Raw genomic sequence first — 72089 nt, forward strand, 5'->3', positions numbered from 1 at the left:
AGACAAGACAAGACAATAATAACTGTGGCCCCTCAGAATGATATTTGTCCTCAAGGTAAGACATACCCTATAAAGGCTGTTGCTATTACTAATAATAGAATTAGTACTCCTACTAATCAAGTAGGTGTGAATAAATAGGATCCGTAATAAATACCTCGTCCAACGTGTAGGTAGATACAAATAAAGAAAAATGATGCTCCATTAGCATGAAGGGTTCGTAATAATCAACCATAATTTACATCACGACAAATGTGGTTTACTCTATTGAAAGCTAAATTAATATCAGCTGTATAATGTATAGCTAAGAATAATCCTGTTATAATTTGAATAATTAAACATAATCCTAGTAGGGAGCCGAAATTTCATCAAGCTGAAATATTTACAGGAGCTGGTAGATCTACTAAAGCATTATTTGCAATTTTAAATAAGGGGTGTTGGGTTCGTAAAGGTTTGTTCATTAGTTTATTGGCCGAAGAGGACCATAAAATAATTTAGTAATTTTTACTACAGCAATTAAAGTAACTAAAAGGTAGTTTATTAATAGAATGGTGATTATATTTGTGGGGAAGTTATATAGTTTATGTAGATTTAGAGCGTTTTCTGGAAGAATACTTTTTATTTGGTTAAACGGTTGTATTTCTAGATTTTGTATAAAGCATGTTGTTGATGATTTATCTATAAATACGGAGATTAGTATAAGAGTTGCTGTAGCTATTACACAAATAGTAGTTAATTTTATAGATAAAGAAAATATTTCGTTTGAAGCTAGAGAGGTTACATAAATAAATAAAACTAGTATTCCTCCCAGGAAGATTAGAAATAGAATATAAGAAAATCAAAATCTTTTTGCTATTAATCCTGTTAATAAACAAATTTGTAAAGTTTGGATTAATAATATTAACCCTATAGCTAAAGGATGGTTTATTTGAATAAAAATAAGTCTTGAAATTAATGTAGATGTGTATAAAAATAGTTGTATAATATCAGGAGGTAGTTTAATTAAAATATTAATTTTGGGGATTAATGATAAAGTAATTTCTTTTCTCTTGAAGTTTTAAAAGACTTAATCTTATTTTTGGTTTACAAGACCAATGTTTTTATTAAACTATTAAAACTAATGTTAATAAGTTTATATTGAGGGCTACCTTGTTTTTTGTTTTTAATAGGGATTTTTGTTTTTGTCTCTAATCGTAAGCATTTATTATCAATACTTTTGAGTTTAGAGTATATTGTACTAAATTTATTTTTTCTTTTATTTATTTTTTTAAATTTGATAGATTATAGAAGATTTTTTAGTATAATATTTTTGACCTTTAGAGTGTGCGAAGGTGCTTTAGGTCTTTCTATTTTAGTTTCTATAATTCGTACTCATGGAAATGATTATTTTCAATCATTTAATATTTTACAATGTTAAAATTAATTTTTATAATACTTTTTATTAGTCCTATTTGTTTTATTAACGGTTTGTTTTGAATGGTACAAAATTTATTATTTGTTGTTACTTTTATTTTCATTATATTAAATTATTGTACTAATTATTTTGTAAATATTTCTTATTTTTTAGGATTTGATGTAATTTCTTATGGATTAATTTTATTAAGTTTTTGAATTTGTACATTAATGTTGACAGCTAGTGAGTCTGTTAATAAATATAATAATTATAAAAGATTATTTTTGTTTAATGTATTAATTTTATTGATTTTTTTAGTTTTGACTTTTAGAAGTATAAATTTATTTATATTTTATTTATTTTTTGAAAGTAGTTTAATTCCTACTTTATTTTTAATTTTAGGATGAGGATATCAACCAGAACGTTTACAGGCTGGTGTTTATTTATTATTTTACACTTTATTAGTTTCTTTACCTATATTGGTTGGGATTTTTTATTTATATAATACTTTAAATACTATAAACTTTTATTTATTGGGTAATTATATATTTAATTATGATTTGTTGTATTTAAGTTTAATTTTAGCCTTTTTAGTTAAGATACCAATATTTTTGGTTCATTTATGGCTACCTAAAGCTCATGTAGAGGCTCCAGTTTCAGGATCAATAATTTTAGCCGGCATTATATTGAAGTTAGGAGGATACGGGTTATTACGAGTGTTTTCTTTTATACAAATGAGAGGCATTAAATATAATTATATTTGAGTTAGTATTAGATTAGTAGGGGGGGTATTGATTAGTTTGGTTTGTTAACGTCAAACTGATTTAAAGGCTCTTATTGCTTATTCTTCTGTAGCTCATATAGGTATTGTATTAGGGGGTCTTATAACTTTAACTTATTGAGGTCTTTGCGGATCTTATACTTTGATAATTGCTCATGGGTTATGTTCTTCAGGGTTGTTTTGTTTAGCCAATATTACTTATGAACGGTTAGGGAGTCGAAGTTTATTAATTAATAAGGGGTTATTAAATTTTATACCTTCTATAACATTATGGTGATTTTTACTAAGAGCTTGTAACATAGCGGCCCCTCCTTCGTTGAATTTATTAGGTGAAATTTCTTTATTGAATAGAACTGTTAGTTGATCTTGAGTTACTATAATTTCTTTATCTTTACTATCTTTTTTTAGAGCTGCATATACATTATATTTATATGCTTATAGTCAACATGGTAAGGTATTTTCTGGCGTATATTCATTTAGAGGGGGTAAGATTCGGGAATATTTGCTATTATTTCTTCATTGGTTTCCTTTAAATTTATTAATTTTAAAGAGAGATATTTGTTTATTTTGACTTTAATTAATCTAAATAGTTTATTTAAAATATTGATTTGTGGTGTCAATGATATGAGTTAGTCATTTTAGATCGTGAAATATTTATCAATTTGTAGAATTAGATTTTTGGTTTTAATTTCTATTAGAATCAATTTTTTTTTGTCTAGTTTGTTATTTTTAATAAATGATTATACTATCTTTTTGGAGTGAGAAGTTGTAAGTTTAAATTCAGCTAGAATTGTAATAACCTTTTTATTTGATTGAATAAGTTTATTATTTATATCTTTTGTTCTATTAATTGCTTCTTTAGTTATTTATTATAGAAAGGAGTATATGAGAGGTGATTTAAATATTAATCGTTTTATTATATTAGTTCTTATATTCGTTATATCTATAATGTTATTAATTATTAGTCCAAATTTGATTAGAATTTTATTAGGGTGAGATGGGTTAGGATTAGTATCTTATTGTTTAGTTATTTATTTTAAAAATGTTAAGTCATATAATGCTGGCATATTAACAGCTTTATCCAATCGGATTGGGGATGTCGCATTTTTATTAGCTATTGCTTGAATGTTAAATTACGGGAGTTGAAACTATATTTTTTATTTAGAAGTTATGAAAAATAGAGTAGAAATGGAAATTATTGGGGCTTTGATTATATTAGCTGCTATAACTAAGAGTGCTCAGATTCCATTTTCATCTTGATTACCTGCTGCTATAGCGGCTCCTACACCAGTTTCTGCTTTAGTTCATTCTTCTACTTTGGTGACTGCTGGGGTTTATTTATTAATTCGATTTAATATTTTGTTGAGAGGTAGATGATTAGGGGATTTATTATTATTATTATCTGGTTTGACTATATTTATAGCTGGATTGGGGGCTAATTTTGAATTTGACCTAAAAAAGATTATTGCCCTATCTACTTTAAGACAATTAGGATTAATAATAAGAATTTTATCTATAGGATTTTATAAATTAGCTTTTTTTCATCTGTTAACTCATGCTTTATTTAAGGCTCTTTTATTTATATGTGCTGGAGCTATTATTCATAATATGAATAATTCTCAAGATATTCGTTTGATAGGAGGACTTGGTATTTATATACCATTAACATCTGGTTGTTTTAATGTTGCTAATTTAGCGTTGTGTGGTATGCCTTTTTTAGCTGGGTTTTATTCTAAGGACATAATTCTTGAGATTGTTTCTTTAAGTTATATTAATATATTTTCTTTCTTCTACTTTGGTGACTGCTGGGGTTTATTTATTAATTCGATTTAATATTTTGTTGAGAGGTACATGATTAGGGGATTTATTATTATTATTATCTGGTTTGACTATATTTATAGCTGGATTGGGGGCTAATTTTGAATTTGACCTAAAAAAGATTATTGCCCTATCTACTTTAAGACAATTAGGATTAATAATAAGAATTTTATCTATAGGATTTTATAAATTAGCTTTTTTTCATCTGTTAACTCATGCTTTATTTAAGGCTCTTTTATTTATATGTGCTGGAGCTATTATTCATAATATGAATAATTCTCAAGATATTCGTTTGATAGGAGGACTTGGTATTTATATACCATTAACATCTGGTTGTTTTAATGTTGCTAATTTAGCGTTGTGTGGTATGCCTTTTTTAGCTGGGTTTTATTCTAAGGACATAATTCTTGAGATTGTTTCTTTAAGTTATATTAATATATTTTCTTTCTTTTTATATTTTTTTTCTACTGGTTTAACTGTTTGCTATTCTTTTCGATTGGTCTATTATTCAATAACAGGTGAATTAATTTGTGGTTCTTTAAATATGTTAAGAGATGAGGGATGAATTATGCTTCGTGGGATGAGAGGTTTACTAGTAATGAGAATTGTGGGAGGTAGTATGTTAAGTTGATTGATTTTTCCTACACCATATAACGGGTGATTTTTTTGAGGTTAGGATTTTCATGCATTAGTATTTGACAGATCACGTGGGATTTCAGACATGGTGTCAAAGAGAAAGATGCTCAGTATGCTTTGACATTTCATCATGAATAGACTTACTAACGAGCAACGCTTGCAAATCATTGAATTTTATTACCAATATCAGTGTTCGGTTCGAAATGTTTTTTATCGACAAATTTTGTTCAGCGATGAGGCTCATTTCTGGTTGAATGGCTACGTAAATAAGCAAAATTGCCGCATTTGGGGTGAAGAGCAACCAGAAGCCGTTGAAGAACTGCCCATGCATCCCGAAAAATGCACTGTTTGGTGTGGTTTGTACGCTGGTGGAATCATTGGACCGTATTTTTTCAAAGATGCTGTTGGACGCAACGTTACGGTGAATGGCGATCGCTATCGTTCGATGCTAACAAACTTTTTGTTGCCAAAAATGGAAGAACTGAACTTGGTTGACATGTGGTTTCAACAAGATGGCGCTACATGCCACACAGCTCGCGATTCTATGGCCATTTTGAGGGAAAACTTCGGAGAACAATTCATCTCAAGAAATGGACCCGTAAGTTGGCCACCAAGATCATGCGATTTAACGCCTTTAGACTATTTTTTGTGGGGCTACGTCAAGTCTAAAGTCTACAGAAATAAGCCAGCAACTATTCCAGCTTTGGAAGACAACATTTCCGAAGAAATTCGGGCTATTCCGGCCGAAATGCTCGAAAAAGTTGCCCAAAATTGGACTTTCCGAATGGACCACCTAAGACGCAGCCGCGGTCAACATTTAAATGAAATTATCTTCAAAAAGTAAATGTCATGAACCAATCTAACGTTTCAAATAAAGAACCGATGAGATTTTGCAAATTTTATGCGTTTTTTTTTTTAAAAAGTTATCAAGCTCTTAAAAAATCACCCTTTATAATTTGTTTGCCTAGTTATTTGAAGTTGTTAACTTTGTTTGTTTGTATTGTGGGAGGTGTATTAGGCTATTTAATTTCAAATGTTTCTTTATTTTATTTTAATAAATCTTTAAGTAATTATGTTAGCAGTTATTTTTTTGGTTCTATATGATTTATACCTTATATCTCTACTTATGGGATTATTAACTATCCCTTGATTTTAGGAGGAAGAGTATGTAAATCTTTTGATCAGGGTTGATCAGAATTTTTAGGGGGTCAAAATTTATATAACGAATTAGGGAAATATTCTCAACATATATTTGTTATACACAATAATAACTTGAAGATTTATCTTTTATTATTTGTTTTATGAATTACTTTCTTGTTTTCTTTCTTTTTAATATTTTATTCAAATAGCTTAAATGTAGAGCATAACACTGAAGATGTTAGGGTAATTATGTAATTTTTGGATATAGTGAATTAGTTTTAGTAATTTATAAAAATAGTAAAATTTTGTTTTTACAATGAAAATGTAATGTTTTTGCTAAACTATATAAACAGAAGTACAAATGGAGTTTAACCATTAAACGATAAAAGTTAGCAGCTTTTTCTTGAACGTCATACTTCCTTAATTGGAGAATAACCTCAATTCTATCATTAACAGTGATAAGCCTCTTTTTGGCTTCAATTAAAAAGATTTAGTAAATAATTAATTTTATACATTTAGAGAATAAGGGTATTAAATACCTAAGATTAGGTCGAAACTAATTGCAATAAATCGCTTCATATTCTGTTTAAGGTAGATTGAGAATATCAATACTTTTTGAATGCAAATCAAATGTTATAATTAACTACAACCCTAGGTTTAGTTTGATCAGTTTAATATTCCTTGATTCCATTCATGATATAATCCAATAATTAGAATAATAATGAAAATAATTGAGGTAATTGTTCATATGAAGATGTCTGAAGTAGAGATAATTAGAACTATAGGTAAAATAAGAGCAATTTCTACATCGAAAATTAGAAAAATAATAGTGATTAGGAAGAATCGAAGTGAGAAAGGTAGGCGTGAAGATGACTTTGGATCAAACCCACATTCAAATGGAGAACATTTTTCTCGGTCTGTAAGAGCTTTTTTTGAAAGTACTGAAGCTAAAATTATTACAATTCTGGTGATTGTTATTAGAATTAACCCTATAATAATGATTGAAAAGATTATCTATACTACTGATTAGTAGACCTTATGATTGGAAGTCAAATATACTTATATACTATACAGATAATTAATTAACCTCCTCATCAATAAATTGAGATATAGAGGAATAATCATACAATATCAACGAAATGTCAGTATCATGCGGCTGCTTCAAATCCGAAATGATGAGTTTTAGAAAAATGATTATTTAAATGTCGGATTAAACAGACTAAAAGGAAAGTTGTTCCAATTAATACGTGAATTCCATGGAAGCCTGTTGCTATAAAGAATGTAGAACCGTAAACTGAATCTGCAATAGTAAAAGGTGCTTCGATGTATTCATAGGCTTGTAGGATAGTGAAGTAAACCCCTAATAAAACTGTAAAAAATAATCCTTGTGTGGCTTGAGAATGATTACCCTCTATTAATCTATGGTGAGCTCAAGTTACTGTAACTCCAGATGATAAAAGAATTGCTGTATTTAACAAAGGAATTTGGAATGGATTGAATGGTTGAATACCAGCAGGGGGTCATGAAGCACCTAATTCGATGGCAGGTGATAGTCTGCTATGGAAAAATGCTCAAAAGAAGGATACAAAGAATAAGACTTCTGATAAAATAAATAAAATTATTCCTCATCGAAGGCCTAATGTAACTGGTAGGGTATGTAATCCTTGAAATGTTCCTTCTCGTGAGACGTCTCGTCATCATTGATAGACTGTTAGGATAGTAATTACATTTCCTAATAGAAATAGCGAAATGTCGTATTGGTGGAATCATTTAACTAAACCTGATACTGATGTTATAGCTCCGATAGCTCCTGTTAAAGGTCATGGGCTATAATCTACTAAATGGAATGGGTGATTTGAGTGTGTTGACATTAATTTACTTCACTAGAGTATAAAGTACTTAAAACAGCAAATACATATGACTGAATAATAGCTACAGCTGATTCAAGTACTAATAAAGCAATTTGTCCAATTAATAAAAGGGATACAATAATGTAAGATAACGAAGGGCCAGTATTTCCCAATAGGGTTAATAATAAGTGTCCTGCGATTATATTAGCCGCTAGTCGAACAGCTAAAGTTCTTGGCCGAATAATATTACTAATAGTTTCAATACATACCATGAATGGTATTAGTACTGCTGGAGTTCCTTGGGGCACTAAATGGGCAAATATGTGTTGAGTGTGGTTAATTCATCCATATAATATAAAACATAATCATAGAGGAAGAGCCAAGGTAAGGGTCAATGTTAAATGACTTGTACTTGTGAAGATATAAGGGAATAAACCTATAAAATTATTAAATAGAATTAGAGAAAATAATGAAACGAAAATGAAGGTTGAACCTGAATGACTTGAGGGACCTAATAAGGTTTTGAATTCCTTATGTAGTGTTAGTAAAATAGAATTTCAAAAAATATGTCATCGTGATGGTATTAATCAGTAAGCTGATGGGATTAACAATAATCCTAGGAATGTTCTTATTCAATTTAATGATAAATTGAAAATGCTTGATGAGGGATCGAATACAGAGAATAAATTTGTTATCATTTTCAGTTAAGGGATGTAGATGAATACTTCTTTGAGATTTGAGATTTAGGGGTTTGTGGAAGTACAGAATAATAATTTATTATACTAAACAAAATAAAAGTAATTGAGAAGATAATAAATAAACTTAATCAACCGATAGGAGCTATTTGTGGAATTAAAAAATACTAATTAATTCAGTAATTTCAGTTTGACACACTAATGTTATATTTTAACTAATTTTTTTTCATTAGAAGTAAGTGCTAATTTACTATAAAATGGTTTAAGAGACCAGTACTTGCTTTCAGTCATCTAATGATAAATTATGAGTTAGCTCTGTTAGTAACTCATTTAATAAAATGATTAACAGGGATTCTTTCGATTACAATAGGTATAAAACTGTGATTAGCTCCGCAAATTTCAGAACATTGACCATAGAATAAACCTGGGCGGTTTATTAAAAAATTAGTTTGGTTTAATCGGCCCGGGGTTCCATCAACTTTTACTCCTAACGATGGAATTGTTCAAGAGTGGATTACATCTGCGGCTGTCACTAAAATTCGAATTTGTGAATTTATAGGTAAAACTACTCGGTTATCTACGTCTAATAAACGAAATCCGTCTGTAGCTAATTTATTAGTAGGGATTATATATGAGTCAAATTCTACATTTATGAAATCTGAATATTCGTAACTTCAGTATCATTGGTGTCCGATAGCCTTTAAAGTTACTGAAGGTTCATTAATTTCATCCAATAAGTAAAGTAGGCGTAGAGAGGGGAAAGCAATAAATAGCAGAACAATTGCTGGAAGAATAGTTCAAATTATTTCAATGGTTTGACCGTGAAGGAGGTTTCGGTTTGTGTAAGTATTGAAGAACAATATAAATATTAAATAACCTACAAGAGTTGTAATTATTACTAAAATTATAAGAGCATGATCATGAAAAAATGTAAGTTGTTCTATAAGAGGAGAGGCACTATCTTGAAGGCCAAGGGCAGCTCATGTTGTCATTAGTTTCTAATAAAAGTAAAATACTTTATATATGGAGCTTAAATCCATTGCACTAATCTGCCATATTAGAAATTAGTTAAAAGAGGTAATTCTGAATAACTATGTTCAGCAGGTGGTGTATTTTGAAGTCATTCAATTGAAGAACTAAGTTGCATTGGGTAAATTACTTGACGTTGAGTAACTAATCTTTCTCAAATAATAAATAAGAAGAAAAGAATTCCTAGTAAAGAAATTGATGAACCAATTGTAGAAACTACATTTCATGTTGTGTAAGCATCTGGGTAGTCGGAGTAACGTCGAGGTATTCCTGCTAATCCTAAGAAGTGTTGAGGGAAGAAAGTTAAGTTTACACCAATAAATATAATAATAAATTGACTTTTTAATCACTTAGGGTTTAAAACTAATCCAGTAAATAATGGATATCAGTGTACAAATCCAGCTATAATAGCAAATACTGCTCCTATTGATAAAACATAATGGAAATGAGCTACTACGTAGTAAGTGTCATGAAGAATAATATCAACAGAAGAGTTGGCTAATACTACTCCAGTTAGTCCCCCAACTGTGAATAAAAATACAAAACCTAAAGCTCATAATATAGCTGGGGAATAATTTAATTGTGTTCCATGAAGAGTGGCTAGTCATCTGAAAATTTTAATTCCAGTAGGAACAGCAATAATTATTGTAGCTGAAGTGAAGTAAGCTCGAGTATCAACATCTATACCTACTGTAAATATATGATGGGCTCATACGATAAATCCAAGTAATCCAATTGCTATTATAGCGTAAATTATACCTAAGGAACCAAATGTTTCCCTTTTACCCGATTCTTGTCTAATAATATGAGAAATTATACCGAATCCTGGTAAAATTAAAATATAAACTTCAGGGTGTCCAAAGAATCAAAACAAATGTTGGTATAAAATAGGGTCTCCACCACCAGCTGGGTCGAAGAAAGAGGTGTTTAAGTTTCGGTCTGTTAAAAGTATAGTAATAGCTCCGGCTAATACAGGTAGAGATAGAAGTAAAAGAAGAGCTGTCAATACTACGGCTCAAACGAATAAAGGTATCCGGTCAAATGTGATTCCTGTTGATCGCATATTAATTACTGTAGTAATGAAATTTACGGCTCCTAAAATTGATGAAATACCAGCTAAATGCAGAGAAAAAATAGCTAAATCAACTGAGGCCCCACCATGAGGGATAATTGATGAAAGGGGAGGATAAACAGTTCAACCTGTACCAGCTCCGTTTTCTACTATACTGCTCACTAAAAGTAATGTAAGAGAGGGAGGTAATAATCAATATCTTATATTATTCATTCGAGGGAATGCTATATCTGGCGCTCCTAGTATTAGGGGTACTAGTCAATTTCCAAATCCTCCAATTATAATAGGTATTACTATGAAAAAAATCATAACAAATGCATGAGCTGTTACGATGACATTATAGATTTGATCATCTCCGATTAAAGCTCCTGGGTGACCCAGTTCTGCCCGGACTAAGATTCTAAGAGATGTTCCTACTATACCTGCTCAAGCTCCGAAAATAAAATATAATGTTCCGATATCTTTATGGTTCGTTGAAAATAGCCATTGTCGCGATTAAATGGCTGAAGTTTAGGCAATAGACTGTAAATCTATTTATAAGAATTTATTCTTTTTAATCAAGGCTTTATAGTCAATAATGACATTAGACTGCAATTCTAAAGGAGTAAAAACTTACTAAGGCTTAAAAGACTATACTTATATTTATAGCTTTGAAGGCTATTAGTTTATTTAACTTAAAGCCTTATTCTATAAATTTACAAGAATAGGTAGACTAGGGAAACTAGTACTAATCTAAATGTAGAGATGAAAGATAAAACAAGTATAGTTTTAAAAGAAAAATTGTTGATGAATATATTTACCGTTCAATTATTTTCGTAGTAGTTTAGTATAAAAGCTGCAAAACATAGTCGTAGATAAAAAAATAATGTAATTAAAGTTATTACAGTTATGATGGTTACTAAAATGTATTGTCTTTTTAGAACTAATATCTGAATAACCAACCATTTAGGTAGAAACCCAATGAATGGGGGTAGTCCACCTAAGGATAGAAGATTAAGAAATAATATAAATTTTAAAATTTTTGATCTAAAAAATGAATCGAATAGTTGATTGATGTGGAATATTTTAAAATTGTTGAATATGAAGGTTAGACTGAAGGATAAAAATGAATAAAATGAAAAATAAATTAATCATATCGATTCACTAGTTTGCATAGCCGCTAATATTCAACCTAGGTGGTTGATAGAGGAGAAGGCTATTAACTTTCGTAAGGAAGTTTGATTTAATCCTCCTAAAGATCCTACAATGGTTGATGTAAAGATTACTAAAAGAATAAAATTGTTTGGCGAAATGTAGGAGATTAATATAAGAGGGGCAATTTTTTGTCAGGTTATTAAAGTTAAAGCGTTTATTCACGATAAGCCTTCTATAACATTTGGAAATCAGAAATGAAAGGGGGCTGCCCCTCTTTTTAATAATAGTGATGATGTAATAATTAAGTCATTATATAAAGAATTTTCTTGTGTGACAGGAAAATTGTTTAAGTATCTCATTATAATAGCAAATAATAATACTGCTGAGGCTAAGGCTTGAGTTAGGAAATACTTAAGAGAGGCTTCTGTAGATATTAAATTATTACTATTTATTAGGGGGATAAAAGATAATAAATTAATTTCTAGACCTATTCAAGCTCCCAATCAAGAATTAGATGATACTGTGATTATTGTACCTGTAATTAAGATAAAGAAGAATATAATTTTAGCTGAATTATTAAAAATTAAAAAGAAAAGGATTAGGACCTTTATAAATGGGGTATGAACCCAGTAGCTTGATTAGCTTATCTTTTTATAATTGATATATTTTGGTGTATGATGCACAAAAGTTTTTGATACTTTTAGAAATAGTTTAATTCTATTAAATATAATGAATGTAATATTATTACATAATTTACCCTATCAAGGTAACCCTTTTCGTCAGGCAATTCATTCAATGAAAACAGCTTATTTCATTTATAATAGGCTGTTTTCATCTAATTTTTTTTTTTTTTTTTCTATAGTTAATTTTAATTAAGTTAGATAAAATAATTACATTTAAATTAATTTTATCTAAATAAGTTAAATTAGTAAACTTATTTAAATTGTATTTTTTACTAGTAGTTAACAGTAAATTCCAATATAGACATTTCCGAGAGTTAAAAGTACAACTCATAGATAAATAGATAGATGAATGACATGACAAGACAAGACAAGACAAGACAAAGCAACACAAGACACGACATGACATGACATGACAAGACAAGACAAAACAACACAACACACGACAGGACAGGACAAGACAAGACAAGACAAGACAAGACAAGACAAGACAAGACCAGACAAGACAAGACAAGGCAAGATAAGGCAAGACAAGACAAGACAAGACAAAACAAGACAAGACAAAACAACACAACACACGACATGACATTACATGAGAAAACAAGACAATACAAGTCAAGACAAAACAAGACAAGACATGACAAGACAAGACAAGACAAGACAAGACAAGACAAGACAAGACAAGACCAGACAAGACAAGACAAGGCAAGATAAGGCAAGACAAGACAAGACAAGACAAAACAAGACAAGACAAAACAACACAACACACGACATGACATGACATGACAAGACAATACAAGACAATATAAGACATGACAATACACAACAAGACAAGACAAAACAACACAACACACGACATGACAAGACAAGACAAAGCAACACAAGACACGACATGACATGACATGACAAGACAAAACAACATGAGTCAAATTCTACATTTATGAAATCTGAATATTCGTAACTTCAGTATCATTGGTGTCCGATAGCCTTTAAAGTTACTGAAGGTTCATTAATTTCATCCAATAAGTAAAGTAGGCGTAGAGAGGGGAAAGCAATAAATAGCAGAACAATTGCTGGAAGAATAGTTCAAATTATTTCAATGGTTTGACCGTGAAGGAGGTTTCGGTTTGTGTAAGTATTGAAGAACAATATAAATATTAAATAACCTACAAGAGTTGTAATTATTACTAAAATTATAAGAGCATGATCATGAAAAAATGTAAGTTGTTCTATAAGAGGAGAGGCACTATCTTGAAGGCCAAGGGCAGCTCATGTTGTCATTAGTTTCTAATAAAAGTAAAATACTTTATATATGGAGCTTAAATCCATTGCACTAATCTGCCATATTAGAAATTAGTTAAAAGAGGTAATTCTGAATAACTATGTTCAGCAGGTGGTGTATTTTGAAGTCATTCAATTGAAGAACTAAGTTGCATTGGGTAAATTACTTGACGTTGAGTAACTAATCTTTCTCAAATAATAAATAAGAAGAAAAGAATTCCTAGTAAAGAAATTGATGAACCAATTGTAGAAACTACATTTCATGTTGTGTAAGCATCTGGGTAGTCGGAGTAACGTCGAGGTATTCCTGCTAATCCTAAGAAGTGTTGAGGGAAGAAAGTTAAGTTTACACCAATAAATATAATAATAAATTGACTTTTTAATCACTTAGGGTTTAAAACTAATCCAGTAAATAATGGATATCAGTGTACAAATCCAGCTATAATAGCAAATACTGCTCCTATTGATAAAACATAATGGAAATGAGCTACTACGTAGTAAGTGTCATGAAGAATAATATCAACAGAAGAGTTGGCTAATACTACTCCAGTTAGTCCCCCAACTGTGAATAAAAATACAAAACCTAAAGCTCATAATATAGCTGGGGAATAATTTAATTGTGTTCCATGAAGAGTGGCTAGTCATCTGAAAATTTTAATTCCAGTAGGAACAGCAATAATTATTGTAGCTGAAGTGAAGTAAGCTCGAGTATCAACATCTATACCTACTGTAAATATATGATGGGCTCATACGATAAATCCAAGTAATCCAATTGCTATTATAGCGTAAATTATACCTAAGGAACCAAATGTTTCCCTTTTACCCGATTCTTGTCTAATAATATGAGAAATTATACCGAATCCTGGTAAAATTAAAATATAAACTTCAGGGTGTCCAAAGAATCAAAACAAATGTTGGTATAAAATAGGGTCTCCACCACCAGCTGGGTCGAAGAAAGAGGTGTTTAAGTTTCGGTCTGTTAAAAGTATAGTAATAGCTCCGGCTAATACAGGTAGAGATAGAAGTAAAAGAAGAGCTGTCAATACTACGGCTCAAACGAATAAAGGTATCCGGTCAAATGTGATTCCTGTTGATCGCATATTAATTACTGTAGTAATGAAATTTACGGCTCCTAAAATTGATGAAATACCAGCTATATGCAGAGAAAAAATAGCTAAATCAACTGAGGCCCCACCATGAGGGATAATTGATGAAAGGGGAGGATAAACAGTTCAACCTGTACCAGCTCCGTTTTCTACTATACTGCTCACTAAAAGTAATGTAAGAGAGGGAGGTAATAATCAAAATCTTATATTATTCATTCGAGGGAATGCTATATCTGGCGCTCCTAGTATTAGGGGTACTAGTCAATTTCCAAATCCTCCAATTATAATAGGTATTACTATGAAAAAAATCATAACAAATGCATGAGCTGTTACGATGACATTATAGATTTGATCATCTCCGATTAAAGCTCCTGGGTGACCCAGTTCTGCCCGGACTAAGATTCTAAGAGATGTTCCTACTATACCTGCTCAAGCTCCGAAAATAAAATATAATGTTCCGATATCTTTATGGTTCGTTGAAAATAGCCATTGTCGCGATTAAATGGCTGAAGTTTAGGCAATAGACTGTAAATCTATTTATAAGAATTTATTCTTTTTAATCAAGGCTTTATAGTCAATAATGACATTAGACTGCAATTCTAAAGGAGTAAAAACTTACTAAGGCTTAAAAGACTATACTTATATTTATAGCTTTGAAGGCTATTAGTTTATTTAACTTAAAGCCTTATTCTATAAATTTACAAGAATAGGTAGACTAGGGAAACTAGTACTAATCTAAATGTAGAGATGAAAGATAAAACAAGTATAGTTTTAAAAGAAAAATTGTTGATGAATATATTTACCGTTCAATTATTTTCGTAGTAGTTTAGTATAAAAGCTGCAAAACATAGTCGTAGATAAAAAAATAATGTAATTAAAGTTATTACAGTTATGATGGTTACTAAAATGTATTGTCTTTTTAGAACTAATATCTGAATAACCAACCATTTAGGTAGAAACCCAATGAATGGGGGTAGTCCACCTAAGGATAGAAGATTAAGAAATAATATAAATTTTAAAATTTTTGATCTAAAAAATGAATCGAATAGTTGATTGATGTGGAATATTTTAAAATTGTTGAATATGAAGGTTAGACTGAAGGATAAAAATGAATAAAATGAAAAATAAATTAATCATATCGATTCACTAGTTTGCATAGCCGCTAATATTCAACCTAGGTGGTTGATAGAGGAGAAGGCTATTAACTTTCGTAAGGAAGTTTGATTTAATCCTCCTAAAGATCCTACAATGGTTGATGTAAAGATTACTAAAAGAATAAAATTGTTTGGCGAAATGTAGGAGATTAATATAAGAGGGGCAATTTTTTGTCAGGTTATTAAAGTTAAAGCGTTTATTCACGATAAGCCTTCTATAACATTTGGAAATCAGAAATGAAAGGGGGCTGCCCCTCTTTTTAATAATAGTGATGATGTAATAATTAAGTCATTATATAAAGAATTTTCTTGTGTGACAGGAAAATTGTTTAAGTATCTCATTATAATAGCAAATAATAATACTGCTGAGGCTAAGGCTTGAGTTAGGAAATACTTAAGAGAGGCTTCTGTAGATATTAAATTATTACTATTTATTAGGGGGATAAAAGATAATAAATTAATTTCTAGACCTATTCAAGCTCCCAATCAAGAATTAGATGATACTGTGATTATTGTACCTGTAATTAAGATAAAGAAGAATATAATTTTAGCTGAATTATTAAAAATTAAAAAGAAAAGGATTAGGACCTTTATAAATGGGGTATGAACCCAGTAGCTTGATTAGCTTATCTTTTTATAATTGATATATTTTGGTGTATGATGCACAAAAGTTTTTGATACTTTTAGAAATAGTTTAATTCTATTAAATATAATGAATGTAATATTATTACATAATTTACCCTATCAAGGTAACCCTTTTCGTCAGGCAATTCATTCAATGAAAACAGCTTATTTCATTTATAATAGGCTGTTTTCATCTAATTTTTTTTTTTTTTTTTTTCTATAGTTAATTTTAATTAAGTTGGATAAAATAATTACATTTAAATTAATTTTATCTAAATAAGTTAAATTAGTAAACTTATTTAAATTGTATTTTTTACTAGTAGTTAACAGTAAATTCCAATATAGACATTTCCGAGAGTTAAAAGTACAACTCATAGATAAATAGATAGATGAATGACATGACAAGACAAGACAAGACAAGACAAAGCAACACAAGACACGACATGACATGACATGACAAGACAAGACAAAACAACACAACACACGACAGGACAGGACAAGACAAGACAAGACAAGACAAGACATGAGACGACAAAACAACAAAAGACAAGACAAAACAACACAACACACGACATGACATTACATGAGAAAACAAGACAATACAAGTCAAGACAAAACAAGACAAGACATGACAAGACAAGACAAGACAAGACAAGACAAGACCAGACAAGACAAGACAAGGCAAGATAAGGCAAGACAAGACAAGACAAGACAAAACAAGACAAGACAAAACAACACAACACACGACATGACATGACATGACAAGACAAGACAAGACAATATAAGACATGACAATACACAACAAGACAAGACAAAACAACACAACACACGACATGACAAGACAAGACAAAGCAACACAAGACACGACATGACATGACATGACAAGACAAGACAAAACAACACAACATACGACAGGACAGGACAAGACAAGACAAGACAAGACAAGACAAGACAAGACATGACAAGACAAGACAAGACAAGACAAGACAAGACAAGACATGACAAGACAAAACAACACAACACACGACATGACATGACATCACAAGACAAGACAAGACAGGACAAGACAAAACAACACAAGACAAGACAAAACAAGACAAGACAAAACAACACAACACACGTCAGGACACGACAAGACAAGACAACACACGACAAGACAGGACAAGACAAGACAAGACAAGACAAGACATGACACGACAAAACAACACAAGACAAGACAAAACAACACAACACACGACATGACATTACCTGAGAAAACAAGACAATACAACACAAAACAACACAAGGCAAGACAAAACACGACAAGACAAAACAACACAACACACATCAGGACAGGACAAAACAACACAAGACAAGACAAAACAAGACAAGACAAAACAACACAACACACGTCAGGACAGGACAAGACAAGACAAGACAACACACGACAGGACAGGACAAGACATGACATGACACGACAAAACAACACCAGACAAGACAAAACAACACAACACACGACATGACATTACATGAGATAACAAGACAATACAAGACAGGACAAGACAAAACAAGACAAGACAAGACAGGACAAGACAAAACAAGACAAGACAAAACAACACAACACACGTCAGGACAGGACAAAACAACACAGGACAAGACAAAACAAGACAAGACAAAACAACACAACACACGACAGGAGAGGACAAGACAAGACAAAACAAGACATGACACGACAAAACAACACAAGACAAGACAAAACAACAGAACACACGACATGACATTACATGAGAAAACAAGACAATACAAGACAAGACAAAACAAGACAAGACAAGACAACACAAGACAAGACAAGACAAAACAAGACAAGACAAGACAAGACAAGATAAGACATGACAAGACAAAATAAGACAAGACAAAACAACACAACACACGATATCACATGACATGACATGACAAGACAAGACAAGACAAGACAAGACAAAACAACACAACACACGACATGACAAGACATGACAAGACAAGACAAGACAAGACAATATAAGACATGACAATACACAACAAGACAAGACAAAACAACACAACACACGACATGACAAGACAAGACAAGACAAGACAAAGCAACGCAAGACACGACATGACATGACATGACAATACACAACAAGACAAGACAAAACAACACAACACACGACATGACAAGACAAGACAAAGCAACACAAGACACGACATGACATGACATGACAAGACAAGACAAAACAACAGAACACACGACAGTACAGGACAAGACAAGACAAGACATGACACGACAAAGCAACACAAGACAAGACAAAACAACACAACACACGACAGGACATTACATGAGAAAACAAGACAATACAAGACAAGACAAAACAAGACAAGACAAGACAAGACAAGACAAGACAAGACAAGACATGACAAGACAAGACAAGACAAGACAAAACAACACAGCACACGACATGACATGACATGACAAGACAAGACAAGACAAGACAAGACAATATAAGACATGACAATACACAACAAGACAAGACAAAACAACACAACACACGACATGACAAGACAAGACAAAGCCACACAAGACACGACATGACATGACATGACAAGACAAGACAAACCAACACAACACACGACAGGACAGGACAAGACAAGACAAGACATGACACGACAAAACAACACAAGACAAGACAAGACATGACAATACACAACAAGACAAGACAAAACAACACAACACACGACATGACAAGACAAGACAAAGCAACACAAGACACGACATGACATGACATGACAAGACAAGACAAACCAACACAACACACGACAGGACAGAACCAGACAAGACAAGACATGACAAGACAAGACAAGACAATATAAGACATGACAATACACAACAAGACAAGACAAAACAACACAACACACGACATGACAAGACAAGACAAAGCAACACAAGACACGACATGACAAGACAAGACAAGACAAGACAAAACAACACAGCACACGACATGACATGACATGAGAAAACAAGACAATACAAGACAAGACAAAACAAGACAAGACAAGACATGACAAGACAAGACAAGACAAGACAACACAAGACAAGACAAGACAAGACAAAACAAGACAAGACAAGACAAGACAAGACAAGACAAGACAAGACAAGACAAGACAAGACAAGACAAGACAAGACAAGACAAGACAAGACAAGACAAGACAAAACAAGACAAAACAAACAAGACAAGACATGACAAGACAAGACAAGACAAGACAACACAAGACAAGACAAGACAAGACAAGACAAGACAAGACAAGACAAGACAAGACAAGACAAGACAAAACAACACAACACACGACATGACAAGACAAGACAAAGCAACACAAGACACGACATGACAAGACAAGACAAGACAAGACAAAACAACACAGCACACGACATGACATGACATGAGAAAACAAGACAATACAAGACAAGACAAAACAAGACAAGACAAGACATGACAAGACAAGACAAGACAAGACAAGACAAGACAACACAAGACAAGACAAGACAAGACAAAACAAGACAAGACAAGACAAGACAAGACAAGACAAGACAAGACAAGACAAGACAAAACAAGACAAAACAAACAAGACAAGACATGACAAGACAAGACAAGACAAGACAACACAAGACAAGACAAGACAAGACAAAACAAGACAAGACAAGACAAGACAAGACAAGACAAAACAACACAACACACGGCATGACATCACAAGACAAGACAAGACAAGACAATATAAGACATGACAATACACAACAAGACAAGACAAAACAACACAACACACGACATGACAAGACAAGACAAAGCAACACAAGACACGACATGACATGACATGACAAGACAAGACAAAACAACACAACACACGACAGGACAGGACAAGACAAGACATGATACGACAAGACAAGACAAGACAATACAAGACAAAACAAGACAAGACAAGACAAGACAAAACAAGACAATACAAGACAAGACATGACAAGACAAAACAAGACTAAACAACACAACACACGACATGACATGACATGACAATATAAGACATGACAAGACAAAACAACACAACACACGACATGACATTACATGACAAAACAAGACAAGACAAGACAAGACAACATAAAATAAGACAAGACAAGACAAGACAAGAAGAGACAAGACAAGACAAGACAAGACAACATAAAACAAGACAAGACAAGACAACATAAAACAAGACAAGACAAGACAAGACAAGAAGAGACAAGACAAGACAAGACAAGACAAGACAAGACAAGACAAGACAAGACAAGACAAGACAAGACAAGACAAGACAAGACAAGACAAGACAAGACATGACAAGACAAAACAAAACAAGACAAGACAAGACAAGACAAGACAAGACAAGACAAAACAAGACAAGACAAAACAACACAACACACGACATGACATGACATGACAAAACAAGACAAGACAAGACAAGACAAGACAAGACTAGACAAGACAAAGCAACACAAGACACGACAAAACAACACAACACACGACAAGACATGACAAGACAAGACAAGACAAGAAAGACAAGACAAGACAAGACAAGACAAGACAAGACAAGACAAGACAAGACAAGACAAGACAAGACAAGACAAGACAAGACAAGACAAGACAAGACAAGATAAGACATGACAAGACAAAACAACACAACACACGGCATGACATCACAAGACAAGACAAGACAAGACAATATAAGACATGACAATACACAACAAGACAAGACAAAACAACATAACACACGACATGACAAGACAAGACAAAGCAACACAAGACACGACATGACATGACATGACAAGACAAGACAAAACAACACAACACACGACAGGACAGGACAAGACAAGACATGATACGACAAGACAAGACAAGACAAGACAAGACAAGACAAGACAAGACAAAGCAACACAAGACAAGACAAGACAAGACAAGACAAGACAAGACAAGACAAGACAAAACAAGACAAGACAAGACAAGACAAAACAAGACAAGACAAGACAAGACATGACAAGACAAAACAAGACTAAACAACACAACACACGACATGACATGACATGACAATATAAGACATGACAAGACAAAACAACACAACACACGACATGACATTACATGACAAAACAAGACAAGACAAGACAAGACAAGACAACATAAAACAAGACAAGACAAGAAGAGACAAGACAAGACAAGACAAGACAAAACAACACAACACACGACATGACATTACATGACAAAACAAGACAAGACAAGACAAGACAAGACAAGACAACATAAAACAAGACAAGACAAGACAAGACAAGAAGAGACAAGACAAGACAAGACAAGACAAGACAAGACAAGACAAGACATGACAAGACAAAACAAGACAAGACAAGACAAGACATGACAAGACAAAACAAGACAAGACAAAACAACACAACACACGACATGACATGACATGACATGACAAGACAAGACAAGACACGACAATACACAACAAGACAAGACAAAACAATACAACACACGACATGGCAAGACAGGACAAGACAAGACAAAGCAACACAAGACACGACATGACATGACAAGACAAGACAAAACAACACAACACACGACAGGACAGGACAAGACAAGACAAGACAAGACAAGACATGACACGACAAAACAACACAAGACAAGACAAAACAACACAACACACGACATGACATTACATGAGAAAACAAGACAAAACAACACAACACACGACAGGACAGGACAAGACAAGACAAGACAAGACAAGACATGAGACGACAAAACAACAAAAGACAAGACAAAACAACACAACACACGACATGACATTACATGAGAAAACAAGACAATACAAGTCAAGACAAAACAAGACAAGACATGACAAGACAAGACAAGACACGACAAGACAAGACAAGACCAGACAAGACAAGACAAGGCAAGATAAGGCAAGACAAGACAAGACAAGACAAAACAAGACAAGACAAAACAACACAACACACGACATGACATGACATGACAAGACAAGACAAGACAATATAAGACATGACAATACACAACAAGACAAGACAAAACAACACAACACACGACATGACAAGACAAGACAAAGCAACACAAGACACGACATGACATGACATGACAAGACAAGACAAAACAACACAACATACGACAGGACAGGACAAGACAAGACAAGACAAGACATGACAAGACAAGACAAGACAAGACAAGACAAGACAAGACATGACAAGACAAAACAACACAACACACGACATGACATGACATCACAAGACAAGACAAGACAGGACAAGACAAAACAACACAAGACAAGACAAAACAACACAACACACGTCAGGACACGACAAGACAAGACAACACACGACAAGACAGGACAAGACAAGACAAGACAAGACAAGACATGACACGATAAAACAACACAAGACAAGACAAAACAACACAACACACGACATGACATTACCTGAGAAAACAAGACAATACAACACAAAACAACACAAGACAAGACAAAACACGACAAGACAAAACAACACAACACACATCAGGACAGGACAAAACAACACAAGACAAGACAAAACAACACAACACACGTCAGGACAGGACAAGACAAGACAAGACAACACACGACAGGACAGGACAAGACATGACATGACACGACAAAACAACACCAGACAAGACAAAACAACACAACACACGACATGACATTACATGAGATAACAAGACAATACAAGACAGGACAAGACAAAACAAGACAAGACAAAACAACACAACACACGTCAGGACAGGACAAAACAACACAGGACAAGACAAAACAAGACAAGACAAAACAACACAACACACGACAGGAGAGGACAAGACAAGACAAGACAAGACATGACACGACAAAACAACACAAGACAAGACAAAACAACAGAACACACGACATGACATTACATGAGAAAACAAGACAATACAAGACAAGACAAAACAAGACAAGACAAGACAACACAAGACAAGACAAGACAAAACAAGACAAGACAAGACAAGACAAGATAAGACATGACAAGACAAAATAAGACAAGACAAAACAACACAACACACGATATCACATGACATGACATGACAAGACAAGACAAGACAAGACAAGACAAGACAAGACAAAACAACACAACACACGACATGACAAGACATGACAAGACAAGACAAGACAAGACAATATAAGACATGACAATACACAACAAGACAAGACAAAACAACACAACACACGACATGACAAGACAAGACAAGGCAAGACAAAGCAACGCAAGACACGACATGACATGACATGACAATACACAACAAGACAAGACAAAACAACACAACACACGACATGACATTACCTGAGAAAACAAGACAATACAACACAAAACAACACAAGACAAGACAAAACACGACAAGACAAAACAAGACAAGACAAAACAACACAACACACATCAGGACAGGACAAAACAACACAAGACAAGACAAGACAAGACAAGACAAAACAAGACAAGACAAGACAAGACATGACAAGACAAAACAAGACTAAACAACACAACACACGACATGACATGACATGACAATATAAGACATGACATGACAAAACAACACAACACACGACATGACATTACATGACAAAACAAGACAAGACAACACAAGACAACATAAAACAAGACAAGACAAGACAAGACAAGAAGAGACAAGACAAGACAAGACAAGACAAAACAACACAACACACGACATGACATTACATGACAAAACAAGACAAGACAAGACAAGACAAGACAAGACAACATAAAACAAGACAAGACAAGACAAGACAAGAAGAGACAAGACAAGACAAGACAAGACAAGACAAGACAAGACATGACAAGACAAAACAAGACAAGACAAGACAAGACATGACAAGACAAAACAAGACAAGACAAAACAACACAACACACGACATGACATGACATGACAAGACAAGACAAGACATGACAATACACAACAAGACGAGACAAAACAATACAACACACGACATGGCAAGACAGGACAAGACAAGACAAAGCAACACAAGACACGACATGACATGACAAGACAAGACAAAACAACACAACACACGACAGGACAGGACAAGACAAGACAAGACAAGACAAGACATGACACGACAAAACAACACAAGACAAGACAAAACAACACAACACACGACATGACATTACATGAGAAAACAAGACAATACAAGACAAGACAAAACAAGACAAGACAAGACATGACAAGACAAGACAAGAAAGACAAGACAAGACAAGACAAGACAAGACAAGACAAGACAAGACAAAACAAGACAAGACAAGACAAGACAAGACAAGACAAGACAAGACAAGACAAGACAAGACAAGACAAGACAAGACAAGACAAGACAAGACAAGACAAGACAAGACAAGACAAGACAAGACAAGACAAGACAAGACAAGACAAGACAAGACAAGACAAGACAAGACAAGACAAGACAAGACAAGACAAGACAAGACAAGACAAGACAAGACAAGACAAGACAAGACAAAACAAGACAAGACAACACAACACACGACATGACATGACATGACAATATAAGACATGACAAGACAAAACAACACAACACACGACATGACATTACATGACAAAACAAGACAAGACAACACAAGACAACATAAAACAAGACAAGACAAGACAAGACAAGACAAGACAAGACAAGACAACATAAAACAAGACAAGACAAGACAACATAAAACAAGACAAGACAAGACAAGACAAGAAGAGACAAGACAAGACAAGACAAGACAAGACAAGACAAGACATGACAAGACAAAACAAGACAAGACAAGACAAGACATGACAAGACAAAATAAGACAAGACAAAACAACACAACACACGACATGACATGACATGACAAGACAAGACAAGACATGACAATACACAACAAGACGAGACAAAACAATACAACACACGACATGGCAAGACAGGACAAGACAAGACAAAGCAACACAAGACACGACATGACATGACAAGACAAGACAAAACAACACAACACACGACAGGACAGGACAAGACAAGACAAGACAAGACAAGACATGACACGACAAAACAACACAAGACAAGACAAAACAACACAACACACGACATGACATTACATGAGAAAACAAGACAATACAAGACAAGACAAAACAAGACAAGACAAGACATGACAAGACAAGACAAGAAAGACAAGACAAGACAAGACAAGACAAGACAAGACAAGACAAGACAAGACAAGACAAAACAAGACAAGACAAGACAAGACAAGACAAGACAAGACAAGACAAGACAAGACAAGACAAGACAAGACAAGACAAGACAAGACAAGACAAGACAAGACAAGACAAGACAAGACAAGACAAGACAAGACAAGACAAGACAAGACAAGACAAGACAAGACAAGACAAGACAAGACATGACAAGACAAAACAAGACTAAACAACACAACACACGACATGACATGACATGACAATATAAGACATGACAAGACAAAACAACACAACACACGACATGACATTACATGACAAAACAAGACAAGACAAGACAAGACAAGACAAGACAACATAAAACAAGACAAGACAAGACAAGACAAGAAGAGACAAGACAAGACAAGACAAGACAAGACAAGACAAGACAAGACAAGACAAGACAAGACATGACAAGACAAAACAACACAACACACATGACATTACATGACAAAACAAGACAAGACAAGACAAGACAAGACAACATAAAACAAGACAAGACAAGACAAGACAAGAAGAGACAAGACAAGACAAGATAAGACAAGACAAGACAAGACAAGACAAGACAAGACAAGACAAGACAAGACAAGACAAGACAAGACAAGACAAGACAAGACAAGACAAGACAAGACAAGACAAGACATGACAAGACAAAACAAGACAAGACAAGACAAGACATGACAAGACAAAACAAGACAAGACAAAACAACACAACACACGACATGACATGACATGACAAGACAAGACAAGACATGACAATACACAACAAGACAAGACAAAACAATACAACACACGACATGACAAGACAGGACAAGACAAGACAAAGCAACACAAGACACGACATGACATGACAAGACAAGACAAAACAACACAACACACGACAGGACAGGACAAGACAAGACAAGACAAGACAAGACATGACACGACAAAACAACACAAGACAAGACAAGACAAGACAAAACAACACAACACACGACATGACATTACATGAGAAAACAAGACAATACAAGACAAGACAAGACAAGACAAGACAAGACAAGACAAGACAAGACAAGACAAGACAAGACAAGACAAGACAAGACAAGACAAGACAAGACAAGACAAGACAAGACAAGACATGACAAGACAAAACAAGACAAGACCAGACAAGACATGACAAGACAAAACAAGACAAGACAAAACAACACAACACACGACATGACAAGACAAGACAAGACAAGACAACACAACACACGACAGGATAGGAAAGACAAGACAAGACATGACACGACAAAACAACACAAGACAAGACAAAACAACACAACACACGACATGAGAAAACAAGACAATACAAGACAAGACAAAACAAGACAAGACAAGACATGACAAGACAAGACAAGACAAGACAAGACAAGACAACACAAGACAAGACCAGACAAGACAAGACAAGGCAATATAAGGCAAGACAAGACAAGACAAGACAAGACAAGACAAGACAAAACAACACAACACAACACATGACATGACATGACAAGACAAGACAGGACAAGACAAAACAAGACAAGACAAAACAACACAACACACGTCATGACATCACAAGACAAGACAATATAAGACATGACAAGACAATACAACACAACACACGACATGACAAGACAAGACAAAACAACACAACACACGACATGACATTACATGACAAAACAAGACAAGACAAGACAACATAAAACAAGACAAGACAAGACAAGACAACACAAGACAAGACAAGACAAGACAAGACAAGACAAGACAAGACAAGACAAGACAAGACAAGACAAGACAAGACAAGACAATACAAGACAAGACAAGACAAGACAAGACAAGACAAGACAAGACAAGACAAGACAAGACAAGACAAGACAAATAAGACAAAACAACACAACACAACACATGACATGACATGACAAGACAAGACAGGACAAGACAAAACAAGACAAGACAAAACAACACAACACACGACATGACATCACAAGACAAGTCAAGACAATATAAGACATGACAAGACAAAACAACACAACACACGACATGACATGACAAGACAAGGAGAAGACAAGGCAAGACAAAACAACACAACACACGACATGACATTACATGACAAAACAAGACAAGACAAGACAACATAAAACAAGACAAGACAAGACAAGACAACACAAGACAAGACAAGACAAGACAAAACAAGACAAGACAAGACAAGACAAGACAAGACAAGACAAGACAAGACAAGACAAGACAAGACAAGACAAGACAAGACAAGACAAGACATGGCAAGACTAAACAAGACTAAACAACACAACACACGACATGACATGACATGACAAGACAAGACAAGACAAGACAAAACAACACAACACACGACATGACAAGACAAGACAAAGCAACACAAGACACGACATGACATGACATGACAAGACAAGACAAAACAACACAACACACGACATGACATTACATGACAAAACAAGACAAGACAAGACAAGACAAGACAAGACAAGACAACATAAAACAAGACAAGACAAGACAAGACAAGAAGAGACAAGACAAGACAAGACAAGACAAGACAAGACAAGACAAGACAAGACAAGACAAGACAAGACAAGACAAGACAAGACATGACAAGACAAGACAAGACAAGACAGGACAGGACAGGACAAGACAAGACAAGACAAGACAAGACGAGACAAGACAAGACAAGACAAGACAAGACAAGACAAGACATGACAAGACAAAACAACACAACACACGACATGACATCACAAGACAAGACAAGACAAGACAAGACAAGACAAGACAAGACAATATAAGACATGACAAGACAAAACAACACAACACACGACATGACATGACATGACAAAACAAGACAAGACAAGACAAGACAAGACAAGACAAGACAAGACAAGACAAGACAAGACAAGACAAGACATGACAAGACAAAACAAGACAAGACCAGACAAGACATGACAAGACAAAACAAGACAAGACAAGACAAGACATGACAAGACAAAACAAGACAAGACAAGACAAGACATGACATGACATGACATGACAAGATAAAACAAGACAAGACAAAACAACACAACACACGACATGACATGACATGACAATACACAACAAGACAAGACAAAACAACACAAAACACGACATGACAAGACAAGACAAGACAACACAACACACGACAGGATAGGACAAGACAAGACAAGACATGACACGACAAAACAACACAAGACAAGACAAAACAACACAACACACGACATGAGAAAACAAGACAATACAAGACAAGACAAAACAAGACAAGACAAGACATGACAAGACAAGACAAGACAAGACAAGACAACACAAGACAAGACCAGACAAGACAAGACAAGGCAATATAAGGCAAGACAAGACAAGACAAGACAAGACAAGACAAGACAAGACAAAACAACACAACACAACACATGACATGACATGACAAGACAAGACAGGACAAGACAAAACAAGACAAGACAAAACAACACAACACACGACATGACATCACAAGACAAGACAATATAAGACATGACAAGACAAAACAACACAACACACGACATGACAAGACAAGACAAGACAAGACAAGACAAGACAAGACAAGACAAGACAAGACAAGACAAGACAAGACAAGACAAGACAAGACAAGACAAGACATGACAAGACAAAACAAGACAAGACAAGACAAGACATGACAAGACAAAACAAGACAAGACAAGACAAGACATGACATGACATGACATGACAAGATAAAACAAGACAAGACAAAACAACACAACACACGACAAGACAAGACAAGACAATATAAGACATGACAATACACAACAAGACAAGACAAGACAAGACAAGACAAGACATGACAAGACAAGACAAGACAAGAAAAGACAAGACAAGACAAGACAAGACAAGACAAGACAAGACAAGACAAGACAAGACAAGACAAGACAAGACAAGACATGACAATACACAACAAGACAAGACAAAACAACACAACACACGACATGACAAGACAAGACAAGACAAGACAAGACAAAGCAACACAAGACACGACATGACATGACATGACAAGACAAGACAAAACAACACAACACACGACATGAGAAAACAAGACAATACAAGACAAGACAAAACAAGACAAGACAAGACAAGACATGACAAGACAAGACAAGACAAGACATGACAAGACAAGACAAGACAAGACAACACAAGACAAGACAAAACAAGACAAGACAAGGCAATATAAGGCAAGACAAGACAAGACAAGACAAGACAAGACAAGACAAGACAAGACAAGACAAATAAGACAAAACAACATAACACAACACATGACATGACATGACATGACAAGACAGGACAAGACAAAACAAGACAAGACAAAACAACACAACACACGACATGACATGACAAGACAAGTCAAGACAATATAAGACATGACAAGACAAAACAACACAACACACGACATGACATGACAAGACAAGGAGAAGACAAGACAAGACAAAACAACACAACACACGACATGACATTACATGACAAAACAAGACAAGACAAGACAACATAAAACAAGACAAGACAAGACAAGACAAAATAAGACAAGACAAAACAACACAACACACGTATGACATGACATGACATGACAAGACAAGACATGACAAGACAAGACATGACAAGACAAGACATGACAAGACAAGACAAGACAAGACAAGACAAGACAAGACAAGACAAGACAGGACAAGACAAGACATGACACGACAAAACAACACAAGACAAGACAAAACAACACAACACACGACATGACATTACATGAGAAAACAAGACAATTCAAGACAAGACAAGACAAGACAAGACAAGACAAGACAAAACAACACAACACACGACATGACATGACATGACAAGACAAAACAACACAACACACGTCAGGACAAGACATGACAAGACAAGACATGATACGACAAAACAACACAAGACAAAACAACACAACACACGACATGACATTACATGAGAAAACAAGACAATACAACACAAGAGAAAACAAGACAAGACAAGACAAGACAAGACAAGACAAGACAAGACAAGACAAGACAAGACAAGACCAAACAAGACAAGACAAGACAAGACAAGACAAGACCAAACAAGACAAGACCAAACAAGACAAGACAAGACAAAACAACACAACACATGACATGACATGACATGACATGACAAGACAAGACAAGACAAGACAAGACATGACAAGACAAAACAAGACAAGACAAAACAACACAACACACGACATGACATGACATGACATGACAAGACAAGACAAGACAATACAAGACAAGACAAAACAAGACAAGACAAGACATGACAAGACAAGACAAGACAAGACAAGACAAGACAAGATAAGACAAGACAAGACAAGACAAGACCAGACAAGACAAGACAAGGCAAGACAAAACAACACAACACAACACATGACATCACAAGACATGACAAGACAAGACATGACAAGACAAAACAACACAACACAACACATGACATCACAAGACAAGACAAGACAAGACAAGACAAGACAATATAAGACATGACAAGACAAAGCAACACAACACACGACATGACAAGACAAGACAAGGAGAAGACAAGACAAGACAAAACAACACAACACACGACATGACATTACATGACAAAACAAGACAACATAAAACATGACAAGACAAGACAAGACCAAACAAGACAAGACCAAACAAGACAAGACAAAACAACACAACACATGACATGACATGACATGACATGACAAGACAAGACAAGACAAGACAAGACAAGACAATACAAGACAAGACAACACAACGCACGACATGACAAGACAAGACAAGACATGACATGACAAGACAAAACAAGACAAGACAAAACAAAACAACGCACGACATGACATGACATGACAAGACAAGACAAGACACGACAAGATAAGACAAGGCAAGACAAGACAAGACAAGACAGGACAAGACAAGACAAGACAACACAAGACAAAACAACACAACACACGGCAGGACAAGACAAGACACGGCAAGACAAGACAAGACAAGACAAGACAAGACAAGACAAGACAAGACAAGACAAGACAAGACAAGACAAGACAAGACAATACAAGACAAGACAAAACAACACAACACATGACATGACATGACATGACAGGACAAGACAAGACAATATAAGACATGACAATACAAGACAAGACAAGACAAGACAAGATAAGACATGACAAGACAAAATAAGACAAGACAAAACAACACAACACACGTATGACATTACATGACAAAACAAGACAACATAAAACATGACAAGACAAGACAAGACAAAACAACACAACACAACACATGACATGACATGACATGACATGACATGACAAGACAAGACAATACAAGACAAGACAAGACAAGACAAGACAAGACAAGACAAGACAAGACAAGACAAGACAAGACAAGACAAGACAAGACAAGACAAGACAAGACAAGACTAGACAAGACAAGACATGACAAGACAAAACAAGACTAAACAACACCACACACGACATGACATGACATTACATGACAAGACAAGACAAGACAAGGCAAAACAACACAACACACGACATGACATTACATGACAAGACAAGACAAGGCAAGACAAGACAAGACAAGACAAGACAAGACAAGACAAGACAAGACAAGACAAGCTAGACAAGACAAGACATGACAAGACAAGACAAGACAAGACAAGACAAGCCAAAACAAGACAAGACAAGACAAGACAAGACATGACATGACAAGACATGACAAGACAAGACAAGACAAGGCAAGACAAGACAAGACTAGACAAGACTAGACAAGACAAGACAAGACAAGACAAGACAAGACAAGGCAAGACAAGACAAGACTAGACAAGACTAGTCAAGACAAGACAAGACAAGACAAGACAAGACAAGACAAGACAAGACAAGACAAGACAAGACAAGACAAGACAAGACAAGACAAGACAAGACAAGACAAGACAAGACAAGACAAGACAAGAAAAGACAAGACAAGACAAGACTAGACAAGACAAGACATGACAAGACAAGACAAGCTAGACAAGACAAGACATGACAAGACAAAACAACACAACACACGTCAGGACAAGACATGACAAGACAAGACATGATACGACAAAACAACACAAGACAAAACAACACATCACACGACATGACATTACATGAGAAAACAAGACAATACAACACAAGAGAAAACAAGACAAGACAAGACAAGACAAGACAAGACAAGACAAGACAAGACAAGACAAGACAAGACAAGACAAGACAAGACAAGACAAGACAAGACCAAACAAGACAAGACAAGACAAGACAAGACAAGACCAAACAAGACAAGACCAAACAAGACAAGACAAGACAAAACAACACAACACATGACATGACATGACATGACATGACAAGACAAGACAAGACAAGACAAGACATGACAAGACAAAACAAGACAAGACAAAACAACACAACACACGACATGACATGACATGACATGACAAGACAAGACAAGACAATACAAGACAAGACAAAACAAGACAAGACATGACAAGACAAGACAAGACAAGACAAGACAAGACAAGACAAGACAAGACAAGACAAGACCAGACAAGACAAGACAAGGCAAGATAAGGCAAGACAAGACAAGACAAGACAAGACAAAACAACACAACACAACACATGACATCACAAGACATGACAAGACAAGACAAGACAATATAAGACATGACAAGACAAAACAACACAACACAACACATGACATCACAAGACAAGACAAGACAAGACAAGACAAGACAATATAAGACATGACAAGACAAAGCAACACAACACACGACATGACAAGACAAGACAAGGAGAAGACAAGACAAGACAAAACAACACAACACACGACATGACATTACATGACAAAACAAGACAACATAAAACATGACAAGACAAGACAAGACCAAACAAGACAAGACCAAACAAGACAAGACAAGACAAAACAACACAACACATGACATGACATGACATGACATGACAAGACAAGACAAAACAAAACAACGCACGACATGACATGACATGACAAGACAAGACAAGACAAGACAAGATAAGACAAGGCAAGACAAGACAAGACAAGACAGGACAAGACAAGACAAGACAACACAAGACAAAACAACACAACACACGGCAGGACAAGACAAGACACGGCAAGACAAGACAAGACAAGACAAGACAAGACAAGACAAGACAAGACAAGACAAGACAAGACAAGACAAGACAAGACAAGACAAGACAAGACAAGACAAGACAAGACAAGACAAGACAATACAAGACAAGACAAGACAAGACCAAACAAGACAAGACAAAACAACACAACACATGACATGACATGACATGACAGGACAAGACAAGACAATATAAGACATGACAATACAAGACAAGACAAGACAAGATGAGACATGACAAGACAAAATAAGACAAGACAAAACAACACAACACACGTATGACATTACATGACAAAACAAGACAACATAAAACATGACAAGACAAGACAAGACCAAACAAGACAAGACAAGACAAAACAACACAACACAACACATGACATGACATGACATGACATGACATGACAAGACAAGACAATACAAGACAAGACAAGACAAGACAAGACAAGACAAGACAAGACAAGACAAGACAAGACAAGACAAGACAAGACAAGACAAGACAAGACTAGACAAGACAAGACATGACAAGACAAGACAAGACATGACAAGACAAAACAAGACTAAACAACACCACACACGACATGACATGACATTACATGACAAGACAAGACAAGACAAGGCAAAACAACACAACACACGACATGACATTACATGACAAGACAAGACAAGGCAAGACAAGACAAGACAAGACAAGACAAGACAAGACAAGCTAGGCAAGACAAGACATGACAAGACAAGACAAGACAAGACAAGACAAGACAAGCCAAAACAAGACAAGACAAGACAAGACAAGACATGACATGACAAGACAAGACAAGACAAGGCAAGACAAGACAAGACTAGACAAGACTAGACAAGACAAGACAAGACAAGACAAGACAAGACAAGACAAGGCAAGACAAGACAAGACTAGACAAGACTAGACAAGACAAGACAAGACAAGACAAGACAAGACAAGACAAGACAAGACAAGACAAGACAAGACAAGACAAGACAAGACAAGACAAGACAAGACAAGACAAGACAAGACAAGACAAGACAAGACAAGACAAGACAAGACAAGACAAGACAAGACAAGACAAGACAAGACAAGACAAGACAAGACAAGACAAGACAAGACAAGACAAGACAAGACAAGACAAGACAAGACAAGACAAGACAAGACTAGACAAGACAAGACATGACAAGACAAGACAAGCTAGACAAGACAAGACATGACAAGACAAAACAAGACTAAACAACACAACACACGACATGACATGACATTACATGACAAGACAAGACAAGACAAGACAAGGCAAGACAAGACAAGACAAGACATGAGAAGACATGACAAGACAAAACAAGACAAAACAAGTCTAGACAAGACCAGACAAGAAAATACAAGACAAGACTAGACAAGACTAGACAAGACAAGACAAGACAAGACAAGACAAGACAAGACAAGACAAGACAAGACAAGACAAGACAAGACAAGGCAAGACAAGACAAGACTAGACAAGACTAGACAAGACAAGACAAGACAAGACAAGACAAGACAAGACAAGGCAAGGCAAGGCAAGACAAGACAAGACTAGACAAGACTAGACAAGACAAGACAAGACAAGACAAGACAAGACAAGACAAAACAAGACAAGACAAGACAACACAAGACAAGACAAGACAAGACATGACATGACCAGACAAGACAAGACAAGACAAGACAAGACAAGAAAAGACAAAACAAGACAAGACAAGACAAGCCAAAACAAGACAAGACAAGACAAGACATGACATGACAAGACAAGACAAGACAAGACAAGACAAGAAAAGACAAAACAAGGCAAGACAAGACAAAACAAGACAAGACAAGACAAGACATGACATGACAAGACAAAACAACACAACACAACGCACGACATGACAAGACATGACATGACATGACAAGACAAGACAAGACAAGACAAGACAAGACAAGACCAGACAAGACAAGACAAAACAACACAACACAACACATGACATCACAAGACAAGACAAGACAATATAAGACATGACAAGACAAAAAAACACAACACAACACATGACATCACAAGACAAGACAATATAAGACATGACAAGACAAAGCAACACAACACACGACATGACAAGACAAGACAAGGAGAAGACAAGACAAAACAACACAACACACGACATGACATTACATGACAAAACAAGACAACATAAAACATGACAAGACAAGACAAGACCAAACAAGACAAGACCAAACAAGACAAGACAAGACAAAACAACACAACACATGACATGACATGACATGACATGACAAGACAAGACAAGACAAGACATGACAAGACAAAACAAGACAAGACAAGACATGACAAGACAAAACAAGACAAGACAAAACAACACAACACACGACATGACATGACATGACATGACAAGACAAGACAAGACAATACAAGACAAGACAAAACAAGACAAGACAAGACATGACAAGACAAGACAAGACAAGACAAGACAAGACAAGACAAGACAAGACAAGACAAGACAAGACAAGACAAGACCAGACAAGACAAGGCAAGATAAGGCAAGACAAGACAAGACAAGACAAGACAAGACAAGACAAAACAACACAACACAACACATGACATCACAAGACAAGACAAGACAAGACAAGACAATATAAGACATGACAAGACAAAGCAACACAACACACGACATGACAAGACAAGACAAGGAGAAGACAAGACAAGACAAAACAACACAACACACGACATGACATTACATGACAAAACAAGACAACATAAAACATGACAAGACAAGACAAGACCAAACAAGACAAGACCAAACAAGACAAGACAAGACAAAACAACACAACACATGACATGACATGACATGACATGACAAGACAAGACAAGACAAGACATGACATGACAAGACAAAACAAGACAAGACAAAACAAAACAACACACGACATGACATGACATGACAAGACAAGACAAGACAAGACAAGACAAGACAAGACAAGACAAGACAAGACAAGATAAGACAAGGCAAGACAAGACAAGACAAGACAGGACAAGACAAGACAAGACAACACAAGACAAAACAACAAAACACAACACGACATGACATGACATGACATGACAAGACAAGACAAGACAATACAAGACAAGACAAGACAAGACAAGACAAGACAAGACAAGACAAGACAAGACAATACAAGACAAGACAAGACAAGACCAAACAAGACAAGACAAAACAACACAACACATGACATGACATGATATGACAGGACAAGACAAGACAATATAAGACATGACAAGACAAAGCAACACAACACACGACATGACAAGACAAGACAAGGAGAAGACAAGACAAGACAAGACAAGACAAGACAAAACAAGACAAGACAAGACATGACAAGACAAGACAAGACTAGACAAGACAAGACAAGACAAGACAAGACAAGGCAAGACAAGACAAGACTAGACAAGACTAGACAAGACAAGACAAGACAAGACAAGACAAGACAAGACAAGACAAGACAAGACAACACAAGACAAGACAAGACAAGACAAGACAAGACAAGACAAGACAAGACAAGACAAGGCAAGGCAAGACAAGACAAGACAAGACAAGGCAAGACAAGACAAGACAAGACTAGACAAGACAAGACAAGACAAGACAAGGCAAGGCAAGACAAGACAAGACTAGACAAGACTAGACAAGACAAGACAAGACAAGACAAGACAAGACAAGACAAGACAAGACAACACAAGACAAGACAAGACAAGACAAGACAAGACAAGACAAGACAAGACAAGGCAAGGCAAGACAAGACAAGGCAAGACAAGACAAGACTAGACAAGACTAGACAAGACAAGACAAGACAAGACAAGACAAGACAAGGCAAGGCAAGACAAGACTAGACAAGACAAGACAAGACAAGACAAGACAAGACAAGACAAGACAAAACAAGACAAGACAAGACAACACAAGACAAGACAAGACAAGACAAGACAAGACAAGACAAGACAAGACAAGACAAGACAAGACAAGACAAAACAACACAACACATGACATGACATGATATGACAGGACAAGACAAGACAATATAAGACATGACAAGACAAGACAAGACAAGACAAGACCAAACAAGACAAGACAAAACAACACAACACATGACATGACATGACATTACATGACAAGACAAGACAAGACATGAGAAGACATGACAAGACAAAACAAGACAAAACAAGACTAGACAAGACCAGACAAGAAAATACAAGACAAGACTAGACAAGACTAGACAAGACAAGACAAGGCAAGACAAGACAAGACTAGACTAGACAAGACTAGACAAGACAAGACAAGACAAGACAAGACAAGACAAGGCAAGGCAAGACAAGACAAGACTAGACAAGACTAGACAAGACAAGACAAGACAAGACAAGACAAGACAAGACAAGACAAGACAAAACAAGACAAGACAAGACAACACAAGACAAGACAAGACAAGACATGACATGACCAGACAAGACAAGACAAGACAAGACAAGACAAGAAAAGACAAAACAAGACAAGACAAGACAAGACAAGACAAGCCAAAACAAGACAAGACAAGACAAGACAAGACATGACATGACAAGACAAGACAAGACAAGACAAGACAAGACAAGAAAAGACAAAACAAGGCAAGACAAGACAAAACAAGACAAGACAAGACAAGACATGACATGACAAGACAAGACAAGACAAGACATGACATGACAAGACAAAACAACACAACACAACGCACGACATGACAAGACATGACATGACATGACATGACAAGACAAGACAAGACAAGACAAAACAACACAACACAACACATGACATCACAAGACAAGACAAGACAATATAAGACATGACAAGACAAAAAAACACAACACAACACATGACATCACAAGACAAGACAATATAAGACATGACAAGACAAAGCAACACAACACACGACATGACAAGACAAGACAAGGAGAAGACAAGACAAAACAACACAACACACGACATGACATTACATGACAAAACAAGACAACATAAAACATGACAAGACAAGACAAGACCAAACAAGACAAGACCAAACAAGACAAGACAAGACAAAACAACACAACACATGACATGACATGACATGACATGACAAGACAAGACAAGACAAGACATGACAAGACAAAACAAGACAAGACAAGACATGACAAGACAAAACAAGACAAGACAAAACAACACAACACACGACATGACATGACATGACATGACAAGACAAGACAAGACAATACAAGACAAAACAAGACAAGACAAGACATGACAAGACAAGACAAGACAAGACAAGACAAGACAAGACAAGACAAGACAAGACAAGACCAGACAAGACAAGACAAGGCAAGATAAGGCAAGACAAGACAAGACAAGACAAGACAAGACAAGACAAAACAACACAACACAACACATGACATCACAAGACAAGACAAGACAAGACAAGACAATATAAGACATGACAAGACAAAGCAACACAACACACGACATGACAAGACAAGACAAGGAGAAGACAAGACAAGACAAAACAACACAACACACGACATGACATTACATGACAAAACAAGACAACATAAAACATGACAAGACAAGACAAGACCAAACAAGACAAGACCAAACAAGACAAGACCAAACAAGACAAGACAAGACAAAACAACACAACACATGACATGACATGACATGACATGACAAGACAAGACAAGACAAAACAAAACAACACACGACATGACATGACATGACAAGACAAGACAAGACAAGACAAGACAAGATAAGACAAGGCAAGACAAGACAAGACAAGACAGGACAAGACAAGACAAGACAACACAAGACAAAACAACAAAACACAACACGACATGACATGACATGACATGACAAGACAAGACAAGACAATACAAGACAAGACAAGACAAGACAAGACAAGACAAGACAAGACAAGACAAGACAAGACAATACAAGACAAGACAAAACAACACAACACATGACATGACATGATATGACAGGACAAGACAAGACAATATAAGACATGACAAGACAAAGCAACACAACACACGACATGACAAGGCAAGACAAGGAGAAGACAAGACAAGACAAGACAAGACAAGACAAGACAAGACAAGACAAGACAAGACAAGACAAGACAAGACAAGACAAGACAAGACAAGACAAGACAATACAAGACAAGACAAGACAAGACCAAACAAGACAAGACAAAACAACACAACACATGACATGACATGATATGACAGGACAAGACAAGACAATATAAGACATGACAAGACAAGACAAGACAAGACAAGACCAAACAAGACAAGACAAAACAACACAACACATGACATGACATGATATGACAGGACAAGACAAGACAATATAAGACATGACAATACAAGACAAGACAAGACAAGATAAGACATGACAAGACAAAATAAGACAAGACAAAACAACACAACACACGTATGACATTACATGACAAAACAAGACAACATAAAACATGACAAGACAAGACAAGACCAAACAAGACAAGACAAGACAAAACAACACAACACAACACACGACATGACATGACATGACATGACAAGACAAGACAAGACAATACAAGACAAGACAAAACAAGACAAGACAAGACATGACAAGACAAGACAAGACAGGACATGACAAGGCAAAACAAGGCAAGACAAGACAAGACAAGACAAAATAAGACAAGACAAAACAACACAACACACGTATGACATGACATGACATGACAAGACAAGACATGACAAGACAAGACATGACAAGACAAGACAAGACAAGACATGACAAGACAAGACAAGACAAGACAAGACAAGACAAGACACGACAAAACAACACAAGACAAGACAAGACAAAACAACACAACACACGACATGACATTACATGAGAAAACAAGACAATTCAAGACAAGACAAGACAAGACAAGACAAGACAAGACAAGACAAAACAACACAACACACGACATGACATGACATGACAAGACAAAACAACACAACACACGTCAGGACAAGACAAGACAAGACAAGACAAGACATGATACGACAAAACAACACAAGACAAAACAACACAACACACGACATGACATTACATGAGAAAACAAGACAATACAACACAAGAGAAAACAAGACAAGACAAGACAAGACAAGACAAGACAAGACAAGACAAGACAAGACAAGACAAGACAAGACAAGACAAGACAAGACAAGACAAGACAAGACAAGACCAAACAAGACAAGACCAAACAAGACAAGACAAGACAAGACAAGACAAGGCAAGATAAGGCAAGACAAGACAAGACAAGACAAAACAAGACAAGACAAAACAACACAACACACGACATGACAAGACAAGACAAGACAAGACAAAACAACACAGCACACGACATGACATGACATGACAAGACAAGACAGGACAACACAACACACGGCAGGACAGGACAAGACAAGACAAGACAAGACAAGACATGACACGACAAAACAACACAAGACAAGACAAAACAACACAACACACGACATGACATTACATGACAAAACAAGACAACATAAAACAAGACAAGACAAGACAAAACAAGACAAGACAAGACAAAACAAGACAAGACAAGACAAAACAACACAACACACGACAGGACAGGACAAGACAAGACAAGACAAAACAACACAACACACGACATGACAAGACAAGACAAGACAAGACAAAACAACACAACACACGACATGACAAGACAAGACAAGACAAGACAAAACAACACAACACACGTCAGGACAGGACAAGACAAGACAAGACAAGACGAGGCAACACAAGACAAGACAAGACAAAGCAACACAAGACACGACATGACATGACATGACAAGACAAGACAAAACAACACAACACACGGCAGGACAGGACAAGACAAGACAAGACAAGACAAGACATGACACGACAAAACAACACAAGACAAGACAAAACAACACAACACACGACATGACAAGACAAGACAACAGAACACACGACAGTACAGGACAAGACAAGACAAGACATGACACGACAAAGCAACACAAGACAAGACAAAACAACACAACACACGACAGGACATTACATGAGAAAACAAGACAATACAAGACAAGACAAAACAAGACAAGACAAGACAAGACAAGACAAGACAAGACAAGATATGACAAGACAAGACAAGACAAGACAAAACAACACAGCACACGACATGACATGACATGACAAGACAAGACAGGACAAGACAACACAATATAAGACATGACAATACACAACAAGACAAGCCAAAACAACACAACACACGACATGACAAGACAAGACAAAGCCACACAAGACACGACATGACATGACATGACAAGACAAGACAAACCAACACAACACACGACAGGACAGGACAAGACAAGACAAGACATGACACGACAAAACAACACAAGACAAGACAAGACATGACAATACACAACAAGACAAGACAAAACAACACAACACACGACATGACAAAGCAACACAAGACAAGACAAAACAACACAACACACGACAGGACATTACATGAGAAAACAAGACAATACAAGTCAAGACAAAACAAGACAAGACATGACAAGACAAGACAAGACAAGACAAGACAAGACAAGACAAGACCAGACAAGACAAGACAAGGCAAGATAAGGCAAGACAAGACAAGACAAGACAAAACAAGACAAGACAAAACAACACAACACACGACATGACATGACATGACAAGACAATACAAGACAATATAAGACATGACAATACACAACAAGACAAGACAAAACAACACAACACACGACATGACAAGACAAGACAAAGCAACACAAGACACGACATGACATGACATGACAAGACAAAACAACATGAGTCAAATTCTACATTTATGAAATCTGAATATTCGTAACTTCAGTATCATTGGTGTCCGATAGCCTTTAAAGTTACTGAAGGTTCATTAATTTCATCCAATAAGTAAAGTAGGCGTAGAGAGGGGAAAGCAATAAATAGCAGAACAATTGCTGGAAGAATAGTTCAAATTATTTCAATGGTTTGACCGTGAAGGAGGTTTCGGTTTGTGTAAGTATTGAAGAACAATATAAATATTAAATAACCTACAAGAGTTGTAATTATTACTAAAATTATAAGAGCATGATCATGAAAAAATGTAAGTTGTTCTATAAGAGGAGAGGCACTATCTTGAAGGCCAAGGGCAGCTCATGTTGTCATTAGTTTCTAATAAAAGTAAAATACTTTATATATGGAGCTTAAATCCATTGCACTAATCTGCCATATTAGAAATTAGTTAAAAGAGGTAATTCTGAATAACTATGTTCAGCAGGTGGTGTATTTTGAAGTCATTCAATTGAAGAACTAAGTTGCATTGGGTAAATTACTTGACGTTGAGTAACTAATCTTTCTCAAATAATAAATAAGAAGAAAAGAATTCCTAGTAAAGAAATTGATGAACCAATTGTAGAAACTACATTTCATGTTGTGTAAGCATCTGGGTAGTCGGAGTAACGTCGAGGTATTCCTGCTAATCCTAAGAAGTGTTGAGGGAAGAAAGTTAAGTTTACACCAATAAATATAATAATAAATTGACTTTTTAATCACTTAGGGTTTAAAACTAATCCAGTAAATAATGGATATCAGTGTACAAATCCAGCTATAATAGCAAATACTGCTCCTATTGATAAAACATAATGGAAATGAGCTACTACGTAGTAAGTGTCATGAAGAATAATATCAACAGAAGAGTTGGCTAATACTACTCCAGTTAGTCCCCCAACTGTGAATAAAAATACAAAACCTAAAGCTCATAATATAGCTGGGGAATAATTTAATTGTGTTCCATGAAGAGTGGCTAGTCATCTGAAAATTTTAATTCCAGTAGGAACAGCAATAATTATTGTAGCTGAAGTGAAGTAAGCTCGAGTATCAACATCTATACCTACTGTAAATATATGATGGGCTCATACGATAAATCCAAGTAATCCAATTGCTATTATAGCGTAAATTATACCTAAGGAACCAAATGTTTCCCTTTTACCCGATTCTTGTCTAATAATATGAGAAATTATACCGAATCCTGGTAAAATTAAAATATAAACTTCAGGGTGTCCAAAGAATCAAAACAAATGTTGGTATAAAATAGGGTCTCCACCACCAGCTGGGTCGAAGAAAGAGGTGTTTAAGTTTCGGTCTGTTAAAAGTATAGTAATAGCTCCGGCTAATACAGGTAGAGATAGAAGTAAAAGAAGAGCTGTCAATACTACGGCTCAAACGAATAAAGGTATCCGGTCAAATGTGATTCCTGTTGATCGCATATTAATTACTGTAGTAATGAAATTTACGGCTCCTAAAATTGATGAAATACCAGCTAAATGCAGAGAAAAAATAGCTAAATCAACTGAGGCCCCACCATGAGGGATAATTGATGAAAGGGGAGGATAAACAGTTCAACCTGTACCAGCTCCGTTTTCTACTATACTGCTCACTAAAAGTAATGTAAGAGAGGGAGGTAATAATCAAAATCTTATATTATTCATTCGAGGGAATGCTATATCTGGCGCTCCTAGTATTAGGGGTACTAGTCAATTTCCAAATCCTCCAATTATAATAGGTATTACTATGAAAAAAATCATAACAAATGCATGAGCTGTTACGATGACATTATAGATTTGATCATCTCCGATTAAAGCTCCTGGGTGACCCAGTTCTGCCCGGACTAAGATTCTAAGAGATGTTCCTACTATACCTGCTCAAGCTCCGAAAATAAAATATAATGTTCCGATATCTTTATGGTTCGTTGAAAATAGCCATTGTCGCGATTAAATGGCTGAAGTTTAGGCAATAGACTGTAAATCTATTTATAAGAATTTATTCTTTTTAATCAAGGCTTTATAGTCAATAATGACATTAGACTGCAATTCTAAAGGAGTAAAAACTTACTAAGGCTTAAAAGACTATACTTATATTTATAGCTTTGAAGGCTATTAGTTTATTTAACTTAAAGCCTTATTCTATAAATTTACAAGAATAGGTAGACTAGGGAAACTAGTACTAATCTAAATGTAGAGATGAAAGATAAAACAAGTATAGTTTTAAAAGAAAAATTGTTGATGAATATATTTACCGTTCAATTATTTTCGTAGTAGTTTAGTATAAAAGCTGCAAAACATAGTCGTAGATAAAAAAATAATGTAATTAAAGTTATTACAGTTATGATGGTTACTAAAATGTATTGTCTTTTTAGAACTAATATCTGAATAACCAACCATTTAGGTAGAAACCCAATGAATGGGGGTAGTCCACCTAAGGATAGAAGATTAAGAAATAATATAAATTTTAAAATTTTTGATCTAAAAAATGAATCGAATAGTTGATTGATGTGGAATATTTTAAAATTGTTGAATATGAAGGTTAGACTGAAGGATAAAAATGAATAAAATGAAAAATAAATTAATCATATCGATTCACTAGTTTGCATAGCCGCTAATATTCAACCTAGGTGGTTGATAGAGGAGAAGGCTATTAACTTTCGTAAGGAAGTTTGATTTAATCCTCCTAAAGATCCTACAATGGTTGATGTAAAGATTACTAAAAGAATAAAATTGTTTGGCGAAATGTAGGAGATTAATATAAGAGGGGCAATTTTTTGTCAGGTTATTAAAGTTAAAGCGTTTATTCACGATAAGCCTTCTATAACATTTGGAAATCAGAAATGAAAGGGGGCTGCCCCTCTTTTTAATAATAGTGATGATGTAATAATTAAGTCATTATATAAAGAATTTTCTTGTGTGACAGGAAAATTGTTTAAGTATCTCATTATAATAGCAAATAATAATACTGCTGAGGCTAAGGCTTGAGTTAGGAAATACTTAAGAGAGGCTTCTGTAGATATTAAATTATTACTATTTATTAGGGGGATAAAAGATAATAAATTAATTTCTAGACCTATTCAAGCTCCCAATCAAGAATTAGATGATACTGTGATTATTGTACCTGTAATTAAGATAAAGAAGAATATAATTTTAGCTGAATTATTAAAAATTAAAAAGAAAAGGATTAGGACCTTTATAAATGGGGTATGAACCCAGTAGCTTGATTAGCTTATCTTTTTATAATTGATATATTTTGGTGTATGATGCACAAAAGTTTTTGATACTTTTAGAAATAGTTTAATTCTATTAAATATAATGAATGTAATATTATTACATAATTTACCCTATCAAGGTAACCCTTTTCGTCAGGCAATTCATTCAATGAAAACAGCTTATTTCATTTATAATAGGCTGTTTTCATCTAATTTTTTTTTTTTTTTTTTCTATAGTTAATTTTAATTAAGTTAGATAAAATAATTACATTTAAATTAATTTTATCTAAATAAGTTAAATTAGTAAACTTATTTAAATTGTATTTTTTACTAGTAGTTAACAGTAAATTCCAATATAGACATTTCCGAGAGTTAAAAGTACAACTCATAGATAAATAGATAGATGAATGACATGACAAGACAAGACAAGACAAGACAAAGCAACACAAGACACGACATGACATGACATGACAAGACAAGACAAAACAACACAACACACGACAGGACAGGACAAGACAAGACAAGACAAGACAAGACATGAGACGACAAAACAACAAAAGACAAGACAAAACAACACAACACACGACATGACATTACATGAGAAAACAAGACAATACAAGTCAAGACAAAACAAGACAAGACATGACAAGACAAGACAAGACAAGACAAGACAAGACAAGACCAGACAAGACAAGACAAGGCAAGATAAGGCAAGACAAGACAAGACAAGACAAAACAAGACAAGACAAAACAACACAACACACGACATGACATGACATGACAAGACAACACAAGACAATATAAGACATGACAATACACAACAAGACAAGACAAAACAACACAACACACGACATGACAAGACAAGACAAAGCAACACAAGACACGACATGACATGACATGACAAGACAAGACAAAACAACACAACATACGACAGGACAGGACAAGACAAGACAAGACAAGACAAGACAAGACAAGACATGACAAGACAAGACAAGACAAGACAAGACAAGACAAGACATGACAAGACAAAACAACACAACACACGACATGACATGACATCACAAGACAAGACAAGACAGGACAAGACAAAACAACACAAGACAAGACAAAACAAGACAAGACAAAACAACATGAGTCAAATTCTACATTTATGAAATCTGAATATTCGTAACTTCAGTATCATTGGTGTCCGATAGCCTTTAAAGTTACTGAAGGTTCATTAATTTCATCCAATAAGTAAAGTAGGCGTAGAGAGGGGAAAGCAATAAATAGCAGAACAATTGCTGGAAGAATAGTTCAAATTATTTCAATGGTTTGACCGTGAAGGAGGTTTCGGTTTGTGTAAGTATTGAAGAACAATATAAATATTAAATAACCTACAAGAGTTGTAATTATTACTAAAATTATAAGAGCATGATCATGAAAAAATGTAAGTTGTTCTATAAGAGGAGAGGCACTATCTTGAAGGCCAAGGGCAGCTCATGTTGTCATTAGTTTCTAATAAAAGTAAAATACTTTATATATGGAGCTTAAATCCATTGCACTAATCTGCCATATTAGAAATTAGTTAAAAGAGGTAATTCTGAATAACTATGTTCAGCAGGTGGTGTATTTTGAAGTCATTCAATTGAAGAACTAAGTTGCATTGGGTAAATTACTTGACGTTGAGTAACTAATCTTTCTCAAATAATAAATAAGAAGAAAAGAATTCCTAGTAAAGAAATTGATGAACCAATTGTAGAAACTACATTTCATGTTGTGTAAGCATCTGGGTAGTCGGAGTAACGTCGAGGTATTCCTGCTAATCCTAAGAAGTGTTGAGGGAAGAAAGTTAAGTTTACACCAATAAATATAATAATAAATTGACTTTTTAATCACTTAGGGTTTAAAACTAATCCAGTAAATAATGGATATCAGTGTACAAATCCAGCTATAATAGCAAATACTGCTCCTATTGATAAAACATAATGGAAATGAGCTACTACGTAGTAAGTGTCATGAAGAATAATATCAACAGAAGAGTTGGCTAATACTACTCCAGTTAGTCCCCCAACTGTGAATAAAAATACAAAACCTAAAGCTCATAATATAGCTGGGGAATAATTTAATTGTGTTCCATGAAGAGTGGCTAGTCATCTGAAAATTTTAATTCCAGTAGGAACAGCAATAATTATTGTAGCTGAAGTGAAGTAAGCTCGAGTATCAACATCTATACCTACTGTAAATATATGATGGGCTCATACGATAAATCCAAGTAATCCAATTGCTATTATAGCGTAAATTATACCTAAGGAACCAAATGTTTCCCTTTTACCCGATTCTTGTCTAATAATATGAGAAATTATACCGAATCCTGGTAAAATTAAAATATAAACTTCAGGGTGTCCAAAGAATCAAAACAAATGTTGGTATAAAATAGGGTCTCCACCACCAGCTGGGTCGAAGAAAGAGGTGTTTAAGTTTCGGTCTGTTAAAAGTATAGTAATAGCTCCGGCTAATACAGGTAGAGATAGAAGTAAAAGAAGAGCTGTCAATACTACGGCTCAAACGAATAAAGGTATCCGGTCAAATGTGATTCCTGTTGATCGCATATTAATTACTGTAGTAATGAAATTTACGGCTCCTAAAATTGATGAAATACCAGCTAAATGCAGAGAAAAAATAGCTAAATCAACTGAGGCCCCACCATGAGGGATAATTGATGAAAGGGGAGGATAAACAGTTCAACCTGTACCAGCTCCGTTTTCTACTATACTGCTCACTAAAAGTAATGTAAGAGAGGGAGGTAATAATCAAAATCTTATATTATTCATTCGAGGGAATGCTATATCTGGCGCTCCTAGTATTAGGGGTACTAGTCAATTTCCAAATCCTCCAATTATAATAGGTATTACTATGAAAAAAATCATAACAAATGCATGAGCTGTTACGATGACATTATAGATTTGATCATCTCCGATTAAAGCTCCTGGGTGACCCAGTTCTGCCCGGACTAAGATTCTAAGAGATGTTCCTACTATACCTGCTCAAGCTCCGAAAATAAAATATAATGTTCCGATATCTTTATGGTTCGTTGAAAATAGCCATTGTCGCGATTAAATGGCTGAAGTTTAGGCAATAGACTGTAAATCTATTTATAAGAATTTATTCTTTTTAATCAAGGCTTTATAGTCAATAATGACATTAGACTGCAATTCTAAAGGAGTAAAAACTTACTAAGGCTTAAAAGACTATACTTATATTTATAGCTTTGAAGGCTATTAGTTTATTTAACTTAAAGCCTTATTCTATAAATTTACAAGAATAGGTAGACTAGGGAAACTAGTACTAATCTAAATGTAGAGATGAAAGATAAAACAAGTATAGTTTTAAAAGAAAAATTGTTGATGAATATATTTACCGTTCAATTATTTTCGTAGTAGTTTAGTATAAAAGCTGCAAAACATAGTCGTAGATAAAAAAATAATGTAATTAAAGTTATTACAGTTATGATGGTTACTAAAATGTATTGTCTTTTTAGAACTAATATCTGAATAACCAACCATTTAGGTAGAAACCCAATGAATGGGGGTAGTCCACCTAAGGATAGAAGATTAAGAAATAATATAAATTTTAAAATTTTTGATCTAAAAAATGAATCGAATAGTTGATTGATGTGGAATATTTTAAAATTGTTGAATATGAAGGTTAGACTGAAGGATAAAAATGAATAAAATGAAAAATAAATTAATCATATCGATTCACTAGTTTGCATAGCCGCTAATATTCAACCTAGGTGGTTGATAGAGGAGAAGGCTATTAACTTTCGTAAGGAAGTTTGATTTAATCCTCCTAAAGATCCTACAATGGTTGATGTAAAGATTACTAAAAGAATAAAATTGTTTGGCGAAATGTAGGAGATTAATATAAGAGGGGCAATTTTTTGTCAGGTTATTAAAGTTAAAGCGTTTATTCACGATAAGCCTTCTATAACATTTGGAAATCAGAAATGAAAGGGGGCTGCCCCTCTTTTTAATAATAGTGATGATGTAATAATTAAGTCATTATATAAAGAATTTTCTTGTGTGACAGGAAAATTGTTTAAGTATCTCATTATAATAGCAAATAATAATACTGCTGAGGCTAAGGCTTGAGTTAGGAAATACTTAAGAGAGGCTTCTGTAGATATTAAATTATTACTATTTATTAGGGGGATAAAAGATAATAAATTAATTTCTAGACCTATTCAAGCTCCCAATCAAGAATTAGATGATACTGTGATTATTGTACCTGTAATTAAGATAAAGAAGAATATAATTTTAGCTGAATTATTAAAAATTAAAAAGAAAAGGATTAGGACCTTTATAAATGGGGTATGAACCCAGTAGCTTGATTAGCTTATCTTTTTATAATTGATATATTTTGGTGTATGATGCACAAAAGTTTTTGATACTTTTAGAAATAGTTTAATTCTATTAAATATAATGAATGTAATATTATTACATAATTTACCCTATCAAGGTAACCCTTTTCGTCAGGCAATTCATTCAATGAAAACAGCTTATTTCATTTATAATAGGCTGTTTTCATCTAATTTTTTTTTTTTTTTTTTCTATAGTTAATTTTAATTAAGTTGGATAAAATAATTACATTTAAATTAATTTTATCTAAATAAGTTAAATTAGTAAACTTATTTAAATTGTATTTTTTACTAGTAGTTAACAGTAAATTCCAATATAGACATTTCCGAGAGTTAAAAGTACAACTCATAGATAAATAGATAGATGAATGACATGACAAGACAAGACAAGACAAGACAAAGCAACACAAGACACGACATGACATGACATGACAAGACAAGACAAAACAACACAACACACGACAGGACAGGACAAGACAAGACAAGACAAAACAACACAACACACGACATGACATTACATGAGAAAACAAGACAATACAAGTCAAGACAAAACAAGACAAGACATGACAAGACAAGACAAGACAAGACAAGACAAGACAAGACAAGACCAGACAAGACAAGACAAGGCAAGATAAGGCAAGACAAGACAAGACAAGACAAAACAAGACAAGACAAAACAACACAACACACGACATGACATGACATGACAAGACAAGACAAGACAATATAAGACATGACAATACACAACAAGACAAGACAAAACAACACAACACACGACATGACAAGACAAGACAAAGCAACACAAGACACGACATGACATGACATGACAAGACAAGACAAAACAACACAACATACGACAGGACAGGACAAGACAAGACAAGACAAGACAAGACAAGACAAGACATGACAAGACAAGACAAGACAAGACAAGACAAGACAAGACATGACAAGACAAAACAACACAACACACGACATGACATGACATCACAAGACAAGACAAGACAGGACAAGACAAAACAACACAAGACAAGACAAAACAAGACAAGACAAAACAACACAACACACGTCAGGACACGACAAGACAAGACAACACACGACAAGACAGGACAAGACAAGACAAGACAAGACAAGACATGACACGACAAAACAACACAAGACAAGACAAAACAACACAACACACGACATGACATTACCTGAGAAAACAAGACAATACAACACAAAACAACACAAGACAAGACAAAACACGACAAGACAAAACAACACAACACACATCAGGACAGGACAAAACAACACAAGACAAGACAAAACAAGACAAGACAAAACAACACAACACACGTCAGGACAGGACAAGACAAGACAAGACAACACACGACAGGACAGGACAAGACATGACATGACACGACAAAACAACACCAGACAAGACAAAACAACACAACACACGACATGACATTACATGAGATAACAAGACAATACAAGACAGGACAAGACAAAACAAGACAAGACAAGACAGGACAAGACAAAACAAGACAAGACAAAACAACACAACACACGTCAGGACAGGACAAAACAACACAGGACAAGACAAAACAAGACAAGACAAAACAACACAACACACGACAGGAGAGGACAAGACAAGACAAAACAAGACATGACACGACAAAACAACACAAGACAAGACAAAACAACAGAACACACGACATGACATTACATGAGAAAACAAGACAATACAAGACAAGACAAAACAAGACAAGACAAGACAACACAAGACAAGACAAGACAAAACAAGACAAGACAAGACAAGACAAGATAAGACATGACAAGACAAAATAAGACAAGACAAAACAACACAACACACGATATCACATGACATGACATGACAAGACAAGACAAGACAAGACAAGACAAGACAAAACAACACAACACACGACATGACAAGACATGACAAGACAAGACAAGACAAGACAATATAAGACATGACAATACACAACAAGACAAGACAAAACAACACAACACACGACATGACAAGACAAGACAAGACAAGACAAAGCAACGCAAGACACGACATGACATGACATGACAATACACAACAAGACAAGACAAAACAACACAACACACGACATGACAAGACAAGACAAAGCAACACAAGACACGACATGACATGACATGACAAGACAAGACAAAACAACAGAACACACGACAGTACAGGACAAGACAAGACAAGACATGACACGACAAAGCAACACAAGACAAGACAAAACAACACAACACACGACAGGACATTACATGAGAAAACAAGACAATACAAGACAAGACAAAACAAGACAAGACAAGACAAGACAAGACAAGACAAGACAAGACATGACAAGACAAGACAAGACAAGACAAAACAACACAGCACACGACATGACATGACATGACAAGACAAGACAAGACAAGACAAGACAATATAAGACATGACAATACACAACAAGACAAGACAAAACAACACAACACACGACATGACAAGACAAGACAAAGCCACACAAGACACGACATGACATGACATGACAAGACAAGACAAGACAAACCAACACAACACACGACAGGACAGGACAAGACAAGACAAGACAAGACAAGACAACATAAAACAAGACAAGACAAGACAACATAAAACAAGACAAGACAAGACAAGACAAGAAGAGACAAGACAAGACAAGACAAGACAAGACAAGACAAGACAAGACAAGACAAGACAAGACAAGACAAGACAAGACAAGACAAGACAAGACAAGACATGACAAGACAAAACAAAACAAGACAAGACAAGACAAGACAAGACAAGACAAGACAAAACAAGACAAGACAAAACAACACAACACACGACATGACATGACATGACAAAACAAGACAAGACAAGACAAGACAAGACAAGACTAGACAAGACAAAGCAACACAAGACACGACAAAACAACACAACACACGACAAGACATGACAAGACAAGACAAGACAAGAAAGACAAGACAAGACAAGACAAGACAAGACAAGACAAGACAAGACAAGACAAGACAAGACAAGACAAGACAAGACAAGACAAGACAAGATAAGACATGACAAGACAAAACAACACAACACACGGCATGACATCACAAGACAAGACAAGACAAGACAATATAAGACATGACAATACACAACAAGACAAGACAAAACAACATAACACACGACATGACAAGACAAGACAAAGCAACACAAGACACGACATGACATGACATGACAAGACAAGACAAAACAACACAACACACGACAGGACAGGACAAGACAAGACATGATACGACAAGACAAGACAAGACAAGACAAGACAAGACAAGACAAGACAAAGCAACACAAGACAAGACAAGACAAGACAAGACAAGACAAGACAAGACAAGACAAAACAAGACAAGACAAGACAAGACAAAACAAGACAAGACAAGACAAGACATGACAAGACAAAACAAGACTAAACAACACAACACACGACATGACATGACATGACAATATAAGACATGACAAGACAAAACAACACAACACACGACATGACATTACATGACAAAACAAGACAAGACAAGACAAGACAAGACAACATAAAACAAGACAAGACAAGAAGAGACAAGACAAGACAAGGCAAGACAAGACAAGACAAGACAAGACAAGACAAAACAACACAACACACGACATGACATTACATGACAAAACAAGACAAGACAAGACAAGACAAGACAAGACAACATAAAACAAGACAAGACAAGACAAGACAAGAAGAGACAAGACAAGACAAGACAAGACAAGACAAGACAAGACAAGACATGACAAGACAAAACAAGACAAGACAAGACAAGACATGACAAGACAAAACAAGACAAGACAAAACAACACAACACACGACATGACATGACATGACATGACAAGACAAGACAAGACACGACAATACACAACAAGACAAGACAAAACAATACAACACACGACATGGCAAGACAGGACAAGACAAGACAAAGCAACACAAGACACGACATGACATGACAAGACAAGACAAAACAACACAACACACGACAGGACAGGACAAGACAAGACAAGACAAGACAAGACATGACACGACAAAACAACACAAGACAAGACAAAACAACACAACACACGACATGACATTACATGAGAAAACAAGACAAAACAACACAACACACGACAGGACAGGACAAGACAAGACAAGACAAGACAAGACATGAGACGACAAAACAACAAAAGACAAGACAAAACAACACAACACACGACATGACATTACATGAGAAAACAAGACAATACAAGTCAAGACAAAACAAGACAAGACATGACAAGACAAGACAAGACACGACAAGACAAGACAAGACCAGACAAGACAAGACAAGGCAAGATAAGGCAAGACAAGACAAGACAAGACAAAACAAGACAAGACAAAACAACACAACACACGACATGACATGACATGACAAGACAAGACAAGACAATATAAGACATGACAATACACAACAAGACAAGACAAAACAACACAACACACGACATGACAAGACAAGACAAAGCAACACAAGACACGACATGACATGACATGACAAGACAAGACAAAACAACACAACATACGACAGGACAGGACAAGACAAGACAAGACAAGACATGTCAAGACAAGACAAGACAAGACAAGACAAGACAAGACATGACAAGACAAAACAACACAACACACGACATGACATGACATCACAAGACAAGACAAGACAGGACAAGACAAAACAACACAAGACAAGACAAAACAAGACAAGACAAAACAACACAACACACGTCAGGACACGACAAGACAAGACAACACACGACAAGACAGGACAAGACAAGACAAGACAAGACAAGACATGACACGACAAAACAACACAAGACAAGACAAAACAACAGAACACACGACATGACATTACATGAGAAAACAAGACAATACAAGACAAGACAAAACAAGACAAGACAAGACAACACAAGACAAGACAAGACAAAACAAGACAAGACAAGACAAGACAAGATAAAACATGACAAGACAAAATAAGACAAGACAAAACAACACAACACACGATATCACATGACATGACATGACAAGACAAGACAAGACAAGACAAGACAAGACAAGACAAACAACACAACACACGACATGACAAGACATGACAAGACAAGACAAGACAAGACAATATAAGACATGACAATACACAACAAGACAAGACAAAACAACACAACACACGACATGACAAGACAAGACAAGGCAAGACAAAGCAACGCAAGACACGACATGACATGACATGACAATACACAACAAGACAAGACAAAACAACACAACACACGACATGACATTACCTGAGAAAACAAGACAATACAACACAAAACAACACAAGACAAGACAAAACACGACAAGACAAAACAAGACAAGACAAAACAACACAACACACATCAGGACAGGACAAAACAACACAAGACAAGACAAGACAAGACAAGACAAAACAAGACAAGACAAGACAAGACATGACAAGACAAAACAAGACTAAACAACACAACACACGACATGACATGACATGACAATATAAGACATGACAAGACAAAACAACACAACACACGACATGACATTACATGACAAAACAAGACAAGACAACACAAGACAACATAAAACAAGACAAGACAAGACAAGACAAGACAAGACAAAACAACACAACACACGACATGACATTACATGACAAAACAAGACAAGACAAGACAAGACAAGACAAGACAACATAAAACAAGACAAGACAAGACAAGACAAGAAGAGACAAGACAAGACAAGACAAGACAAGACAAGACAAGACAAGACAAGACATGACAAGACAAAACAAGACAAGACAAGACAAGACATGACAAGACAAAACAAGACAAGACAAAACAACACAACACACGACATGACATGACATGACAAGACAAGACAAGACATGACAATACACAACAAGACGAGACAAAACAATACAACACACGACATGGCAAGACAGGACAAGACAAGACAAAGCAACACAAGACACGACATGACATGACAAGACAAGACAAAACAACACAACACACGACAGGACAGGACAAGACAAGACAAGACAAGACAAGACATGACACGACAAAACAACACAAGACAAGACAAAACAACACAACACACGACATGACATTACATGAGAAAACAAGACAATACAAGACAAGACAAAACAAGACAAGACAAGACATGACAAGACAAGACAAGAAAGACAAGACAAGACAAGACAAGACAAGACAAGACAAGACAAGACAAGACAAGACAAGACAAGACAAGACAAGACAAGACAAGACAAGACAAGACAAGACAAGACAAGACAAGACAAGACAAGACAAGACAAGACAAGACAAGACAAGACAAGACAAGACAAGACAAGACAAGACAAGACAAGACAAGACAAGACAAGACAAAACAAGACAAGACAACACAACACACGACATGACATGACATGACAATATAAGACATGACAAGACAAAACAACACAACACACGTCATGACATTACATGACAAAACAAGACAAGACAACACAAGACAACATAAAACAAGACAAGACAAGACAAGACAAGACAAGACAAGACAAGACAACATAAAACAAGACAAGACAAGACAAGACAAGAAGAGACAAGACAAGACAAGACAAGACAAGACAAGACAAGACAAGACAAGACATGACAAGACAAAACAAGACAAGACAAGACAAGACATGACAAGACAAAACAAGACAAGACAAAACAACACAACACACGACATGACATGACATGACAAGACAAGACAAGACATGACAATACACAACAAGACGAGACAAAACAATACAACACACGACATGGCAAGACAGGACAAGACAAGACAAAGCAACACAAGACACGACATGACATGACAAGACAAGACAAAACAACACAACACACGACAGGACAGGACAAGACAAGACAAGACAAGACAAGAAGAGACAAGACAAGACAAGACAAGACAAGACAAGACAAGACAAGACAAGACATGACAATACACAACAAGACGAGACAAAACAATACAACACACGACATGGCAAGACAGGACAAGACAAGACAAAGCAACACAAGACACGACATGACATGACAAGACAAGACAAAACAACACAACACACGACAGGACAGGACAAGACAAGACAAGACAAGACAAGAAGAGACAAGACAAGACAAGACAAGACAAGACAAGACAAGACAAGACAAGACATGACAAGACAAAACAAGACAAGACAAGACAAGACATGACAAGACAAAACAAGACAAGACAAAACAACACAACACACGACATGACATGACATGACAAGACAAGACAAGACATGACAATACACAACAAGACGAGACAAAACAACACAACACACGACATGACATTACTTGAGAAAACAAGACAATACAAGACAAGACAAAACAAGACAAGACAAGACATGACAAGACAAGACAAGAAAGACAAGACAAGACAAGACAAGACAAGACAAGACAAGACAAGACAAGACAAAACAAGACAAGACAAGACAAGACAAGACAAGACAAGACAAGACAAGACAAGACAAGACAAGACAAGACAAGACAAGACAAGACAAGACAAGACAAGACAAGACAAGACAAGACAAGACAAGACAAGACATGACAAGACAAAACAAGACTAAACAACACAACACACGACATGACATGACATGACAATATAAGACATGACAAGACAAAACAACACAACACACGACATGACATTACATGACAAAACAAGACAAGACAAGACAAGACAAGACAAGACAACATAAAACAAGACAAGACAAGACAAGACAAGAAGAGACAAGACAAGACAAGACAAGACAAGACAAGACAAGACAAGACAAGACATGACAAGACAAAACAACACAACACACATGACATTACATGACAAAACAAGACAAGACAAGACAAGACAAGACAACATAAAACAAGACAAGACAAGACAAGACAAGAAGAGACAAGACAAGACAAGATAAGACAAGACAAGACAAGACAAGACAAGACAAGACAAGACAAGACAAGACAAGACAAGACAAGACAAGACAAGACAAGACAAGACAAGACAAGACAAGACAAGACAAGACATGACAAGACAAAACAAGACAAGACAAGACAAGACATGACAAGACAAAACAAGACAAGACAAAACAACACAACACACGACATGACATGACATGACAAGACAAGACAAGACATGACAATACACAACAAGACAAGACAAAACAATACAACACACGACATGACAAGACAGGACAAGACAAGACAAAGCAACACAAGACACGACATGACATGACAAGACAAGACAAAACAACACAACACACGACAGGACAGGACAAGACAAGACAAGACAAGACAAGACATGACACGACAAAACAACACAAGACAAGACAAAACAACACAACACACGACATGACATTACATGAGAAAACAAGACAATACAAGACAAGACAAGACAAGACAAGACAAGACAAGACAAGACAAGACAAGACAAGACAAGACAAGACAAGACAAGACAAGACAAGACAAGACAAGACAAGACAAGACAAGACAAGACAAGACAAGACAAGACAAGACAAGACAAGACAAGACAAGACATGACAAGACAAAACAAGACAAGACCAGACAAGACATGACAAGACAAAACAAGACAAGACAAAACAACACAACACACGACATGACAAGACAAGACAAGACAAGACAACACAACACACGACAGGATAGGAAAGACAAGACAAGACATGACACGACAAAACAACACAAGACAAGACAAAACAACACAACACACGACATGAGAAAACAAGACAATACAAGACAAGACAAAACAAGACAAGACAAGACATGACAAGACAAGACAAGACAAGACAAGACAAGACAACACAAGACAAGACCAGACAAGACAAGACAAGGCAATATAAGGCAAGACAAGACAAGACAAGACAAGACAAGACAAGACAAGACAAAACAACACAACACAACACATGACATGACATGACAAGACAAGACAGGACAAGACAAAACAAGACAAGACAAAACAACACAACACACGTCATGACATCACAAGACAAGACAATATAAGACATGACAAGACAATACAACACAACACACGACATGACATGACAAGACAAGGAGAAGACAAGGCAAGACAAAACAACACAACACACGACATGACATTACATGACAAAACAAGACAAGACAAGACAACATAAAACAAGACAAGACAAGACAAGACAACACAAGACAAGACAAGACAAGACAAAACAAGACAAGACAAGACAAGACAAGACAAGACAAGACAACACACGACATGAGAAAACAAGACAATACAAGACAAGACAAAACAAGACAAGACAAGACATGACAAGACAAGACAAGACAAGACAAGACAAGACAACACAAGACAAGACCAGACAAGACAAGACAAGGCAATATAAGGCAAGACAAGACAAGACAAGACAAGACAAGACAAGACAAGACAAAACAACACAACACAACACATGACATGACATGACAAGACAAGACAGGACAAGACAAAACAAGACAAGACAAAACAACACAACACACGACATGACATCACAAGACAAGTCAAGACAATATAAGACATGACAAGACAAAACAACACAACACACGACATGACATGACAAGACAAGGAGAAGACAAGGCAAGACAAAACAACACAACACACGACATGACATTACATGACAAAACAAGACAAGACAAGACAACATAAAACAAGACAAGACAAGACAAGACAACACAAGACAAGACAAGACAAGACAAAACAAGACAAGACAAGACAAGACAAGACAAGACAAGACAAGACAAGACAAGACAAGACAAGACAAGACAAGACAAGACAAGACAAGACAAGACATGGCAAGACTAAACAAGACTAAACAACACAACACACGACATGACATGACAAGACAAGGAGAAGACAAGGCAAGACAAAACAACACAACACACGACATGACATTACATGACAAAACAAGACAAGACAAGACAACATAAAACAAGACAAGACAAGACAAGACAACACAAGACAAGACAAGACAAGACAAAACAAGACAAGACAAGACAAGACAAGACAAGACAAGACAACACACGACATGAGAAAACAAGACAATACAAGACAAGACAAAACAAGACAAGACAAGACATGACAAGACAAGACAAGACAAGACAAGACAAGACAACACAAGACAAGACCAGACAAGACAAGACAAGGCAATATAAGACAAGACAAGACAACACAAGACAAGACAAGACAAGACAAAACAAGACAAGACAAGACAAGACAAGACAAGACAAGACAAGACAAGACAAGACAAGACAAGACAAGACAAGACAAGACAAGACAAGACAAGACATGGCAAGACTAAACAAGACAAAACAACACAACACACGACATGACAAGACAAGACAAAGCAACACAAGACACGACATGACATGACATGACAAGACAAGACAAAACAACACAACACACGACATGACATTACATGACAAAACAAGACAAGACAAGACAAGACAAGACAAGACAAGACAACATAAAACAAGACAAGACAAGACAAGACAAGAAGAGACAAGACAAGACAAGACAAGACAAGACAAGACAAGACAAGACAAGACAAGACAAGACAAGACAAGACAAGACAAGACAAGACAAGACAAGACAAGACAAGACAAGACAAGACAAGACAAGACAAGACAAGACAAGACAAGACAAGACAAGACATGACAAGACAAGACAAGACAAGACAGGACAGGACAGGACAAGACAAGACAAGACAAGACAAGACGAGACAAGACAAGACAAGACAAGACAAGACATGACAAGACAAAACAACACAACACACGACATGACATCACAAGACAAGACAAGACAAGACAAGACAAGACAAGACAATATAAGACATGACAAGACAAAACAACACAACACACGACATGACATGACATGACAAAACAAGACAAGACAAGACAAGACAAGACAAGACAAGACAAGACAAGACAAGACAAGACAAGACAAGACAAGACATGACAAGACAAAACAAGACAAGACCAGACAAGACATGACAAGACAAAACAAGACAAGACAAAACAACACAACACACGACATGACATGACATGACAATACACAACAAGACAAGACAAAACAACACAAAACACGACATGACAAGACAAGACAAGACAACACAACACACGACAGGATAGGACAAGACAAGACAAGACATGACACGACAAAACAACACAAGACAAGACAAAACAACACAACACACGACATGAGAAAACAAGACAATACAAGACAAGACAAAACAAGACAAGACAAGACATGACAAGACAAGACAAGACAAGACAAGACAAGACAACACAAGACAAGACCAGACAAGACAAGACAAGGCAATATAAGGCAAGACAAGACAAGACAAGACAAGACAAGACAAGACAAGACAAGACAAGACAAAACAACACAACACAACACATGACATGACATGACAAGACAAGACAGGACAAGACAAAACAAGACAAGACAAAACAACACAACACACGACATGACATCACAAGACAAGACAATATAAGACATGACAAGACAAAACAACACAACACACGACATGACAAGACAAGACAAGACAAGACAAGACAAGACAAGACAAGACAAGACAAGACAAGACAAGACAAGACATGACAAGACAAAACAAGACAAGACAAGACAAGACATGACAAGACAAAACAAGACAAGACAAGACAAGACATGACATGACATGACATGACAAGATAAAACAAGACAAGACAAAACAACACAACACACGACAAGACAAGACAAGACAATATAAGACATGACAATACACAACAAGACAAGACAAGACAAGACAAGACAAGACATGACAAGACAAGACAAGACAAGAAAAGACAAGACAAGACAAGACAAGACAAGACAAGACAAGACAAGACAAGACAAGACAAGACAAGACAAGACAAGACAAGACATGACAATACACAACAAGACAAGACAAAACAACACAACACACGACATGACAAGACAAGACAAGACAAGACAAGACAAAGCAACACAAGACACGACATGACATGACATGACAAGACAAGACAAAACAACACAACACACGACATGAGAAAACAAGACAATACAAGACAAGACAAAACAAGACAAGACAAGACAAGACATGACAAGACAAGACAAGACAAGACATGACAAGACAAGACAAGACAAGACAACACAAGACAAGACAAAACAAGACAAGACAAGGCAATATAAGGCAAGACAAGACAAGACAAGACAAGACAAGACAAGACAAGACAAGACAAATAAGACAAAACAACATAACACAACACATGACATGACATGACATGACAAGACAGGACAAGACAAAACAAGACAAGACAAAACAACACAACACACGACATGACATGACAAGACAAGTCAAGACAATATAAGACATGACAAGACAAAACAACACAACACACGACATGACATGACAAGACAAGGAGAAGACAAGACAAGACAAAACAACACAACACACGACATGACATTACATGACAAAACAAGACAAGACAAGACAACATAAAACAAGACAAGACAAGACAAGACAAAATAAGACAAGACAAAACAACACAACACACGTATGACATGACATGACATGACAAGACAAGACATGACAAGACAAGACATGACAAGACATGACAAGACAAGACAAGACAAGACAAGACAAGACAAGACAAGACAAGACAGGACAAGACAAGACATGACACGACAAAACAACACAAGACAAGACAAAACAACACAACACACGACATGACATTACATGAGAAAACAAGACAATTCAAGACAAGACAAGACAAAACAACACAACACACGACATGACATGACATGACAAGACAAAACAACACAACACACGTCAGGACAAGACATGACAAGACAAGACATGATACGACAAAACAACACAAGACAAAACAACACAACACACGACATGACATTACATGAGAAAACAAGACAATACAACACAAGAGAAAACAAGACAAGACAAGACAAGACAAGACAAGACAAGACAAGACAAGACAAGACAAGACAAGACAAGACCAAACAAGACAAGACAAGACAAGACAAGACAAGACCAAACAAGACAAGACCAAACAAGACAAGACAAGACAAAACAACACAACACATGACATGACATGACATGACATGACAAGACAAGACAAGACAAGACAAGACATGACAAGACAAAACAAGACAAGACAAAACAACACAACACACGACATGACATGACATGACATGACAAGACAAGACAAGACAATACAAGACAAGACAAAACAAGACAAGACAAGACATGACAAGACAAGACAAGACAAGACAAGACAAGACAAGATAAGACAAGACAAGACAAGACAAGACCAGACAAGACAAGACAAGGCAAGACAAAACAACACAACACAACACATGACATCACAAGACATGACAAGACAAGACATGACAAGACAAAACAACACAACACAACACATGACATCACAAGACAAGACAAGACAAGACAAGACAAGACAATATAAGACATGACAAGACAAAGCAACACAACACACGACATGACAAGACAAGACAAGGAGAAGACAAGACAAGACAAAACAACACAACACACGACATGACATTACATGACAAAACAAGACAACATAAAACATGACAAGACAAGACAAGACCAAACAAGACAAGACCAAACAAGACAAGACAAAACAACACAACACATGACATGACATGACATGACATGACAAGACAAGACAAGACAAGACAAGACAAGACAAGACAAGACAACACAACGCACGACATGACAAGACAAGACAAGACATGACATGACAAGACAAAACAAGACAAGACAAAACAAAACAACGCACGACATGACATGACATGACAAGACAAGACAAGACACGACAAGATAAGACAAGGCAAGACAAGACAAGACAAGACAGGACAAGACAAGACAAGACAACACAAGACAAAACAACACAACACACGGCAGGACAAGACAAGACACGGCAAGACAAGACAAGACTAGACAAGACAAGACAAGACAAGACAAGACAAGACAAGACAAGACAAGACAAGACAATACAAGACAAGACAAAACAACACAACACATGACATGACATGACATGACAGGACAAGACAAGACAATATAAGACATGACAATACAAGACAAGACAAGACAAGACAAGATAAGACATGACAAGACAAAATAAGACAAGACAAAACAACACAACACACGTATGACATTACATGACAAAACAAGATAACATAAAACATGACAAGACAAGACAAGACAAAACAACACAACACAACACATGACATGACATGACATGACATGACATGACAAGACAAGACAATACAAGACAAGACAAGACAAGACAAGACAAGACAAGACAAGACAAGACAAGACAAGACAAGACAAGACAAGACAAGACAAGACAAGGCAAAACAACACAACACACGACATGACATTACATGACAAGACAAGACAAGGCAAGACAAGACAAGACAAGACAAGACAAGACAAGACAAGACAAGACAAGACAAGCTAGACAAGACAAGACATGACAAGACAAGACAAGACAAGACAAGACAAGCCAAAACAAGACAAGACAAGACAAGACAAGACATGACATGACAAGACAAGACAAGACAAGGCAAGACAAGACAAGACTAGACAAGACTAGACAAGACAAGACAAGACAAGACAAGACAAGACAAGGCAAGACAAGACAAGACTAGACAAGACTAGACAAGACAAGACAAGACAAGACAAGACAAGACAAGACAAGACAAGACAAGACAAGACAAGACAAGACAAGACAAGACAAGACAAGACAAGACAAGACAAGACAAGACAAGACAAGACAAGACAAGACAAGACAAGACAAGACAAGACAAGACAAGACAAGACAAGACAAGACAAGAAAAGACAAGACAAGACAAGACTAGACAAGACAAGACATGACAAGACAAGACAAGCTAGACAAGACAAGACATGACAAGACAAAACAACACAACACACGTCAGGACAAGACATGACAAGACAAGACATGATACGACAAAACAACACAAGACAAAACAACACATCACACGACATGACATTACATGAGAAAACAAGACAATACAACACAAGAGAAAACAAGACAAGACAAGACAAGACAAGACAAGACAAGACAAGACAAGACAAGACAAGACAAGACAAGACAAGACAAGACCAAACAAGACAAGACAAGACAAGACAAGACAAGACCAAACAAGACAAGACCAAACAAGACAAGACAAGACAAAACAACACAACACATGACATGACATGACATGACATGACAAGACAAGACAAGACAAGACAAGACATGACAAGACAAAACAAGACAAGACAAAACAACACAACACACGACATGACATGACATGACATGACAAGACAAGACAAGACAATACAAGACAAGACAAAACAAGACAAGACATGACAAGACAAGACAAGACAAGACAAGACAAGACAAGACAAGACAAGACAAGACCAGACAAGACAAGACAAGGCAAGATAAGGCAAGACAAGACAAGACAAGACAAGACAAAACAACACAACACAACACATGACATCACAAGACATGACAAGACAAGACAAGACAATATAAGACATGACAAGACAAAACAACACAACACAACACATGACATCACAAGACAAGACAAGACAAGACAAGACAAGACAATATAAGACATGACAAGACAAAGCAACACAACACACGACATGACAAGACAAGACAAGGAGAAGACAAGACAAGACAAAACAACACAACACACGACATGACATTACATGACAAAACAAGACAACATAAAACATGACAAGACAAGACAAGACCAAACAAGACAAGACCAAACAAGACAAGACAAGACAAAACAACACAACACATGACATGACATGACATGACATGACATGACAAGACAAGACAAAACAAAACAACGCACGACATGACATGACATGACAAGACAAGACAAGACAAGACAAGATAAGACAAGGCAAGACAAGACAAGACAAGACAGGACAAGACAAGACAAGACAACACAAGACAAAACAACACAACACACGGCAGGACAAGACAAGACACGGCAAGACAAGACAAGACAAGACAAGACAAGACAAGACAAGACAAGACAAGACAAGACAAGACAAGACAAGACAAGACAATACAAGACAAGACAAGACAAGACCAAACAAGACAAGACAAAACAACACAACACATGACATGACATGACATGACAGGACAAGACAAGACAATATAAGACATGACAATACAAGACAAGACAAGACAAGATAAGACATGACAAGACAAAATAAGACAAGACAAAACAACACAACACACGTATGACATTACATGACAAAACAAGACAACATAAAACATGACAAGACAAGACAAGACCAAACAAGACAAGACAAGACAAAACAACACAACACAACACATGACATGACATGACATGACATGACATGACAAGACAAGACAATACAAGACAAGACAAGACAAGACAAGACAAGACAAGACAAGACAAGACAAGACAAGACAAGACAAGACAAGACAAGACAAGACAAGACTAGACAAGACAAGACATGACAAGACAAGACAAGACATGACAAGACAAAACAAGACTAAACAACACCACACACGACATGACATGACATTACATGACAAGACAAGACAAGACAAGGCAAAACAACACAACACACGACATGACATTACATGACAAGACAAGACAAGGCAAGACAAGACAAGACAAGACAAGACAAGACAAGACAAGCTAGGCAAGACAAGACATGACAAGACAAGACAAGACAAGACAAGACAAGCCAAAACAAGACAAGACATGACATGACAAGACAAGACAAGACATGACATGACAAGACAAGACAAGACAAGGCAAGACAAGACAAGACTAGACAAGACTAGACAAGACAAGACAAGACAAGACAAGACAAGACAAGACAAGGCAAGACAAGACAAGACTAGACAAGACTAGACAAGACAAGACAAGACAAGACAAGACAAGACAAGACAAGACAAGACAAGACAAGACAAGACAAGACAAGACAAGACAAGACAAGACAAGACAAGACAAGACAAGACAAGACAAGACAAGACAAGACAAGACAAGACAAGACAAGACAAGACAAGACAAGACAAGACAAGACTAGACAAGACAAGACATGACAAGACAAGACAAGCTAGACAAGACAAGACATGACAAGACAAAACAAGACTAAACAACACAACACACGACATGACATGACATTACATGACAAGACAAGACAAGACAAGACAAGGCAAGACAAGACAAGACAAGACATGAGAAGACATGACAAGACAAAACAAGACAAAACAAGTCTAGACAAGACCAGACAAGAAAATACAAGACAAGACTAGACAAGACTAGACAAGACAAGACAAGACAAGACAAGACAAGACAAGACAAGACAAGACAAGACAAGACAAGACAAGACAAGACAAGACAAGGCAAGACAAGACAAGACTAGACAAGACTAGACAAGACAAGACAAGACAAGACAAGACAAGACAAGGCAAGGCAAGGCAAGACAAGACAAGACTAGACAAGACTAGACAAGACAAGACAAGACAAGACAAGACAAGACAAGACAAAACAAGACAAGACAAGACAACACAAGACAAGACAAGACAAGACATGACATGACCAGACAAGACAAGACAAGACAAGACAAGACAAGAAAAGACAAAACAAGACAAGACAAGACAAGCCAAAACAAGACAAGACAAGACAAGACATGACATGACAAGACAAGACAAGACAAGACAAGACAAGAAAAGACAAAACAAGGCAAGACAAGACAAAACAAGACAAGACAAGACAAGACATGACATGACAAGACAAAACAACACAACACAACGCACGACATGACAAGACATGACATGACATGACAAGACAAGACAAGACAAGACAAGACAAGACAAGACCAGACAAGACAAGACAAAACAACACAACACAACACATGACATCACAAGACAAGACAAGACAATATAAGACATGACAAGACAAAAAAACACAACACAACACATGACATCACAAGACAAGACAATATAAGACATGACAAGACAAAGCAACACAACACACGACATGACAAGACAAGACAAGGAGAAGACAAGACAAAACAACACAACACACGACATGACATTACATGACAAAACAAGACAACATAAAACATGACAAGACAAGACAAGACCAAACAAGACAAGACCAAACAAGACAAGACAAGACAAAACAAAACAACGCATGACATGACATGACATGACATGACAAGACAAGACAAGACAAGACATGACAAGACAAAACAAGACAAGACAAGACATGACAAGACAAAACAAGACAAGACAAAACAACACAACACACGACATGACATGACATGACATGACAAGACAAGACAAGACAATACAAGACAAGACAAAACAAGACAAGACAAGACATGACAAGACAAGACAAGACAAGACAAGACAAGACAAGACAAGACAAGACAAGACAAGACAAGACAAGACAAGACCAGACAAGACAAGGCAAGATAAGGCAAGACAAGACAAGACAAGACAAGACAAGACAAGACAAAACAACACAACACAACACATGACATCACAAGACAAGACAAGACAAGACAAGACAATATAAGACATGACAAGACAAAGCAACACAACACACGACATGACAAGACAAGACAAGGAGAAGACAAGACAAGACAAAACAACACAACACACGACATGACATTACATGACAAAACAAGACAACATAAAACATGACAAGACAAGACAAGACCAAACAAGACAAGACCAAACAAGACAAGACCAAACAAGACAAGACAAGACAAAACAACACAACACATGACATGACATGACATGACATGACAAGACAAGACAAGACATGACATGACAAGACAAAACAAGACAAGACAAAACAAAACAACACACGACATGACATGACATGACAAGACAAGACAAGACAAGACAAGACAAGACAAGATAAGACAAGGCAAGACAAGACAAGACAAGACAGGACAAGACAAGACAAGACAACACAAGACAAAACAACAAAACACAACACGACATGACATGACATGACATGACAAGACAAGACAAGACAATACAAGACAAGACAAGACAAGACAAGACAAGACAAGACAAGACAAGACAAGACAAGACAAGACAATACAAGACAAGACAAGACAAGACCAAACAAGACAAGACAAAACAACACATGACATGACATGATATGACAGGACAAGACAAGACAATATAAGACATGACAAGACAAAGCAACACAACACACGACATGACAAGACAAGACAAGGAGAAGACAAGACAAGACAAGACAAGACAAGACAAAACAAGACAAGACAAGACATGACAAGACAAGACAAGACAAGACAAGACATGACATGACAAGACAAGACAAGACAAGGCAAGACAAGACAAGACTAGACAAGACTAGACAAGACAAGACAAGACAAGACAAGACAAGGCAAGACAAGACAAGACTAGACAAGACTAGACAAGACAAGACAAGACAAGACAAGACAAGACAAGACAAGACAAGACAAGACAAGACAACACAAGACAAGACAAGACAAGACAAGACAAGACAAGACAAGACAAGACAAGGCAAGGCAAGACAAGACAAGACAAGACAAGACAAGGCAAGACAAGACAAGACAAGACTAGACAAGACAAGACAAGACAAGACAAGGCAAGGCAAGACAAGACAAGACTAGACAAGACTAGACAAGACAAGACAAGACAAGACAAGACAAGACAAGACAAGACAAGACAACACAAGACAAGACAAGACAAGACAAGACAAGACAAGACAAGACAAGACAAGGCAAGGCAAGACAAGACAAGGCAAGACAAGACAAGACTAGACAAGACTAGACAAGACAAGACAAGACAAGACAAGGCAAGGCAAGACAAGACTAGACAAGACAAGACAAGACAAGACAAGACAAGACAAGACAAGACAAAACAAGACAAGACAAGACAACACAAGACAAGACAAGACAAGACAAGACAAGACAAGACAAGACAAGACAAAACAACACAACACATGACATGACATGATATGACAGGACAAGACAAGACAATATAAGACATGACAAGACAAGACAAGACAAGACAAGACCAAACAAGACAAGACAAAACAACACAACACATGACATGACATGACATTACATGACAAGACAAGACAAGACATGAGAAGACATGACAAGACAAAACAAGACAAAACAAGACTAGACAAGACCAGACAAGAAAATACAAGACAAGACTAGACAAGACTAGACAAGACAAGACAAGACAAGGCAAGACAAGACAAGACTAGACTAGACAAGACTAGACAAGACAAGACAAGACAAGACAAGACAAGGCAAGGCAAGACAAGACAAGACTAGACAAGACTAGACAAGACAAGACAAGACAAGACAAGACAAGACAAGACAAGACAAGACAAAACAAGACAAGACAAGACAACACAAGACAAGACAAGACAAGACATGACATGACCAGACAAGACAAGACAAGACAAGACAAGACAAGAAAAGACAAAACAAGACAAGACAAGACAAGACAAGACAAGCCAAAACAAGACAAGACAAGACAAGACAAGACATGACATGACAAGACAAGACAAGACAAGACAAGACAAGACAAGAAAAGACAAAACAAGGCAAGACAAGACAAAACAAGACAAGACAAGACAAGACATGACATGACAAGACAAGACAAGACAAGACATGACATGACAAGACAAAACAACACAACACAACGCACGACATGACAAGACATGACATGACATGACAAGACAAGACAAGACAAGACAAGACAAGATAAGACAAGGCAAGACAAGACAAGACAAGACAGGACAAGACAAGACAAGACAACACAAGACAAAACAACAAAACACAACACGACATGACATGACATGACATGACAAGACAAGACAAGACAATACAAGACAAGACAAGACAAGACAAGACAAGACAAGACAAGACAAGACAATACAAGACAAGACAAAACAACACAACACATGACATGACATGATATGACAGGACAAGACAAGACAATATAAGACATGACAAGACAAAGCAACACAACACACGACATGACAAGGCAAGACAAGGAGAAGACAAGACAAGACAAGACAAGACAAGACAAGACAAGACAAGACAAGACAAGACAAGACAAGCTAGACAAGACAAGACATGACAAGACAAGACAAGACAAGACAAGACAAGCCAAAACAAGACAAGACAAGACATGACATGACAAGACAAGACAAGACAAGGCAAGACAAGACAAGACTAGACAAGACTAGACAAGACAAGACAAGACAAGACAAGACAAGACAAGGCAAGACAAGACAAGACTAGACAAGACTAGACAAGACAAGACAAGACAAGACAAGACAAGACAAGACAAGACAAGACAAGACAAGACAAGACAAGACA

General features: G+C 36.0%; 9 pseudogenes; 1 reads left to right on the forward strand and 8 right to left on the reverse strand.

Annotated features, from left to right (window-relative positions):
• The first annotated feature begins 3182 nt into the window (after positions 1-3182).
• Positions 3183-4019, forward strand: LOC128923148 (NADH-ubiquinone oxidoreductase chain 5-like; annotated as a pseudogene).
• A 2821-nt stretch (positions 4020-6840) lies between these two features.
• On the reverse strand, positions 6841-10624 carry LOC128923147 (cytochrome c oxidase subunit 1-like; annotated as a pseudogene).
• On the reverse strand, positions 7474-12533 carry LOC128923022 (NADH-ubiquinone oxidoreductase chain 2-like; annotated as a pseudogene).
• A 777-nt stretch (positions 12534-13310) lies between these two features.
• Positions 13311-14828, reverse strand: LOC128922947 (cytochrome c oxidase subunit 1-like; annotated as a pseudogene).
• LOC128923023 (NADH-ubiquinone oxidoreductase chain 2-like) lies at positions 13311-16739 on the reverse strand (annotated as a pseudogene).
• Positions 16740-43022: 26283 nt separating this feature from the next.
• LOC128922946 (cytochrome c oxidase subunit 1-like) lies at positions 43023-44540 on the reverse strand (annotated as a pseudogene).
• LOC128923024 (NADH-ubiquinone oxidoreductase chain 2-like) lies at positions 43023-46450 on the reverse strand (annotated as a pseudogene).
• A 932-nt stretch (positions 46451-47382) lies between these two features.
• Positions 47383-48900, reverse strand: LOC128922948 (cytochrome c oxidase subunit 1-like; annotated as a pseudogene).
• On the reverse strand, positions 47383-50810 carry LOC128923025 (NADH-ubiquinone oxidoreductase chain 2-like; annotated as a pseudogene).
• Positions 50811-72089: the final 21279 nt, after the last annotated feature.

This window comes from Zeugodacus cucurbitae, chromosome X (assembly GCF_028554725.1).
Source record: "Zeugodacus cucurbitae isolate PBARC_wt_2022May chromosome X, idZeuCucr1.2, whole genome shotgun sequence".
Taxonomy (NCBI): Eukaryota; Metazoa; Arthropoda; class Insecta; order Diptera; family Tephritidae; genus Zeugodacus; species Zeugodacus cucurbitae.